Below are 70,607 nucleotides of genomic sequence, written 5' to 3' on the forward strand. Positions count from 1 at the left end.
GGATTGATAGTTTTTTTTGCTCAATGAGAGCATATAAGGTGAGGATGAAAATATTGTTTTTTTTTGTCCGAGTTGAAATCGGAGGGATTTTTGGTGTTCATTTGCTTTTATTTGATAGATAAAATTCATCTCTTTTCAAACCGGGTTGTTTGAACAAATTTATAATGCGATAAGCATCCATACCAATGTAAAAAAAATCTAACGAAAAATCAGTGAAACTTGTCGAAGCTCTCTTCCTCACCTGTGCATATCTCATTGGCTCTCAGAACTTGGTTAAAACTAACCATGCTCCCGAGCTGGGTTATTTTCGGAAAACCATCGAAATGTCAAATTTTAACCAAAAAGTTAAAAATTTCGCGAAATGATTCACAGCCTTCATTTATGGATCAAAAGGTCTGTGCCATAAAGGAGAAAAGAAAGGTTCACAGCCTTAGTTTTACCATGAACGCGCGGAAAGAAAACGTGCGATGTATTCGCGTTGACGAACGTAAGCTGCTGCTACCTCCAAAAGTTTACTGTAGGGGTGAAGCGGAATAGCGATTTCTTAAAGAGCGCAAGAGATCGAAACATTTTGGCAGATTTTCACCCACACGTACATACGGGCATTTCTATGAGTGTTAAAAAGATCGTTTAATGCCGTCAACGCGAATTAGGGAAATGTCAAAAATGCTGTTTAAATATTACGAACACGTCCGCCTTTATGGCTCGTAAAAAGCTGGATACGCCTTACTGGAAACCCCTCGTCCGCATGTAATCATAGGTAATCATTTCTGTTGGTAAACCCTTGGATTCGAGTTTCGAATTCGAGTATAACTGCTGACTCTTTTAAAAAATCTGGCATTTCTGTTTCAATCGTCAATCGAGTCGTCACAGAAAAGTGTGCTGGTGCATAAAGTTCACGTTTAATAAAAAAAAACTGCAGATTTTTCTGACAAACCAATATTGAAAATTAGCTAGCCAAATAGATCAAAAGGTCATACAGGTAACTACCCTTAAAGTGTCTGTATAAAGACGCAATCGACGTATTTTATTTGTTGAAAAGATTTCAATAAAAATCCGCCATCTTGAATTTACCCTTTTGTATTTGCAGTGAAAATTAGGTCGTGAGCAGCAGCATATAAGCTGAAATTAATAATTTGATTCATGGTATTATGAGTAGTGCTAGTGAAACTATAGTAAGTACTGTGTTACCTAGTATTCGTATGAACACGCCAGATAACTCCGGTCCGTCAAAGAACGGTTTTTCCGATAACAACGGTTTTGGAATGGCCTACCAATATGCGCAGTATTGCAATGCGTACTATCAGCAGTTACAGTTCAACACTGGTGGAGGAGTCCCCACTAATGTTCCGCCACCTCCACTCCCGGCCGTTGGACCAACAAACTTATCCGTTGATGATAACCTCGGAACTTCATCATCTACGTCGCCATCTTCAGGTAGTTTATTGAACAAGACAACATTTTTTAGCTCTCCCCAGCAGCAAACGGACGGAAGTATGCCAGCTTTTAAACAAGCTCCCAGTCAGTTTGGTCCAATTCGATTTAACATCAGTAAACAGCCGCAACGGGTTAGCCCTTTGGTTCAATCGAATCCGTTAAATATTGGACCTCAACAACAACAACAATCTCAACAGCAGCCACAGCAACAGCAGTTTAATCAAAATGGCAAGCGCAAGAAGAAAAAGAACAAAAACATGAACGGAAATATAACAAATCAACAGGCTACGAACAAACCAATATTTAACTCAGTAAATATACCACCTTTGATGCCACCATCAGGAGATGGAAACAGTCATTACCCGTTAACTATGCAAGTTCCAGATCTTAGTCGCCCTCCGCCTCCAATCCCGAATCGCTCATCTATTGGGGGTACAATCAGCACTGCAGTACCTCCGCCGCCTGTGGCAAAAAAACCGGACCCGTTTAATAATCCCACAGATGCTTGGCCAGAAAGTTTGAATAATTTTGTTGCGCGGTGTTACGCCAAATGCAAAACAGATTTTGATAAAGACCAGATCGATATTTGTTTGAAAGGTCGTATCACAGCAGCCGCGAACAAAGGTGAATTGTGGACAAAAGATTGGGATAATGAACCAGTACCGAGTGTACATAGCGAAAGGGAAACGATTGTTCCTAATAGCAAACCATCAAATTCTGGAATTGTAGGGAGTATCAGTCAGTATCAAAATTCCCGAAGGAGTAACAGTCCCAATAGCGGGAGCAACAACTACAATCAAAGACATTCTCAGAACTACACGAGGAAAAGTGTAGCGAATGTTGCAAATCAACATTCGCTTGGTTCTCGTTTGGGCACAAAATCTGGATCGAAAAAATCGCGCAATTCTCGCTCAGGGTCGCGGTCTCCAAGCAGATATCGCAGTCGGCATAGTCGTTCTTCTAGCACCGAATCTCGGTCACCTCGTAGAAAACGTCATTCTTCGGATAGTAGCGAGGACAGTCGCACGTTCTCTAAAAACTACAAATCCAAGAATCAAAAGTCGAACCTGAAGTCAAAATCTGGTCTTTCAAAAAATCAGAAACGTTCTGGTTTCTATTCGGAACATGGTCAGATCGGCGGTGATATTGATGGAGACCAGGAAGCACTCAAGAAACGAGCAGCTCGGTTTAATAACTCTAACGCCAAAAAAGTCTCGCCTCCCACTCTAGCATCTCCGTTGAAAAAACGATTACAGATGCCATCGCAGTCCCGCTTGTTCGTCGAAGACACGACAGGTGACAACGACACTGGTTTAGATTTATTTGATCTACACATCGTGGGTACCTGTCGCGATCTGGAGAAAAACTTCCTGCGGCTTACGAAAGCGCCGGCTGCGTCCGAGGTACGGCCAGTCGAGGTGCTTCGATACTCGCTGCAGAACGTTAAGAACAAGTGGATTGAAAAACAGGACTACTACTATGCATGCGATCAACTTAAGTCTATCCGACAGGATTTGACGGTGAGTACAAATGATATGTGGCATTTTAAGACGATCACAAAATTAAATTTGAAAATATGTATTGCTATATTTTTATTTAGTGATCAGTTTGTCTTATAATCGTATAGTTACTTATTGGACAGTGGTTTAAACATTCTGTAGTAGGTACCGTTATTAGTCATGGTTGGCCAAATGATGTTCCAGTTTAACTCAAGCTCAGTTCGGCTCAAAATAAATTATTTGAATTTGGATTTCAGTGGAATGTTTGTAGTCGTATGTTAGGGGAACTTATTATTTCGTGCGGTTTTAAGTGATCCTAGATTGGCAGGAGATTTTATGTACAGTAAAGTGACTATTTTGATTAGTTTGATGTACCAAATATTGTAATTCGCATAGTCATAATTGTCATCTAAAGCGTTTTTGTGCTCTCAATCTTGTACTAATATTACTTATTTTGCAGGTTCAAGGCATTCGAGATGAGTTCACGGTTCAGGTATATGAAACGCATGCCCGCATAGCAATGGAAAAGGGTGACCACGAAGAATTTAATCAGTGCCAGACTCAGCTGAAAATGCTATATTCAGAGGTGGGAGGCGAGAACATATTGGAGTTTACTGCATACCGAGTCCTCTACTATGTTTTCACCAAAAACACGCTTGGTAACATTTTGTTGGGTGGTATATATGTGTTCGGTAGTATATGTTTGTTTTCATTTTGCAGATCTGACCACTATTCTAAAAGCGCTTACTCCCGCCGAACGTGAAAATGAAGTGATACAATTTGTTCTTAAACTACGTTCGTCGTGGGCTCTTGGTAATTACAGTAAATTCTTCCGACTGTATCGCAAGGCCCCGCTGATGGCTGGTTATCTGATCGACTGGTTCGTTGAGCGAGAGCGCAAAAACGCACTGAAAAACATTTTAAAAGCGTACGTATTTCTCCGAGTTAGGTATTTGGCAACACAATGTGTGGTCGTTGCTCATTGCGTGGCACGAACGGCTACATTACATTTCTTAGGTCTTAGGTTTTCAATTAGGTTCACCGAAATATTTCGTTCGTGCCGCAGTTATTTGTTATTCAGTTTTGATGCATTCCGGTTTTTTACAAGAGGAATGCTTTCTACTTTATTCCAAATAATTCTCCTTCTAGGTGGACGGAAATATGATGGCGATATCTCCTTTTATCTAACCCTTATAAAACATAATTATTTATTTTGGTCAACAATAATTTATATACTATTTATCATACATTTAGTTACCGTCCCAGTTGCCCGGTGGATTATATCAGTGAAACGTTGGCGTTTGAAAGCGAGGAGAGGTGTTTCGATTGGCTCTCGACGTTCAATTTCACCTTCATTTCAAAGCAAGAAACCCCTGGTACTACTGCTGGTGATGCTGATTCGTGTGGCGTGACTACGACTAGTGTGAAGAAACTAATTGACTGCAAGATCAGCGCGAACGTGAATTTTTAAGTTCCAATTGCTATTCCGCTCTGCTTCCATCGTTTCGTGTTTTCTACGCGATTAGGGTACATGTCATCCGCCAATCGCTTTTGTCGACCGACCTTCGCACAGCTGATCGCTCATCGTTGGCGTCTTTATAGCGATCTATTCTGTTGGATAAGATTTGAACTAAACGGTTTCTCCGAGGTCACATTGAGGAAGCATATGATTCGCTGGTTAGAGCTCATCTTACCTTGATCAGTAGTACAGCAGGAAAGGTGGAACAGTGATGTATTGAAGATAAAGAAATTGTGTGTTATGTTGTACGTGACGTGAAAACTTATAATGAACATTACCGGTGTATAGTGCCAAGGTCGCTAGTCTCTGTGGTGATTGTCGCCGAAGCAAGCTTCTGGACGAAAGGCACCACATGCTCGAGGATCTCAAATGGATCAGCAGCTGCTCGGAATTTCAGCCAGGCCGGTCTGTATTGACCATTATGTGATAATAATTATGGGTATGAATGTTTTGATGGTATACCACAGCTTGTAAATAATGTTATCTGCTGTTAATGGCGCATATCGATCAGGAAATCGTATCCAAATTCAAGCTATCTCCAAACATTCTCGTCGAACGCATTTCTACCCAACGTGCTCAGACTATAAAGCGGTCGAATTATTAAAATCTGGACTAAAATCAAACATGATCATACTGGTAGATGGTTGGTTCATACGCCGTGTCATTTAGCAGAAAGTCATCCAATCAATACCTCCTATACTTCTATATAGCCGACAATTGATTCGTAATAATTTGATTTGATATGGTCAAATTGTCAGCATCAGAATTGCTTGCCAAGCTGTTAGCAGTCGAGAATAAATGATGCGGGAATGCACGATCTCGCAATGGAAGTTCAGATGTCCACATACAAATACACACAAGGAGCATTTTATTGTCGCTAGTGACAGTTCAAATAAAATAAATCAACAACGGAGGGGTGGCAGACACTGCGATGACGTGTAGGAATAACCGGACAACAACAAGGAAGGACCTCCACAGGACTAGCGATCTCTTCATCCAACGGTTGTCACGAAAAACAACGCGCGAGTGTATTCATGACCAATAATGAAGCGGAACTCTAAAATTGTCTCTCTCGGAAGACAATGGTTTCCCGTGAGGATAATCTGTAAATATAATTTAATAGTGAAGAAAGGATAGGCGGACCAAGTGTAAATATCCTAGCAATATGAACAATGTTTGAACGTTTTATAGTATCGCATTTAGTTTCGGAACAAATGGATCACTTTTCCGAGCAGTGGTGCGTTGTGGTATTCTTTATGGGAATTTATAGGTAATTCAAAGTCACAAGCAAATGGAAAACATTCGGACGCGGAGAGCTAACGCTTTCCCACCATCGATGGTTTTCAGAGAAAAAATCAGCATTTTCAACCCTCCAAAAATCCTTCCGTGAGCAGAAAGATCCTAATCCCGAAATTCCGTCTAAGTTACTCAAAAGATCCTGTCTTGCTGCAGACTGCAGATATCCTATCCTACGTCACATCCTATCCATTTGTCAGTTCTAAGCTGACATCAACATGTCGACAACCCGAGCAAATGTTGAAGGCACAAGCGCATAGGCTGTGAAAGTGAACGAAGCAAAAAATATTTCCTGGTCTTTCTTTGTTTTGGTTTTTATTGTCATTTTTCATTAACTAGTTTTATTCAAACTAATTTTATGATATTAAATGTTAAAATAAATTTTATTATAATTTGATCCACTTTTACCAATAAGCAAATGGCTTCAAATCAATTATCATCCTTGCTTCGTAGATTATCGACCATAGGGCGGACAAATAAATGAGATCTAGAAAATTCAATTTGTGTTACCTATATCTTGATGTTGAAGAAATACATGATGACACCTTGACAGTCTTATTCGCAGTGATAATTAAAACAACTGCTTTTTTTTTGTAACTTTTCGAATCACAGTTATATTTAAAACGAGTGCTGAATAATTGAATCGGTTGTTTGAGAAACCCCACATGTGCTTTTGACACAATTGTAAGGAAAACAACAAAAAACTGATTTTCTCGAAATATTTTCAATCCCAACTAAAAGAGGTTTGTGGAATCAACCCCTTTCCAGAATTAGAAAGAAGATGTATAAGGAATCCCCGAAGATTAAAAATTGTCAAAACTCGTGAAAATTGTCTCATCTCAGGTAACCAATAAGCATTAAAATAAGCAGTAAATCAGTCGTTTATTAGCATACCTGGCGTTTTATACTGCAGGTTGTTGTTTATCAGCTTTTCGACTGCATAACTGTTGTAAATTGGCATCCACAATTCTATTTAAATTCTTCTTGTTGGTAACTAGCTGCAAATAAGCATTGTCAGCACCATGGTGTATAGAGCATGGTGAAACGGTATGCCGAAAAGCAGAAGCAGTCATATTGAAAAAAGCTATAAAAGTCTGTGACGTAGGCATCTTTTTTACAAAAGCTTACAGTCTAAAACACGTGCTCGTGTTATATATACAACAACATCAAGGCAGGCGGAGTGCGCTTTTCTGATGATGACGTTCTTGTCATAGCGTAACTATCAGAGTTAAAGCAAAGTATTTATTTCTAAATCAAAAATCATATTTCTATTTATGTATCATTTAATAATAATGTATAACAGTTTTTCATAAACAGGTTTTTTCTTGAAAGTAATGAACCGAAGCATCTGCTTCTTGTTCATTGTCAATTTTTATACGCTTTTCTCGCCTCCAAGGTATCAGCGTATTCGGGCCCGGCTTTAGAGTTGATTGTTTCAATAGGCACCTCTACATAGTACGGTTCCGACGATACTTTCTATGTTTGGGGGATGATTTGCGTGACAATTTGAATGGTTTGAATTTGTGGTGCTGACTCAACGGCAGCCTGTAGAGGATCTGACAATTTATCATGTTTTTGGATCTAAGCCGTTTGCGCCTTTGCGGTGTGATAGAGGAGGTTCCTTGGTGAAGCGTTCATTTCTTTGACGGGTGCGTTTGTAAAATTTGCATGCACTTGCTATGGCGCTGCACTTGTGTGGCAACGATCACTTCACTACAGGGGACAGGGATAAAGGTAGCGGTGATTTTTACTACTTTTTCGTACCATCATGCAAATCGAGCTTGTACAAATGAATTCAACTCCGCTGCAGTGGTTTTAACCTTGGAGTTTACGCATTCGAGCTAATAGTCGTGATCCCACTATAAGACAGGTAAAAAGTTTCATTGGCAGGCGACGGATTCGCAGATGCGCTTTCTCCCGTTTCTGCCATTCTTTTATAATTAGCAGCTTGCTTTCGTTCACCTCATCACCATGAACTGGATAAAATTCTCCTGTGCCGAATGATTAACGTCCGTTTGGAAAAAGAATGCGTGTTGGTTCGCCGGTATTTGGGTGAATTTGCAGCTGAAAAGAATACATTAGAACCGCTTATAAATATTATTACAGTATTACTTACCTTAATTTTAGTTTTCGTAAAACCAAACAAATATTTTGTCATCGATCACAAGCAAGTGATTCCTTTTAGCAGATAGCAAACAATTTGTAACAAACATTTGTTGCTATGGGTGTTGTTAATAAAACCAAAGCAACGAGAAAAAGCTGCAAACTTCCTACGTCACAGAGCATCGTGCCGTCCCTTGCCCTGCACAACAAAAGCTTTTACTCCACTTCGCCTACTGTTGATCATTAGCGTTTCACCATGCTCTATACATCATGGTCAGCACTATAAGAGGGCTAGCAGTCAAGTATCCGCATATTTTGCCAAAATAGCATTTGAGTAGCATTTAAGGCAACTTAAATGCTTATTGGCTTGCTTTAAAATTGCATTGGAAATGCTTATTGGTTACCTGAGATGTCGAATGAGGCTGGTGGGGTTTCTCAAACAAACCGGTCTTGGGCTATGGGTATATGTTCCAAAATGATGGGAAACATGGAGCCTCAAACCGAAAATAATTCTCTAACAAGGTATTTCGGCTATAGATTACGTTAAATCAAAGCCAAGCTTAGGTACTATGTTTGTACGTTCTGATTCCGAAACTTTACTTTCTGTTTTTATGCGACACACTTCGCAACGGCTAGGTACAGGACAAGAGGACTAGAGCTATGATCCTATTCAATATAACAACCAGCCTCACCTACAGCTGAGATTCGAAGATACGACGACTGGTTTTATAGTCCAGCGTTATACTTTGATGTCTACTGGAAATCTAATCTCTGTTCGAAATAGACAGTTTAAGATGGATCAGTCTCTAAGCAAAATACATCAGTCACAAAAATGTGAGATATTCATAATAAACTTGAAAAATTTCATCGTGTGCTAACAAAAAAGAATACAATTAATAACAGTAATATATCCATCCGCTGAGGTATACTCTGAAAAGCGTATGTAGTGCAGCTCCAATTTTTGGTTAATCTTTTATTTGAACACACAGAAAATCAACATGACTATCTGCAGCATTAGCATTCGTGGCTCGAGCAGCATGTTGCTTACAATCGTGCGAAAGTTTTTTGCCTTATTCATCTGTCCTGTCCTGTGTCATCATATACCTCATGAGAACAGGAAGGAAAACGGAGTTCCCTCCTGATAAGGAGATTTTACAACAGGAACACATGTCTCACGGCACGAGTGGTTATACTGATACCAATACTATGGGCGTAGCAAAACTGTGGGTGGGCAGGAGAGGGGTTGGATATTGTCGTTCGATGATCCCATGTAGTAAGTATGCAGAACAGTAATCGTAGTGCGTGTAAACATAATTCACGGCGAGGTCTTCTGTGACTGCACAAATATCTCGAGTAGTTAACTTAGAGATTAGGCAGTTTTGCTGAGAACAGCACAGTTCAAGTTTTCAATATCCGCCGAAAAAAATTCCCATTGCGAAAATATGGCTTCTGAACCAATGGAATGGCAAAAGATGGCGAATTTGTATAGATATAAATTTGTTACCCGTTGTTTATGTTTAATCATTGATTTGTGCAATCGGCCACGTTACTGTTGTCGACTGTTCGGCGCCGCTACAGAGTTAATAGCCCCGTAATTTTCTTGTACATATACTCTAATGCTGCGAAGTCTGTCGATAAAGAAGGGTCAATTTCTAAAGGACATTTTCACCCATAGCTTTGCTTTACTTTTTAGACGTGCGGTCCTTCTGGGGACCAAACGTAGGCTCAGACCACTGTTTCGTAAGCAAGATTTGCCTTCGGTTGTCCACGTAAATGCGTGAAAGCGTAAATTGGAGACCAACAAGCAGGACACGATTGAACATTCACCAGTTATCAGCGAACTGATGAATGATGTCGAGGTTGTCTGCGAAGACTAGGAGTTAGCTACTTTGGCAGGATAGTACTAGAGGTCAGTAGACCTTGATGAAGCTGAGTTCCACAGGGGCTGTGTAAAGCAAAACCACAGACGAGATTTCGAGTATGTTTTAGGTAAAATAAGATACTTCTTTCATATAAAAATTTATTGACGAATAAAAATGCGATTATACTCAATATAAAAATACTTTAAACCTCAATAACCAACTCTGTAACGAATTTAGGAAAAAAAGCTTTATAACAAATTTATCATAACTATGATTAGCTTGCGATACATTGCGTTTACATTTGGTCTTATTCTTAGATCGAATTGCATTCGATAAATAGTACGACATAAAGCATTCTATAGTACCGGAGCTTAATTTGCTAACGGATTTGATTTCTTCAGTACATCAGCTATGTCTTCGAAGGCACTTTGCAGGCAATTAATGAATTCATTCCCATTTCGATGCTGCTTGTAGCTTGTAACTACACTTCCTAGAAATTTTTCCTGTATGTTATAACCGATGCCATACCCGTCTTTGACTACGGGTCCAAAACCACCAGCCAGCAAAGCCGGTGATGATAACGTACTAGTGGATAGTATATTATGGTTTAACGCAGCATATGATGGATCTTCAAAAATACACGGCATCGGAATGTCGTTTAGTTCTGCTGTATGCCGAAGGCCAAACAAGTGCCTATCGAAACCTTGTCCCATTGCGGCGTCTTTGGTGAGTTGTCCGTGCAACATGGAGCATTTATCCATGATAGCACGCAATTCAGCTGGCGATGCTGGATTTTGTTTTCTTTCGATGGTTTCGCAAAATTCCTTGGTAGCTACCGTGCAAGGACGCATGGTCTCCGTTCGACCATGGCGAAATGCTGCAGTGCTGCAGGATTCATAAGTAGCCACGAATTTACTATGTTGTTTGAAAAAGGCTAATTGAAATCCTAGCTGCATTATCGAATCAGGACTAATTTTTTGCTTTTTGCAAATGTTCTTATTAATACCGTCATATTTAAGGTAGTTCATATCTAATGAGTCGGTTATTGTGCTATGATGCTTTTGAGCCGTTAATACACCTTCCCGAATACGGTCATCCAGCTTGAACTCGATCGTCTTGACTACATCTGCAGACTTATTATTGTCTCTTGGTTGCATACCAGGGTGAACAAATGGAGTACTTAAAGTTTCTTTGTAGATCTCTTGAAAGTAACGTAATACAGCAACACCGTCTCCCCAAGAGTGTTCAAAATTTATACCCGTCGTTCCATCCTTAGCAACGATAAGCGAAAATGACTTATCAAACCAACGATTCGTTCCATCTCCGAAAAGAAAATTTCGGATCGTTGGAATGGGTTGATCAGGATTACTTGTTTGATTGTCTAAGCATAGACAGAACAATGCAGAATCAACTTTACGCAATGCTTTCTCATTACCGATCTCACTAAGATGGTAACGAATTTTGGCCCACGTGTCACGGTTTTCCGTGGTTAGTAAGCCGAGAGGGCTCTCTGCAGGAGGTCGTGTGTCTTCCAAAACATGCTTGAAACGAGCAAGTAACGTTTCCGGTTGCTCAATCTCTCCTAAAATTAGAATAAAAGGAATAAATAGGCATTAGTTAGTTTTGTTTTTAGTACGCATGCAACGATTTTAGGTAGGTATGCATATTTATTGTGGACTGCATGAACTTATATTCGTAAGGAAGGGATCAACCACTTTTCCCGAATACAAAGTGCTTTGTAGTGCTAGACATTCTACATCAGATATTCGCTCAAATTAAATTGAATAAATGAAAAATTGGCTTAAGCTTATACGTTATTCATTTAGAATTTAGAGTCCGTTTCCATATTTACCTGCACTATTCAGGACTTCTACAGAATAGAGATGACCATTACGGACGACTAGCAAGTGCCTTGACTTTTCATTCCGGTAGATTCTATCCTTTCCCGTTTCAGGAATTCTTGTAGCTCCGAACAATCCTCCATATTGACTCATATCCAGTGGAAATGCCTTGAATGCATACGCAACGTATGTTGATATTATTGAGGGCGATAGCGAAGCCACTGTTCGGAACGTTTCTGTATCACTTTTGCTAGGGTTAAGGTGAAAAATTTCTGGCTCGAGTAACTGCGCGCGGAGCGATTTCATGAAGCGCAAAGAACTTATCACTAAATTGGTCGTGCGAATTAGTTGATCATTATAAGCTCCTTTTGGGTCAGGGTTCATTAATAGTAGTGGATTGTAATTTATAGGAAGCGGTACGCGATCTCGAAGATACATATCAAACCAAGGATCAGAAATATAGCTGGTATGTTTGTTTTTGGAATCCTTCTCTTTGAGAAGTTGCTGAAGTTTGGGACCCGCAGTTGTGGCAAAACGGTTTACGTTATCCTTTGTTTTGCGAAAGGCTTCTTCAATTAACAATGGCTTTTGACCCGCCAGGTAGCGTTCACAAGTCTTTTCAAGTTTCGGAATCGGAAGCCTAGGCAGTGATGCTTGAAAATGCAACATTGGGATTCTGGTCCGTTGCAGATACTGGTAGTCATTATTGTTCAATGATTGGGTACTTTTTCTTCGGTGCCGTACATCAACGTAATTGCGTGGAATACGTAGAACTTTGCTTTGCATCGTGACTTTTTATTCAATGAAAAAAAATAAATAGTAAATTTCCTTTCGGTCAAGTACAAAGTCCACTTTACTTGTTCAAAGTTCAGCAGTAGATATACGTAACTACGATAACTTTTAACACTTATCTGCTGATTTAGAGATAAAGAAACTAGATAATATTCAGTTGCACTTGCGGTTTCAATTCAATAGTACGTTTCTCTTTTATGTTTTCTCTATGACAAACAATAATGAAAATAATGTCCCTTTGTGTTTTAAAAGTAAATAAAAGAGCCAGCAACGCAAAGGAATAACAAACTGACAGCTGTTTAAAAACTTAAAAATACTTGATTAAATTTTAATCAAGAATTTCATTAGAAAGGTGCTATCGACTCGACCCTGCATTATAGCACAGACAAACAGACATAACTCTTGGAAGAAAAATTATTGTACCTCACATTTAGCCTGAACACTAGCACCATCTATGATCGACATTCCCAAACATCAAATAGCAACATGGGTATCCCTCGAAGTAGCAAGTATTTTTTATGGGAAATTCCCCTTCTTTCGTTAAAAAGCGCCACTTTGACCAAAACGGAGACATTCCCAACTAAACCTAAATTTGAAATGACCGTTTAATCGGTACGAAAAATGGAAAACGAGTCCCCTTATTAATATCTTGGAGCCGGCAACTGCCAAAATCCCGGCGTTGCTAAGTCTATGCACCGAGAGTCGTTGGAACTGGAAATCAGAATCATCGCAGAGGATGAATCAGATGAACGGATGTGTAAAACAACAATTTGCTGCGATCTTTTGGAAGACGTTTTTCATTTTGCGTTAGGATTTGTTTGAGTTTCGAGCCATTGTAGATAGTTATCTACAAATACGCAGTTTCCGTCTCGTCGATCCATTCGCCGAAAATCACTTTACTTACTTATTTACTTATTCCGAAAATCACTCGAACCATTTTATGCAGATTCTTTTTAATATAATTTAAGGAAACAAAATTAACCGGCACAGTTCAAAACGAGTCATTCAATTGTAACTAATTTCGAAAAATGTTGTTTACTTTTGTCCGGTTTACATTTGTGTAAACAATTTGATAGTTACTATAGTAACTGTGAAAAGCTTTAATGAGCATTTGACGAGGGTTTTGCAAGCATCGACAGACATTGGCAATCAAAGCTTGTTCTGTTGGTGATGTGAACGCCATCTAACAAGAGCACACCCTGCTCAATTAAGATGAATGTCTGTTCTCTGTGATATTAGGTACGATAATTTTTGTTGATTTTTCGTCCATGAGTTATGTCTGTTTGTCTGTGATTAAATTTTATGTACCTCCCGGTAAACCACTCGTGAAATGCCTTTGTAGTTCTTTTACAAAAATAAAGCTTTGTGACGATAAATCTTTACGTTTAATTTTCAATAATATCGATACGAATATTTGAACTTCTTCATAGATCGATACTCGCATTTAAAACATTTTCTTTGTCAGTAATTTGATAAAAATCTTTAAAGATATTACACTAAATTTTGTTCAGTATGAAAGTATCGCAAAAACTTCAATTTTCTTCGCAGATATTTATCTAAAACTACTTCTGTTTTGATATCATTGTATCTTTTAACATTGATAAAGGATAATGAAGAATGGCATCGATGCGTATACATGTGCATAAATGATGTATGTTCAACTCGAAATTAACAATATGTTGGCCAAATCATTTGAACTGAGCACTGAACCCAAACATCTTCTTCTGCGTTTCGCCAAATTAGTTCGCGACTCTCGTAAATAGACGAATTCGCCAATATGTTAATATACATGCATGGGGTCCTTTAGAATATGATTGCCATTTTAATCTAAGCTCCTCAAGAGTAGTCGTAGATCTGAGGATTAGTGGTACAGTTTAGAAATGGCATGGGTTCGAAACTTGCCCGAGCCAAAAATAAAAACAAAAAAAATTTACGTAAAGATTAATAACGAATTGGCGACAGAAATTGATATTTATTTTCGAAGATGACGGTTGATATCGATATTTTGGTGAAGATCTTTATAAAATAAACTTTAATTTTCTATTAAGTATGTAGAAATTTCTTTTAGAAATGGTAACGATCGCCATCGATTTTCTCTATTGGTGTCTTTAAAGACTGATATATCGAAAAATGAAGAAACATGAAGAAATGGTTGCCCGGGCTGATGCTTTATCATCCCGGTAAACCACTCGTGAAATGCCTTTGTAGTTCTTTTACAAAAATAAAGCTTTGTGACGATAAATATTTACGTTTAATTTTCAATAATATCGATACGAATATTTGAACTTCTTCATAGATCGATACTCGCATTTAAAACATTTTCTTTGTCAGTAATTTGATAAAAATCTTTAAAGATATTACACTAAATTTTGTTCAGTATGAAAGTATCGCAAAAACTTCAATTTTCTTCGCAGATATTTATCTAAAACTACTTCTGTTTTGATATCATTGTATCTTTTAACATTGATAAAGGATAATGAAGAATGGCATCGATGCGTATACATGTGCATAAATGATGTATGTTCAACTCGAAATTAACAATATGTTGGCCAAATCATTTGAACTGAGCACTGAACCCAAACATCTTCTTCTGCGTTTCGCCAAATTAGTTCGCGACTCTCGTAAATAGACGAATTCGCCAATATGTTAATATACATGCATGGGGTCCTTTAGAATATGATTGCCATTTTAATCTAAGCTCCTCAAGAGTAGTCGTAGATCTGAGGATTAGTGGTACAGTTTAGAAATGGCATGGGTTCGAAACTTGCCCGAGCCAAAAATAAAAACAAAAAAAATTTACGTAAAGATTAATAACGAATTGGCGACAGAAATTGATATTTATTTTCGAAGATGACGGTTGATATCGATATTTTGGTGAAGATCTTTATAAAATAAACTTTAATTTTCTATTAAGTATGTAGAAATTTCTTTTAGAAATGGTAACGATCGCCATCGATTTTCTCTATTGGTGTCTTTAAAGACTGATATATCGAAAAATGAAGAAACATGAAGAAATGGTTGCCCGGGATGTTCCATATAGATCATTTTGCGATGACGTCATTTTGCCGTCAAATGACACCACTTGGTGGTTTGTTTACATGTTTTTTGTCACATCCAGCAGTTTCGATTTGAAATTTCGTGAAGGATTACTGCATCAATTTCTGTAAAACGCATGTAAGGCACTTTCTCTTCAATAAAAACTATAAATTTCTATCATTATCTGCCGGACAAAGATAGAAAACTCAATTCAAAATTTAACACCACGTAAACAAACCACCAAGTGCTGTCAAAAAAGTGTGGTTAGGAGCTCCCGTGTGTAGGGATCGAGCGGGGCGATGCGATAAGAGAAAAATATTGTTTGTTTGTCTGTGGTTGAGGACTTAGAAGCAGTAGAGATAGGGTCACGTACTCTCCGCACTGAGAGGGTAATACTGGTGTGAATAGGGAGAAAGGAGAAATAAACTCAGTCTTGTGATTGATCGTGTCGCGTAAAGACGTGTATTTATTGCGCATTTACAGTTCGCATTTAACAAAATGTCCGTCAATTCGCGAAATCACCACAATGGCGCAAGTTGGTAGGCTTATTAGTGAATTATGTTCAATTATTATAAGTAAATGAGATGTTTTGCTAGGCGCTGAAATATTGGCTCAGATGTTAATTGAATTTTAGATAATGTGCGCGTGATAAAGACATTGAAAAGTCGCGGTTTTGTTGTATGAGCCTAAATTAAAGGATGATGAAATATGTTTATTTTAAAAATACACGGGTTGGATTATTTCCTCAAGTGTTAATTTTGATTAGTCAACGATGTTCATAGGATGTTGGCAGTGAAAACATAGGTAGATGGGTGTAGAAAAACGGGGTGCATAGGAATGAAATGTGTGCATGGCGGCCATGTTGAATAGGCGCCTATACGTGTGAAATAGTGGCAGGAAATGAACTTGCGATAGCGATGTGTGAGTGTGTTGGAAGTACAGTTTCGTTCGGGGACAAATGAGTAATGACAAGTGAGTGGAAAGTTTTAATCCGTTGCTTTTTGCCTTCAGCTGCTATTTGCAGCACGATGGATAATGGAAGCTAGCTATGTGACACATACATAAACGAAAAGCAGTAGCCGAACAGTTTGGGGTAAGGATGTATGCGTGGGAAGTATGGCATCGCACGGCAGCCATCGAGTGGAAAGTTTTTATTCGGTTGCGCTATGGGCGCTGGTTGCAGCGCGATGGTTTGTGGAAGCTTGCGTTTACAGCGGAGGGGGAATAAGCTTGGGGGTAACGATGTGTGTGTGCGACGTATAGCGTCGCTTGGCAACAGGTGAGTGGAAAGTTTTTTATTCGGTTGCTTTCTAGCTGCTGTTTGCAACGCGATGAGTCATGAAAGCTTGCGGCAGCAACATGTACGCACTTACACAGGCGAAATAGTAGTGAATGCTTGGGGTAACGTTGTTTGTGTGGGAAATATGATATCGCGCGGCAACGAGTGAGTGGGAAGTTTTATTCGGTTGCCCTATGACCGCTGTTTGCTGCGCGATGATGTGTGGAAGCTTGCGCTTACAACATCTACGCGGTTACATACACTATCGAAACAGCAGTGGGAGAATAAGCTTGTGGTAACGATGTGTGTATTTGCGGGAAGTATGGGTATGGCATCGCGCGGCAGCCGTTAAGTGGAGTTTTTAGTCGGTTGCGCTATAGCCACTGTTCGCAACGCGTTGAGTTATGAAATCGGGTACCGATTTGATATTTGGTTAAATATGAAATGCCTTCAAAATTACTAATTTACAATTCTTATAAAGGATTAAGGATTTTAACTACATTAAGGAGCCAAAGTTGCATGATCATTATTTGTTTATGTAGTTGCGTTTTTTTTTTTAACAAAACATCTCGGTTTTATTAGTTTCATATGTTCGTTTAGGCGTTCTAGAAAACGATTTATATTTCAAATTTTGTTTTAAGCAGCATTCGGTATTTATCGTAATATAAATGTGGCTGCGTTTTTACAGATGGAAATGCAATTTTTAAGTCATTGCTGCTAGTTAAGGTAGCTATGATAAAATAATGTAAGGGTTAATTGCATTATGCTATCTCTAGGGATAATTAGTAAGTACTTTTGCATGCAAAAATCCATTTCCCCGAGAGGAAAATAAAAGGTATTGCATTTCCCTGAGAGGAAAATAAAAGGTATTACATGCCCTTGAGAGGGTCACAGATTGATATATTTCCCCGAGAGGAAAATAAAAGGAATTAGATTCCCCTGAGAGGGTCACAGTTTAATACATTTCCCCGAGAGGAAAATAAAAGGTATTACATTCCCCTGAGAGGGTCATACAATAATACATTTCCCCGAGAGGGAAATAAAAGGTATTACATTTCCCTGAGAGGAAATAAAAGGTATTACATGCCCTGAGAGGGCCACATATTAATACATTTCCCCGAGAGGAAAATAAAAGGTATTACATGCCCCTGAGAGGGCCACAGATTGATACATTTCCCTGAGAGGAAAATAAAAGGTATTGCATGCCCCTGAGAGGGCCACAGATTAATACATTTCCCCGAGAGGAAAATAAAAGGTATTACATTCCCCTGAGAGGGTCACAGATTGATACATTTCCCCGAGAGGAAAATAAAAGGTATTACATGCCCCTGAGAGGGCCACAGATTGATACATTTCCTCGAGAGGAAAATAAAAGGTATTACATTCCCCTGAGAGGGTCATATAATAATACATTTCCCCGAGAGGAAAATAAAAGGTATTACATTTCCCTGAGAGGAAATAAAAGGTATTACATGCCCTGAGAGGGCCACAGATTAATACATTTCCCCGAGAGGAAAATAAAAGGTATTACATTCCCCTGAGAGGGTCACAGATTAATACATTTCCCCGAGAGGAAAATAAAAGGTATTACATGCCCCTGAGAGGGCCATAGATTGATACATTTCCCTGAGAGGAAAATAAAAGGTATTACATGCCCCTGAGAGGGCCACAGATTAATACATTTCCCCGAGAGGAAAATAAAAGGTATTACATTCCCCTGAGAGGGCCACAGATTGATACATTTCCCTGAGAGGATAATAAAAGGTATTTCATGCCCCTGAGAGGGTCACAGATTAATACATTTCCCCGAGAGGAAAATAAAAGGTATTACATGCCCCTGAGAGGGCCACAGATTGATACATTTCCCTGAGAGGAAAATAAAAGGTATTACATGCCCCGGAGAGGGCCACAGATTAATACATTTCCCTGAGAGGAAAATAAAAGGTATTACATTTCCCTGAGTTGGTCACAGTTTAATACATTTCCCGGGGAGGAAAATAAAAGTTATTGCATTCCCCTGAGAGGGTAATACAATAATATATTTTTCCGAGAGTAAATAATCGGTTTTATTTTTCCCTTAGGGTCATAACATAAATACGTTTCCCCCGAACCAAACATATTTTTTATGGTTTTAGAGAGGGTGTAGAATTGAATAGTGTTCTATATTTCTGTATTAGCAGGAACAGCGAAATATGCGAAATATTTTGCTATTAACCATTTGAAATCCTATAATTTAAATAAATCTTTCCGAATAGGTGACGCTAATTGACGAAAAGAATAAAACAACAAGTAGTAAGTAGATTTTTACATGTATTTTTTAATTATTTTCTTTTAGTAATAAAAAAGCTTTTAAACCCAGCGTTCGTTTGCTGGCTAAGGCTCTTGAAGCAGAAAGACGTCGAAGTGCATTGTTAGCAGCCAAACTTAAAAATGCTCTAAAGTTTAAAAGATCTTGCAACAAATGGATTGAAAAACCAGCCGAAGACGCGGAAGACAATTTTGAATTGATGCCCCGTAACTCTACGATGCGTGAAATTTCGCGATCCGCTGATGAATCTTCATTCTTACCTTCAATGTCGTTCGCTTCTCTGCAGATTGCAGAGTGCAAGCCTTTAGAAGGGGAAGATGAGATCAGCAGGAAGTCTTATGAACAATGGAAAGATTAGTTTGAGGCGGCAATGCAATTTGCCGGAATATTCGACGAAAACATGAAAATGAGCGCTTTTCGTATGAAAGCAGGAAGCAAACTAATCGACGTGTTGGAAAGTACGCCTTCCTCCAGTTCTTCGCAATCACTTCCGTTCTCCAATGTTATGCAGCGATTGAAAAATTATTTCAGTTCTCGTGACTATATACTTCTGCAGCGACAGAAACTCCGAGCTACGATTCAAACTGCAGGAGAGAATGACTCAAAATACGTAAAACGGGTAGTAGCAGTTGCCATGCTACATGTTATGCTACATGAAAATAGCAGACATTTGACAATTTTTTTTTTGGAGGAGATGGAACGTTCAGATTTAAGACATATTTCAGGAGTTGCTGCAAACCGTAGTGCTGGCTGATTGCCCTGGTGTAGTAAATTATATGGACGACATTCTAGTTCACGGAAAATCAAAGGACGAACACGATAAAAACTTAGAAATAGTTCTTCGTCGTCTCCGCGAGCATAATGTTAAGTTGAATACTGCCAAGTGTATATTCGGTAAAAAATCGGTCAAATTTATTGGTTACTGTTTATCCCATGATGGATGGAGAGTTGAATACGACAAACGTAAAGCTATCGAGAATTTCCGTAGACCTGAATCTCTATCGGAAGTGAAAAGTTTTCTCGGGCTAATGAATTTCACAGAGCGCTTTATTCGCAACAGAGCTGAGAAAACTGAAAAGCTTAGAACACTTATTAAGTCGGATAATTTTTATTGGGCGGAGGAGGAAGAACAGGAATTCATTTTTCTCAAGCATTGAAATCGATAGCTAGACTTGGTTATTTTGACCACAAGGACAAAACTGAATTGTATGTCGATGCATCACCAATCGGACTGGGAGCAGTTCTTACTCAATTTGATTCGGCAGGAAATCCACGTATAATTGCTTGCGCATCTAAGGCCCTCACTGTTGCAGAGCAACGTTATCCTCAGACTCAAAAGGAGGCGCTTGTGATTGTTTGGAGCGTTGAAAGGTTCGCTATATATTTGATCAACATTCACTTTACTATCAGGACCGATTCAGAGGCAAACGAGTTTATTTTCGGAGGATTTCATCGAACTAGCAGAAGGGCTATTTCGCGTGCTGAAGCTTGGGCATTACGGCTTCTTCCTTATGATTTCCGTATAGAACGGGTTCCTGGGCATCTTAACGTTGCCGATGCGCTGTCCCGGTTAATAAGTAAGTCACAAGTGGATGAGCCATTCGACGATGAGAATAATAAACATATGCTGTATGCCTTAGATGCAGCGACCATGAATATTTCGTGGATGGAAATTCAAAACGCATCTGAAACTGACGAGGAGTTAAAGGAAGTTAGTTTGGGTATTCGTACAGGCAAGTGGCCTGATCGACTTCGGCGCTACGAGATTCAGGCGAAATGCTTGAAAACGCTTCATCCGTTAATTTTCAAGGATGATTTAATTGTTCAACCCAAGAAACTTCGAAAAAAGGCGTTAGAGACTGCGCATCAGGGACACATCGGTTGCGGAGCAACAAAACGGATCCTACGAGAATTTTTCTGGTGGCCCAATATGGCTAAAGAAGCAACGGGTTTCGTGAACAAATGTGAGACTTGTCTAACGATTTCCAGAAAAAATCCTCCAATCCCACTTTCTAGCCGTGAACTTCCCAATGGTACCTGGGAAATTTTACAAATAGATTTTTTGTCTATACACGGTTGTGGCAGTGGCCAGTTTCTGTTGGGTGTCGACATCTATTCTCGTTATTAGCACGTAGTCGAAATGAGGCACACGGATGCCCGAAGTACAAACGCAGCTTTATGTAAGATGTTTATGGTGTGGGGATTACCATTAATTATACAGAGCGATAATGGCCCTCCGTTTCAAAGCGCTGAATTTATCGATTATTGGGAGGCAAAAGGGGTAAGAGTTCGGAAGTCAATTCCTTTAAGTGCACAGTCCAATGGGGCTATCGAGCGACAGAACCAAGGTGTAATCAAAGCTTTGGCGGCAGCAAAAAAGGAGCATAGAAGTTGGAAAGAAGCTCTAGAGGAGTATGTACACGTCCACAATACACGGAAGCATCATTCCCGTTTAGGGATCACCCCATTTGAGCTGCTAGTTGGTTGGAAGTATCGCGGGACTTTTCCAAGCCTTTGGAGTCGCAATGAAACATTAGACAGCAATGCAGTCCGTGAGGACGATGCAGTTGCCAAGTTAACCAGTAAAAAGTTCGCTGTTAGTCGCCGAGGAGCAAAAGAATGTCATATTGCGGCAGGTGATAGAGTAGTTGTTGCTATTCCCCAGAGAACTAAGACTGATCCAACATTTTCTATGGAAAAGTTTTCTGTTTTAACAAGAGAAGGGGCTAAAGTAGTCATCATTGGGGAGACTGGTGCCAGATTGGTTCGGAATATGCAGGATGTCAAGCGTCTTCCAGATGAGTCACCTTTAGATACTGATATAACTCCGACAATTAGCGCTGACCAAAGGGATACTACTAGTTGCGCTACGACCACTATACCACTGGGACTAGGTAGTAACGGAAATCTCATCTCGAAGAGACCACAGAGAGTAACCCGGAAACCTGAAAAATTTAAGGATATGATCTTATATCGAGTCCGTTCTGAAGAGTAGAGTTAGAGGAAGATGTAGGGATCGAGCGGGGCGATGCGATAAGAGAAAAATATTGTTTGTTTGTCTGTGGTTGAGGACTTAGAAGCAGTAGAGATAGGGTCACGTACTCTCCGCACTGAGAGGGTAATACTGGTGTGAATAGGGAGAAAGGAGAAATAAACTGAGTCTTGTGATTGATCGTGTCGCGTAAAGACGTGTATTTATTGCGCATTTACAGTTCGCATTTAACAAAATGTCCGTCAATTCGCGAAATCACCACACCGTGTAATGATCTATTGTTCTCTTACCTTTTGCCCGAAACTGCAGAACTGATGAACCACTTTTCTCCTGCCTCAAAGTGTCACATTTGACATGAAAAGAATCGAGCGAAAAATGAAGACTGGTTCTATTCGATTTCTGCCAGGCATCCGACTTTTTCGTAAATGCGGGTATATCCAGCTTTCCACGAGCGATAATGGCGGATATTGAGCACAATCTTTTGACATGCATTGGAGAAGCGTCGAGTTCGCCCTGACGGAGTTACTATGGATACATTCATGATTGTTTGTTGTTCGAATGTAAAAATGTAAACATTGTTCAATTTTGCAAATCAGCTAAAGAGGAACATAATTGAACGTAAAACAAGTTTTATGCATTGTGGCTTCGCAGTTTTCGCAAATTTCAGGGAGAATGTCCAAATACGCAACGGAAAGTTTCTTATCAAGTCGAGACGCTGTTCGAGAGCAAACTTGACAACGGCTCGACCAACATGAAGTTAATGTTTGCGTTAATGTGTAATGTTTCTAATGTTTAATTCGCACGATTGTGAAAAAAGTATTCTGAGCCAGTGCCTTCAGCAAATTATGGCCGCAAACCACTATAAAAGTTTGAATCCGTTTAGTTATGTTCCACTTTAGCTGCTCTGCAAAATTAAACAATGTTTACATTTTTACACTCGAACAACAAACAATCATGAATGTATCCATAGTAACTCCGTCAGGGCGAACTCGACGCTCCTCCAATGCATGTCAAAAGGTTGTGCCCACTTGTGCTCAATATCCGCCCTTATCGCTCGTGGAAAGCTGGATTTTGATTTCGAGTTGTTTTTTCGAATTTCGAAAAATATATTTCGAACGCAATTCTTTTCTACTTTTTCTATATAGCAAATCTGGCATCTCTGATATTGCATGAAATGGAAAATGTCAAATTGTAATTTTTTACATCGCTGCTCGGGTTTGATTTTTTACTTGCAGTTTTGCCTGTTTTGTCAGAAAAGTTGAAAATTGTTGCATTTTGGAAAATTCGTGTAGACGGCCCAGAGTCCGCGAATTTCTGAGGTTATTTTTTAACTTGTGAAAGTATTTTATAATTGTCTATCAGGCGTTACATACAAATTTCAAAACGCTTTAAGGAAAATTTGTGTACTTAGTGCCTGGGTGTGACCACGATAAGGTAAATCATTTGGATAGATTAGTCATCTTTTCAAAAAAAAAAACAAAAGTCGGTAAAATGACTGAACGTCACACTTTTGGAGGAACTGTTAACCCAATCACATGTCACGCTTGGAACAAGGATCGTACCCGTAAGTAAATCTGCAACATATAATAAATTTTGATAGTAATAAATCCTTTTCAGAGATTGCCATATCTCCCAACAACAATGAAGTGCATATCTATAAACGCGAAGGTTCGGATTGGAAGCTGCTCGATGTGTTGAACCAACACGATTTGCGTGTGATGGGAATAGATTGGGCCCCTAATACAAACCGGATTGTAACTTGTGCGGTAGACCGAAACGCATACGTTTGGAGTCAAGGAGATGATGGCAAGTGGAAACCTACTTTGGTGCTGCTCAGAATAAATCGTGCTGCCACATGTGTACGTTGGTCTCCTTTGGAGAATAAGTTTGCCGTTGGTTCGGGAGCTCGATTAATTTCGGTTTGCTATTTTGAGTCGGAGAACGACTGGTGGGTTTCAAAACACATCAAGAAACCGATTCGTTCTACGGTCACTTCTTTAGATTGGCATCCTAACAATGTGCTACTGGTCGCTGGTTCGACCGATTATAAGGTGCGCGTATTCTCCGCTTTTATTAAAGACATTGAACAACACCCTGAGCCAACGGCTTGGGGCCCGAAAAAACCTCTCGGGCAAATGTTGGCAGAATTTAAGAATTCAACCAATGGTGGAGGATGGGTTCATAGTGTTAGTTTTTCTGCTGACGGAAATCGTATATGTTGGGTTGGCCATGACAGTGCTATAAATATTGCCGAAGCTAACGGAGGAAACATTGCTGTCAAACTTAAAACTGAATATCTTCCTTTCCTATGCTGTGAGTGGATATCCGCTCAGTCTATATTGATGGCCGGTCACAGCTGTGTCCCATTGATATATACGTTCGATGGAAGCAAGATTGTTTTATCAGCTAAGCTGGACCAATCTACAAAGAAGGAGCAGGGAGGAATTTCAGCTATGAGAATTTTCCAATCACTGGACCGTAATTTACGTACTGAAAACTCCGATACCAACCTTGAATCGATCCATCAAAATGCTATTACTTGTGTTTGCATTTATTCTGGTAACAAGGGCAGTGCCCAACGGGTCAGTACTTCCGGCTTAGATGGGCAGTTGGTTATTTGGGACCTTAATACACTCACTCGTTCTATGCAAGGGCTTCGTATGTAGATGACCTGAGAAAACTTCAGGAATCTACGAGATAACATTCTTATATCTGGTGTTATCAAAAATAGTTCGATTAAATGGTATATAGTTAAGATAATTCCATTTTAAACGCATGCATTTGTAGCTAACAATTGAAATAACATCTTCAATAAATTTATTTACTCAATTTCCTGTTTTTTTATTGTAATTGGTTAGTCACGTCATACGACATCTCAGTTTAGTTGTTTGCTTAGGGAACTTCCTTAGGGAATGTTCCTCAGAAAACTAACGACAAATCACCGACGACCCGACAGGGTGTCCTATAATATTCTTGAAAAATTTGAACTGTAACCCCTGCAGGGATGGTTTTATCACTCCGTCCTCCGCCTTCGTCCCAATCTCAGTGAGCGTTCACTTAACTACTAATAAGCTAGCAGCATTGTGTAGCACCGTAAATACAACTGATACAGCAAAATTTCATTCCACAAGATTGTAGACAATAATTACTACCTAGGACAGGACGTGACTGTCACGTCCTGTCCTAGGTAGTAATTATTGTCTACAATGTTGTGAATGAAACCACAGCAAACACTGAAACCATTAAATTTTTAACACACAAATAGACATAACACTCGTTTTCCATTCTTCGTACCGATTCGTAACGGTCATTTCAAATTTGAGCTTAGTTGGGAATGTCTCCGTTTTGGTCAAAGTGGCGCTTTTTAACGAAAGAAGGGGAATTCCCCATAAAAAATACTTGCTACTTCGAGGGATACCCATGTTGCTATTTGATATTTGGGAATGTCGATCATAGATGGTGCTAGTGTTCAGGCTAAATGTGAGGTACGATAATTTTTGTTGATTTTTCTTCCAAGAGTTATGTCTGTTTGTCTGTGTTTTTAACGTTACTAGGACTTCAACAGTTTGTTTATCGTGACGTGTTAGCATAAAACAAACAACTCAAGTGAAAGTGTAATTCGGCCAAATTGAATCTGTTTTTGTGTAATTAGTGATCAACTAGGACAAGCGGCTTCTATCATAAACTGCAGTTGCATTCTTGGAAACACTTTTCGTTGCCGTATAGTAAATTTTGAAAGGGAATTGCCAAAACAATAATGAAAAAGAACAAGAAGTCGCATGGAAGGGTAAGTCGCTTAGAACATTGTAGCAGGCTCAATTTAGGGAACAGCTTACCTCATTGATTACAATTGCGGTACATTCATGTCATAGTTTAAGGCACACTGTGGCCCACCTTTTTGACATTTAAATTTTGATATGTTAGAAATTGGCAGTCTGGCCAATGTTTGTTATTGTCAAAACGATCAAAACAATCTGGCTGGGCGCACGCGAGTTTGACAGGTTTCACAAGAACAGCACCTCAGCGGCACAGTAAGGCACAGACTGAACAAAATTTCTATGAATGAGGTGAACAGAATGTTCTCAGCGACTTACTCTTGGTCACATGTCATGTCCTGTCTGTCCTAGGCAGGGTTTATATCGTTTATATAAATAGTACGTTTTTTAATACAATCTGGCATTTCTGATAAAATTATTCTGTTTTAATCGTGGTTTTAATAAACTGGCAACTACTTTACTTTCAATGCACAAACACCACAAACACACAGCTTTGTTTTTCAAACTTTCATGTGATAGGCGATAAAAAAGCGTCAAAAGCTCTTTGTCTGGTATATGTATTAAATTATAACGTCGCAGTAAAATTCGTGACTTCCATGATGTCAATTAGCCGGCTGCAATCGTGCTCTGTGCTTACTCGTAGCGTTTTATCGACTTCTGTGCGTTTGTTTTGCTCTAAATTAGGAAAAAGTATGGAGAAACATCAAGTCGTACCGGATGTAGTTCCCGTTGCTCCAGCTGAGGTAGCCAAGGTCAGTTACGCAACCGGCGTTGTGGTCAATGAAGGTAACGTGTTAACTCCGACGCAAGTGAAGGACATCCCGAAAGTAGAATGGAATGCAGATGGATCTGCGTTCTATACACTTTGCATGACTGATCCAGATGCACCAAGCCGTAAGGAACCAACTTATCGCGAATGGCATCACTGGCTGGTAGGTAACATTCCCGGAGCTGATGTAGCGAAAGGGGAAACACTGTCGGAGTATGTTGGATCTGGACCTCCTAGCGGAACCGGCTTACATCGTTACGTATTTCTGGTCTATAAGCAGGGTGGAAAATTAAGCTTCGACGAACCGAGACTAACCAACAGAAGTGGTGATAATCGCGGTGGATTTTCCATTAAAAAGTTTGCCGACAAGTACAATCTGGGTAATCCGGTTGCCGGTAATTTCTATCAAGCCGAATGGGATGATTACGTCCCACTACTGTACAAGCAACTTGGCGCTTGAGTTTCTTTAAATAAAATGCAAAATTGAGGTTATTTCTTATTTTCTCAAAAGACGGAATGTTTGAAGAATTGGTGTATTGTATTGCATATTTCGAAGTCACATAAAAATACTGTAATATTTTTCTGAAGTAATAATTTTGAACAAATGTGTTGATAGAATTGCCGATTTGTATTAGTACGTGAGTTCATGATTATTTAGGGTGTTTTGAAATAGGTACGCATTTGCCGTATTTAGGTAAATGACCCAGTCGTGTGAAAAGATCGTTTGCCGGCGTAAGTATGCATAAAGTACATTTCCAAAACCTGTCGTACATAACGTATTTAAAGTTGTGGTCAAGTCTATTGTTCACGTAATAAATATAAATAGATAATCAAAATTCGATAACAATTCTGTATTTACATGTCTACCTATACATACACATATAAATAGAAAAACCCAAAAAAAACTACTTTAGATTATGGCAGAAATTGTGCCCGTATCCGCCGTATCCCCGGATTAGGGCAATGAGGTTTAAAAAGGTGTGGCAGGTGAAGACATTTGTTGGTATTAGTAGCAAAAAATCAGAAAACGACGTCAAACTACAAAAACAAACCGTGTCGGAGAATGGGGTTTGTTTTTGGATTTTGACGTCACGCTTCATCATGATTGGTCGATTTACGATTCCACCCACACCATGATGAAATTTCTTCATTGCACTAACACCACTTAACCAACATTGCCACGCCTGTATATATCACATTGGGATTAGGGTTTAGTGAAAAGCTCGAAAAGCTCTTTCAATTTTGACAGTGTCGGGACTCTATATATGTTATAGGCACTCTATATGCAAATTGCGAACTGCGGCAACGCAAGCGTAAACATTGGTAGCAAAAAAGGTAGAAAAGGCGGTTTTATTTGCGTGAAGAAAAACAGGAAAAGGCGTGTTTGATTTTTTTGGATATTATGCTGTTTCCAGAAGATAAATATTTTACAGAATCTCAACCTAACGGTGATTTTAAACGTCTAGAAATTCCATATGTCTACCGAGCGGAAAAATTTCACTTCAAGTACAATGATTTTAGTAAGCAGTTTGCTTATATTTATGCATCTCGATTGCAAGAGATAGCTCGATTGATGAAGGATCGGATAAAGGCGAAATGGGGTAAGTGTATTAACTTACTATGAATACCTAGTATGTTATGTGTGACTAATAATTGAAGAAATTTGTCTAAATGCATATACATACCTTCCTTAACCTGAGTAATAGTATTACTAGCATTGTATAATTTTAGGAGATAAGTACCCGGTAAAACAATTGGCTGATTTAAAGGAGGAAAGTCAAGAACAATGTATCATTATCGGAACTTTGTTTAAACATCAGGAGCTGAAGCCTAGCATTCTCAGAGAAATATCGGAGGAGAACCAGTTGGTTCCGCAACCACCGAGATCCCATTACACCGACGATTCAGACATCTTAATTCTGGAGGATGCACTTCAGCGTATTCGATTGGTCGGCAAGATGAATGTTCACACCATCGTAACCGGAGTCGTTTGTGCTGTGCTAGGTAAGGGATGTTGTTATTAAAACACTAATATGGCTTTTTCACTCGAGCAGCAACGTTTGAGAAAATAGATCGTATTAAACATTATTTTCTTTCCTTGCATGCTTGAATATTATGAATCTTGAAAACATGAAATATGTTCCAAGGCAAAGACAGTAAGTGAATTTAAGAATGATGGCTTATGACTGTTTATGTGTATATATTTCATTAACATTCATTTGGGTCGCACTAGTCCATTTTTTTTATTGAAGCACATTCAAATAATTTTGGTTTGTAATACCCACAATTTTTAACTATTTTAATAAAATTATCCAATCTCAAAAATACGTACGCTTGATTGTAAATAATCTATTTATGCAAGTAGCTTAATTAAAGCAACCCTATTGGTGAAATAGGAAATAATTTTCAGCAAAATTGTAAAAAATACGCGTTGGTATCTGATTTAAACTTTTTGTATTGCGTTTACTAATCTAATAACTGTTTGATAGGTTACGAGGACAGTGATGGACGATTCCAGGTAGACGATTATTTATTTTACGAGTGCGGGCCACAGAAATCATTGCAACCGTTAGAATGTTCACCGTTGGTCGTGTTGATTTCCGGCTTAAATCAGGTTTATATTGAATGATAATTTAATTTCCTTTTAAAAATAGTTTCTATTATTAATGTAGAACTCTCCAAACGATTATTCCCTGCCTATGGAACTTTTACAACAATGGATATTTGGCAATCTGGAAGGTTTTGGTCAAACTTGCGATTGGGAAGCGGCAAGCATCGTTCGAGTGATCATTGCTGGAAACTCGATAAAGGCAACAGTGAAACCGAAAAGTAATTTACATAATCGCCCTTCCACTGATTCTGATGATCTGGTCAATGCAGTCAAAGCAGTAGACTCTTTTGTGTATAACCTGTCCCAATCGGTCAACGTGGATTTGATGCCAGGGGAATTCGATCCGGCCAACCATATGCTGCCGCAGCAACCAATGCATCACTGTATGTTCCCGAAGTCGGCTCCATTCAGAACTTTTCGGGGTGTTCCGAATCCGTATGCTTGCGAAATCGCTGATCGTCTAATCCTCGGTACTTCCGGACAAAATGTACTGGATATTTCGCGTTATTCTAAGATTGAGGATCCTTTGGAAGCGTTGAAGATGACTTTGGTTTGGAGTCACTTGGCACCAACTGCCCCTGATACCTTGCCTTGTTACCCCTACTATCAGCAGGATCCGTTTATAATTGACGAATGTCCACATGTATACTTTGCTGGAAATACGAATGTATTTCGTACGGAAGTATGGCACGGTTCTGGTGGGCAAAGTACGCGAATAATTTGTGTTCCTTCTTTTGCTGAATCTTGTACGGTTGCCGTGGTGAATTTGAGGACTCTTGAATGCGAACCAATTTGCTTTAAGGTTGATGAATTTGATCATGCTGAAGAATAATGTTTAGTATTTCAATTCTGGTTAAGTGAAGTTTATTATTTCTCCGAAAAAACACCATTTTCATGCTCCCAATGCTCGAATGTCGCCAGGGCCGGCGCTAGCCAATTTGTCGCTCCACGCAAATTCTCAAAATGGCGCCTCCAGAACAAACGAAGAACAGCCGGCTTTGCTATGTGTAGACATTTTACTACCTACGCACTCGCAAACGCACAGTCTCGTTGCGTCTTTCTGCATAACCACTCACGAGGCAAACAACTCGTGAACAGTCAGCTGCCCGTGAGGGCTAGCGGCACACTGGGATACAGATGTTGCATTACTTTTTATTTTCTTTTTCATGCTAAGCCCTCGATTTTACACGCGGGCGGGAGTGCGAGTCCTCGCGAGTGATCGGTATCAGTTGCTTAGGCTGTAATGATTTCGAGAACGACGACTGTGGCTGTTAGCTAAATACACACTGGCAAAAGTCGTTGCAGTGCATACACAGAATAAACAAGAGCGGGAGTCCGAAATGAATGCTTATGTCGGCCTATTCAATACAATGAGTACGCGTGTGTGAGAAAATTAGCCCACACAACGCTGCGCAACGCTGGTGACAGTCAACCGCCATTTCTTTTGAATAATTGTCGGTTTCTTGAAACCCATTATTAGAATGATAAACCTTCAAAAACAAAAAAATTCGGTTCATATTTTCTGTTACTTCAGAAACTTCGTCCTCATGCCTTGCTACTTCATCGAAGATGAATCTGCTGATTGCGGATTCTGAAGAGATTCGAAAATCTCTCCAGAAAAATTTCTAAATAATTAAATATCATCAATGCCACTTTCCCACCATGTTTATCTGAGTGTTTTGTTGCGAAAAGATTTTCATCATGAGCGTAAACGGAAAGCGAAGAATGGCGACGGCGTACGAACCATGCACTGCAGGCACTTTTTGGAATGATTCTCAAAGTACACTCGTCGAAAGTAGGGAGAGTACGATGGATCGGTCACGTTACAAGAATACCGGATGACCGTGCTGTGTATCTGTTCTCTTCTGAACCTTCATCGGCCTTAAGGGCTCCATACACGTACGTATTATGTTGGGTTGGAAACGAATAAAATGATGGCGGGTCATTCAGGCCGAGCGACAAGCCCAACATCTTCTTTTGCCTGCTTGGTTCATGGCGCTCATACACAGGCGAGAATGTTGAACGAACATGAATTCACCAACATTTTCGGCCAACATGTTCGTACGCGTATGAGGGCCTTTAGGAATACAGAGACCCAACTTACTAGATGACTCGACCAGGTTGAAGTTACCCAGGACCCAGGAGTGGTTAACCACTTATTTAATTCTACAGTTTTTGCCTTTCTACTAAATAAATATATAGTAGGTATAAAGGTATAGCAATCACTTGGAAAACCGAAAATCGAAAGAAAGGCCCAGCGGGACGAATGTCAGGTGTGTGTGTGTGTGTGTGTGTGTGTGTGTGTGTGTGTGTGTGTGTGTGTGTGTGTGTGTGTGTGTGTGTGTGTGTGTGTGTGTGTGTGTGTGTGTGTGTGTGTGTGTGTGTGTGTGTGTGTGTGTGTGTGTGTGTGTGTGTGTGTGTGTGTGTGTGTGTGTGTGTGTGTGTGTGTGTGTGTGTGTGTGTGTGTGTGTGTGTGTGTGTGTGTGTGTGTGTGTGTGTGTGTGTGTGTGTGTGTGTGTGAACGCTTTTAATCTCACTCATATATCTCGGAGATGGCTGGACCGATTTCAATGATCTTAGTGTCAAATGAAAGGTCTAGGTGTCCCATAAGTCTGTAAGTCTCATAAGCTATTGAATTTTATACTGATCGGACTTTTAGTTCAATAGTTATGTATAAAAAACACGAAAAAACGGGACTTTTCTATCTCGTTGGTCCCTTAACCGATTTGAACAAAATTGATTGCATATGAAAGGGGAGCCTTTGAAAACCTTAACTTCCAAATTTTATGACGAATGGGCTGGTGGTTTGAAAGTTACATAAAGAAATATTGAAAAAAAGTATTTAAAACAAATTTTTGTTACCTATAAGTATTAATTCAATAAGAAACATCCTAAAATTTATTATTATTTAAAAATTACTGTTAAGATGTATCAAACAAACCCGAGTATCACTGCCCGCGTTTCGCGGCAACTCGGCGGGGGATGCTTGCGGTCGTTGGAGAAGACACCAACGCCGACAACATCGTGTAGCTGCAGAGAATATGCGCGGAGCAGCGCGCATGGGTGCCGTCGATAGGGCGGTAACGGACGTGATAACGGAGTTGAAACGGCTAGAACGTTTGCAACGACAGGGCCTGATATAGCTTAGCTAGGGTCAGTAACGGGCTGAGTGGGCAGCCCAGGCCCTAGGTCAGTGGTGCCCAGGCATAGGCAGGGTGCGGGCCAAACGAGATCGCCTCGTAAGTGTCGCGGGCCGCAAATTCCTCTCGCCATTCCTGCGCATAACAAAATGCAAAATATGCGGCAATAAGAACCATTTTCTGGAAATTACCACAAGATTTAATCCGGAAAGCATTCGAAACTACAAAATGCACGAGACATTATGGCTGATTTGAGTGACCCCTGTGTCATCAAAAAAGTTACCCATAGGTCCTCCATCTGAACGGATGGAAGGAGTGGTTTGTCCCATCTACAAAAAGGGTGATCGGCTAGACTGCTGCAACTATCGCGGTATTACGCTGATAAATGCCGCCTACAAGGTACTCTCCCAGATCCTGTTACGCCGGCTGTCACCGATAGCACAAGGTTTCGTAGGGAATTATCAGGCGGGTTTCATGGGGGCTCGCGCAACTACGGACCAAATTTTTACTATCCGACAGATCTTGCAGAAATGTCGGGAGCACAACGTGCCCACGCATCACATCTTTATTGATTTCAAAGCAGCATACGATACAGTCGATCGAGACAAGCTATGGCAGATAATGCACGAATACGGTTTTCCGGACAAACTGACGCGACTGATCAGAGCTACATTGGATCGAGTGATGTGTTTTGTACGCATCTCTGGGACACTCTCGAGTCCCTTCGAGACGCGACGAGGGTTGAGACAAGGTGACGGTCTATCCTGCATGCTGTTCAACATCGCTCTTGAGGGGGTGATCCGACGAGCGGGCATCGAAACGAGAGGCACGATTTTTACCAAAAGTAGCCAACTTCTAGGCTTTGCAGATGACTTCGATATCATTGCCAGGAACTTTGCGACGGCGGAGGCAATCTACGCCAGACTGAAAGCGGAGTCTAGGAGAATTGGGCTAAAAATAAATGCGTCGAAGACCAAATACATGAAAGGAAGAGGCTCAAAGGAAACAAATGTGCGCCTCCCACGGACGGTAACCGTTGACGGCGACGAACTAGAAGTGGTAGAAGAGTTCGTGTATCTGGGATCGCTGGTAACCGCGGACAACAACACTAGTAAGGAGATCCAGCGGCGCATCCAAGCGGGAAATCGGGCCTACTTTGCCCTTCGTAAAACGCTACGATCAGGAAGCATACGCCGCCGCACGAAGCTAACAATGTACAAAACCATTATAAGACCGGTAGTTCTTTATGGACTTGAAGCCGTGACGCTGCTTACGGAGGACATACGCGCCCTTGCCGTGTTTGAGCGGAAAGTGCTGCGGACGATATTTGGCGGAGTACAAACTGAAAGCGGAGAGTGGCGGAGGCGTATGAATCACGAGCTACAGGCACTGCTTGGGGAGACTCCCATCGTACATCTAGCGAAAGTTAGCAGGCTACGGTGGGCCGGACACGTCGTAAGGATGCCGGACGACTGTGCGACGAAAATAGTCCTCTTCAACAACCCCACCGGCACCAGGAACAGGGGGGCCCAACGTGCACGATGGCTCGACCAGGTCGAGAGCGATTTGCGACTTCTGAGACGACTAGGAAATTGGCGACGAGTGGCCCAAGACCGAGTTGAATGGAGACGAGTGCTTGAAACAGCACGAGCCACCCCGGCTCTATGCTGCTGAAGAAGAAGAAGGTCCTCCATCTCTCAAATCAGTCCGCGGGCCGCATAAAATATCTTGAAGGGCCGCACGCGGCCCGCGGACCGCGGTTTGGCCATCACTGATATACAGAGTGGCGACATGTCGAAAGTATGCAATGCGTATTTTCTTTCTCTTTCCTGCATACGCGTTGGATTGGTCGTCTGCTCGATTGGAATGACACTGACAGATAATTGAAGATAGAATTAACAAAAGGGCGAATGCAAGGGTAAGTCGCTGAGAACATTCCGTTCACCTCATTCATAAAAATTTTGTTCAGTCTGTACCTTACTGTGCCGCTGAGGTGCTAATCGTGTGAAACCTGCCAAACTCGCCTGCGCCCAGCCAAACTGTTTTGATCGTTTTGACAGTAAAAAACATTGGCAGAGCTGCCAATTTCTAACATTTCAAAATTTAAATGTCAAAAAGGTGGGCCACAGTGTGCCATGAACTGTGAAATGAATGTACCGCAATTGTAATCAATGAGGTAAGCAGTTCCTTAAATTGAGCCTGCAACAATGTTCTAAGCGACTTACCCTTGGGCGAATGTCGCAAGCGTAAACAAACCGAGTGAGGGTTGATTTTCCTATGCTGGTCCAGCAAAAAATAACTCTCACTCGTTTTGTTTACATTTGCGACATTCGCCCTTTTGTTAATTCTATCTAGAATTATCATTCCAATTTTGACATTGTCGCCGCTCTATATGTAGTCACTCTAGCTCCCCCTAGAAATGAGCGCTAGTTCTGCCAACGTGTATCCTGGTAATACCACAGACAAACAGACATAACACTCGTTTTCCATTCTTCGTACCGATTAAACCGTCATTTCAAATTTGGGCTTAGTTGGGAATGTCTTCGTTTTGGTTAAAGTGGCGCTTTTTGACGAATGAAAGGGAATTCCCCATAAAAATACTTGCTACTTCGAGGGATACTCCTGTTGTTATTTGATATTAGGGAATGTCGATCATAGATGGTGCTAGTGTTCAGGCTAAATGTGAGATAGGATAATTTTTGTAGATTTTTCTTCCAAGAGTTATGTTTGTTTATCTGTGGTAATACCACGTAGGAGGCAATTAGCAAAATGGATACAAATATTCGATAATAATGTTGGGAATTTGATAAATTGTTTGGACGTCATCATATGGAAATAAAAATTGCCACCGTTGGTTTTGTTTTCAAATTTTTGTCAACACTGTTTTTTTAGTTTTGATAGTTAGCAGTTTCATCATTGCGCTTAACATATATTCGATAAGCGGAGTTTAAGTCTAGTTATTTATAGTTCTGAAAATTCCTATCAATAGAGAAATAAAAACAAGGATTTGTGTTTAACCGAAGTATACATCTTAACGGAAAATACAATGATTGATGTTAATAGTAAATTATATATTTATTTTTGTGGTTGTTCAACAGCTTAAGATTAGATTGATTAGGCTAAAATATACATGCTTAATGTCTAATAAATAACGGTATCGACGCTAGAGTCCCTATAAATGACATAAATACAGGTGCTTGTCGCTTTGTCGGCACTTACTTAATGAGCACTCTATTGTCGACACGCGCTGCTACGCGTTATAGGGCAATTTTATTTTGATCCTTAGCCGTTTAGAAGTCATATACATGTTGGCACATTAAATTTAGTCTATCAAGGGGAAGCGGGGCTCCTCAGACCAACTTATCAAAAATAGATTTTCAATATAAAATGGAGCCTTTGGCATAAACGTCTTTTTCACTTGACGCCTCTTTATTCGACAGACTTCGCCACCGGTTATTGGAGTAAGGGACAGTTACGGAGCCAGCGCAACGATTTTATTGACTTTAGCAGCACCGCTCAGCCGAGATTCGAATATACGACGACTGGCTTGTTAGACCAGCATCATATCTCGAAGCTATCTGAGTGGGGATTTTTAACATAATGAATCACAAATAATGTAGGTACTTGCTAGATAAAATATTTCAAAGGTTGACAAAATCTATATTTTGGAGACTCTGCTTTTAACTAGACTTAACATAAATGATTTAAGTGCAAAACTGTCTTCAGTTCGAATTACTATATAGCAGTAAAGCTTAAAGCTTAAAGGTGATTGAGTTCTATATTAGCCATATAGATTCCAAATATGTTGTTTTACACTTGGGAATTTGAACCAATTAACATAAACATGTTTTGCAATTACCTAAAACAGAAATGTTCGGCGCTTTTAACTTTTAAGAGATTAGTTTGGAATAACACAGCAGGTAATCTCAATCACGGTTTGGCATTTATGGCCAGATGGTCTGAATTGCCTTTCCGAGTCACTAACTCTTCCCCAAATTATATACGAAGTTAACTATGCTCATGCTTAAAATTAAATAACTTTTCAATCATTATTCCTCAACTAATTTATGCTCAATTCACTAGTGTAAATTTCGTTTGACAAGCAATTGATGTAGTTTTTCGATAATTTGATCAATTACAATAATTTATTAGCTATTTTTTAAGCATTTCGGTGGTAGAATACCCACCAGCGATGTGTTTTGCTTGGTTTGATTTGTAATTTGTACTTACCAATGGTAAAGTCTACGCAGCTTCGTTCATTATACAGCTATTTACATAAAATGCATCTAGAGAATTGTTTATGAATGTATTTATTAACAATATTTTATACGGTTATGAATTTGATTTAAACAATTCATAAAAAAAAGTTCATGTGTTGCAAAAATACTACACAATCGGGATTTATCTGATAAGCACTTGTGTACTTATTAGTGTATTATTGGTATTACAGACAGGCGAATGATTATTTTTGCTATGAAAGCTATCCTTCTAACTATATAACAAAGGAGCAAACCTGTCGTTGTTATCTGTACAGCCATTCACATTTTTGCATAACCAACATGAGATCTATAGAAGTTTAGTAAGTATTAAGTAGTAAAGTAAATGCCAAAGTTTCGCACTATTACTATCGTGGAAGGTTATTGAATGTAGGTATATTCACAATTTAAGCAGCCTTCCTTTTAATGTTTATAATATATATTATTATAACATACTTATTGTACACAGCTTCGCTATCAGCGGATTGTAAATTATGTTACACTTTTGAAAGATTATTCTGAAAGTTATTCTTGCTTCTAAACATAAAATATTGATTTCGTTTTGGTTGGCGCTCATTTCGTGAAAGCATGATTGTGCATCAGTTATGCGTAACACAAAAATGTATCGAGAGGAGAAATTAGGAGGTCGTAGTTTGCGTTGCGTAATAATAATTCTAAAAAGATATTGCCTGGCCCTTCTAATGGTTTATTTTTTATGCTACTCAAATTTGTTAATTTTTCAAACGCCGAAAACAGAACGAGGTACGTTTATCTATTTTTGGGAATATTTTTTTTTGTATTATATACGTTCAGTTATTTTTGGCACTTTTAAAAGCAGGAAAAAACGAAATTACTGAAAAATTAAAGTAGATATGGAGAAGTAGTATAAGAAATTCATTCTAAATGTTTTACAGATAAACTCTTTTACTATAAAATGAACCTATTCGTTTGAGCTTTATTGTATGTATCAACTCTTGATTTCCATCGGGATGCGATGCTGTTCTAATGGGCATCAGAAGTTGTGGGTGTGGCTTGAGCAACACGTTTCTTACAATTTTTGGAAGATCTGTGCTTTGCTTTTCTTGTTTCGCCTATGCTGTGAATCATTTGGCGAATATTTTTCAATTAATAATCAAAATAAGATAGATCAGTAATTATTTTCCCTTCGGATGAACATAACCGTGCCCTGAGACATGATTATTTTTGACAATTCGGTAGCTATTGCAGAGTGTGCTGCGTGTGTGGAATGATAGAATTGAGAAAATAAAACTAAATTGGATATTAGACTACCTAGTACAAGTAGGCAGTAGTTTAGTCCGTAAAACATTCGGACGGCAATCGAAAGAGAATGGGTGCGAGTGCCACCTGCTATTGCACAACCAAATAACGGATGACAACTAAAATTTTCGATTTTTTTCTCAAGCTGTCAAAAAAAAATTCAAAGATACATGAAGAAGATCTGATTTTCCGAAATTGAAGATAGATTATCTGTTGTAGAAAAAAATATAGTACATTTGAAACCGGTCTGTAATCGGCCGTTGTACCAATCAACTGTTTGCAATTCGTGGCACTCCAGTTATTTTTGTACACCAAGGAATCCAGAAGAAATCTTCGATTGGGCGCATTGGGACAGATTTGTCGGGTCGTGGTTTTTGGGTACAAATGGGATCGAAACAAGAAAACACGTATTGTCCATCTGATGATGTTTTTGTAGTAACGGGATCAAAATTTTCTTTAAACATTCATCTGGTGCACATCTTAACACATCGCTAGTGGGTATTCTACCTCCGTATACCGAGAGAGAGAGCTAACACATACATACTCTCATTTTTCTCGTTGTTGAATATAGGGGCCTCGTAAAAAATCCAAAATTATAGTTGTCACCCGTTATATTTTTGGTCTATACTTCGAAATTTTCCATTTTACTAATTGGGCAACGGTTCCGGAACACCCACTACCAGGTCCCGTTGGACATTTTTATATTTTGAGATAATTCATTTTGCGGTACATCAAATCACATTGGCTTGATCAAATAAGATTAATGGAAGTACAATGGGGACATTTTGGATCCAAACGGCGGAAAACTAGATGTTCCGGGACCAATGCTAATGTGACCATTGCCTTCAAAATGTCTTAATTATACTTCCAATAGTCTTATGTCATCAATGTGATGAAATTTGACGTGCCGCAATATAAATCATCGTAAAATTCAAAATTGTCTTCAATAACCTGGTACCGGATGTTCCAGAACCGATGGTGAAGTGGCCATTCGGGTCCAGAACCGACGCAGAAGTGGCCATTAGTCAACAAATATTCCTTAATATACCTTGGGTGCCAGGTTTTGGCCATACCTTTCACTGAGAGCAATTTCAAAACTTGGGTCGTTTTAGACCCCAATGCATAATATGTAACTTTTTTTGCTGTGACTCTTCTAGATGTCGCTGAAAGCTGAAACTCCCCCATAATGCTAGTTTTCCAAAGTTAGGAAAAGTCAGAAAATTTCAAGTCTCTAGCTCGTTCCTTTACTGAGCATCAAGCTTTTAAGTATGCTGATGGGTCGAAAACGACCCCAATGCACTAGGAAGGTTAAATTACAAATTTACAATTTTTCCTCACAGTAAAGCAGAAAACAACTCCCCCCATTGCTTAGCCAGAAAGCGGATAATAAAGCGGTTAGCAATATTCGCCGTGATTGTATAACATATCGGTGAATACCATTTCATGAAAAACCTTAAGCGGAATGTACCATTTCACGGAAAAACCTTTCGTGAAAAGTACCATTTCGCAGAGGAGATTCTCTCCTTACTGGCTGTTGCTCGTTCGGACCCAACTGAAGGAAAGTAATAGAGGTCAGTAGACCTAAGGAAACAAATAAACCTAAACAGAGGTAATTTCTGCAGGCTGGCTGCCCTCCGCAATGGCCAGTGCTTCCGACGGCGGGTCGCTGGGTATACTCGCGGCCTACGGCCATCTCGCCCTGAATCATTCGGTGGTCTTATTAGGCCATTGCAAATTATTTTTAAAGTTTTTGAAATTGACTTGAAAAATCGGAGGGCAAAAAATAATTTGTGGGATGTTAGTCGATTTTTTTTAATAAAATCAATCGTATGCGGGCACTACAGCTTAAAGAACTCGAAAAACAAGTGTACGGAGTGTTTACGCGTTTAACACCATGAAGCGTTATTCGTGAACAAACCCTTCAAAACAGTTTTTAAACCCTCACTTATTCTGGTCAACATTTACGTGTTCATAGTGTTCTAGAAAGTGGTTTATCTTGCTAAAATCAACGTTTTTGTAGAACATTATTATATGCGATTTTCTGCAGTTTCGGAGATTTTGAGCATTTTTGATGAAAAATAGTACTACCTTGAGCTTAAATATTTCCTAAGGTGGCAAATGGTGGCAAATCAAACAACTCCTACTTAAAAGTACAACAAAAACCTTTAAAAGCGAGTGTCCATTGTCTGTATCTGTTTGTATCCTCAAAAGTTATAGTTGTTTTAAAAATCCATCTCAGTCATGTTTATAGAACAATTTAAATGTACTTCAGATGCAATAAACGCCATTTTGTTTACGTTGACAATCTTTTTCTAACAAATTGAGTTACCAGCAAATTTTTCGCCTATTTTCGAGTCGAAAATGAATGTAGACTTAAAATTATTTGACGCAATTAATTAGAGAAAAGCTTCCAAATAACTAACTTAAGTCTATTTTGTTCAATACCTTCGATTAGTGTCTTTTCAAAAGATCACACTCATAATTGGCTGGTACCGAATGGCCAAAACACAAATGGTCGAATCACGAATGGCCGAAATCCAAATGGCCGAATTTTAACAATAGTCACAGAAGGCCGAATTTTCTCGGAATAGCTAAATAACTATTTAATTGGAAAACACGAATTGACAAGCAGTTAACAATTAACATTACTCAAACAAAAAATAAAATAAGCAACGTTGTACTTTTAAGTAGGAGTTATCTGATCTGCCACCATTTGCCACCTTGGGAAATATTTAAGCTCAAAGAAGTACTATTTTTCATCAAAAAAGCTCAAAATCTCCGAAACTTCAGAAAATTACGTATAATAGTGTTCTACAAAAACGTTGATTTTAGCAAGATAAACAACTTTCTAAAACACTGTGAACACGTAAAAGTTGACCAGAATAAGTCAGGGTTTAAAAACTGTTTTGAAGGGTTTGTTCACGAATAACGCTTCATAGATCATTCCCATGAAGACATACAAGTATGGTGTCTTTGATAAAGTTATTTGCATTGATATTTACTATAACTTCGCCGAAAGTACCAAACCTGTATCTCGAATGTACGAGAAAATAAATTTCGTATCTCACTTTTAAGGGAATTAATCACCCAAAGATTTCGCTCACAAGAAGGGGCTTATTATACCAAGAAATGTTCCTAAAGACACTACATGCGAAAAACTTCACGTTTTGGCGCAATATCACACGATCACGTATTGCGCTGATTGGACCACTGTGCGATCGGTTAAGTAGTTTCCGAGTCTGTAAGGAACATACGGACAGACAGACAGAAAGAAATCCATTTTTATAGGTATAGATTGAGGAAAGTCTTGTGCATTGCGTTTTCAGCAGTGCGCCATTTCTCTAGCATCAATAGGTGCCTATTGTTTATCACAATTCAAGATGACTTCGAATCGCTTTAAAGCTGGTTTAAATAAGCATCAGTGAAGCATCGATGAACCGACATGACATTCCGTACATTTTCCTTCGTAAACCTGTATCCGCAATTTTGGATTAAAATATGTTGAACAGTAACCACAATAAATCGTTATTTCTTTTAAAAAATGATGGACAGGTGACACAAAAATATAAAATCGCACCAGAAGAACATAGAGTATTGAATTGAATTAAATTAATGATTAATCATTGAAATATTTAAAGAATTACCGGACTATTTTTTGTCGGAAGATTAGTACCACCATCGTTTTGATCTATTGTGGTAAATCTACAGAGACTATTGACCACAGAGGCGACAAGGCACTCAAAATGCGCTAAATTTTGAATCATTGCGGAGAGTACCATTATAAATAAAGGTAACTCTCCACTTTGATTCAAACTTTAGCGGATTCTGAATGCCTTGTAGCCTCTGTAATCGCTGTAACAGGTAAATCCTCCCCACCTTCCATCAAGTTGGAAGGTTCTGTTCAACAAATGTCGCGTCCGAGGGGCAAGACACTTCATAATATTATCATATATTAATATATTAGGCCCTGTTAAAGCTCTATAAATGTATAAATAGATGTAACTTTATAGGGCTTTAGGTTATATTATGGGTGGGAAAGGTCAATATATTAAGGTTGCAAAAATATTTCCATAGGGAAAATTAATATATTTTCAACAGTGTCTTGCCCCTCGGTCGCGTCATTCTTGAAGAGAATGTAAGAGAAACTCAGCTCCAAATCTTTGTTACGACAATGTCGCATCCTGATTAACGGCTTTTAACGTATGCCAACAATGTTTTAAAAATATAATCTCCCATTGCTCCAAATTTGGTTCATTTCTTCTTCGGTAGGTGGCTATTTTTTCCGCCGTTGTTAATCAGTATAATCCGGGCTGAGCTGAGGGACACCCAATAGAAATTAATGTCCAGCAGTAACAATAAAGTACAACAACAAGATCAAATAACACCATCAGCTGTCAGCTTTACACTTTGTCGTAGCGCCAATTGCAGCAAACAAGAAAACTAACTATATTAAAAACATCCATTAAAACATATCATTAAATTTTGCCGCTTTCTATCCGCACAGCATCTCTTAGTACCTTTCGGAATCATTCTTTTTGCTATTTCCCCTCTCAAGTGCCGACTGACGCGTAGAGAAAACTGTTGCCAATGGTAAGCGAAAGCAAGTCAGTCAGTGCCCTCGTTTGCTCCCTTTAGTTATTGTTATGATTATATGTTGCTAATGTGACCATATTGCTGCCCACCGCGCGCCAATAGTGCTATGCTGGTCCTACTTTGCCCTGGACCACCGAATGGGAAACCACCTAAACCGATACGTATGAGGACTGTATTGAAAATCTTCTTGAGCTGCATACTCACAAAGGAAACACTGTACCGGCATCAATTGAGGGTATTCCGTAAACAGCAAGAACATGTTATCCATATTGTTTATAAGCTTGCTCCACTCACTTATTCTGCTGACCGATAGAGCCGTGGTACGACCACCTACTGCGTAGAGTTTCCGGCTGGAATGGGATGAGGCGATGATTATTTCCCATCGTGCCCGACTTTGCGACATATTTTGCTATACATAGTGGAAAGTGCCGCTTTTTGTGTACAGGGCAATATTGGGCAATATTTGTTACCATACCTACAGTCACAATGCGTTACTTACTTTGCAGTCGACATTCGAGCTTTATGAAACTTAAGAACAAAATTAATTTCTAGATTAAGTATTGTTGGGCTCATTAAACCACAGTTCGTGGTTAAGCATTATCTGTTATAGTTTATGAAAAGACACCAACACCAATGATAACAAGAACAATTGTAGGCAAGTTTTGTGATCTTACTTACACCAACAATTATATTAAGTTAGGGCGTAGAAGGGCTGTAGCTTGGTTTTACAAACAACCGTGCGTCTTCACAAGGTAAGGTAAGGTAAGTGCCAAATCGACGAATACGTATCAGATCTTTTACACGAAACTTATTCAGCTGTAGATTTTCATACCCACTTTGAGTCAGTGAATGGTCACCTATCAATTGCCTAGCCTAATTAGATCTTAACAATTCAAAGCTCCAACATAATGACAGTACTAAAAGTAGAAGACTAACATATTATTATCTGTAGGCCAGCATGCTTCCCTTTTCTAGGCACACCCGGTAATCGAGAGGTCATGCATCACATAAGTATATCAATTTACTCCCACGCCCACGATGTACTCCAGCTAAGCCAAAACCACATATCGAGAAGTGCCACCGAGGCCGATATGTTTGCACCGAAACGCCAGCAGAACCAACAAGTCACCGCCGGCAACCGAAAAAAACGAGTCTCCAATCCAAAGTATGTAATGCCATCACGAAGACGACAATGAGGACGGTTTCCTTTTGTGCGCGTGCCAAGATAAACAGATAATTCTATCAACAACAAACCAGACACGGTCCCCCATACGTTGGAGTGGGTGAAGTGAGAACACGCACGATTTCACCGTCAGGATTTTTTTCTTTCTATGCATGGTTGGGTGGCTCGTCAATAGAACATCTTCTTGGTGCTGCTCGGTCGGGTTATTTAACCGTTAGAAGGCATTTTTTCTGGTGTGATAATAACATTACACGCAGATTTGGCTCCCGTCATAACGGGATTCCAAGGGTGACGTCTATCAGAATCAGCCAGTTGCCACGTTGAGCGAATACCGGAGGAAAAATTTGCGGCACAAGAAGCGTGACTAGATTGTTCACTATCTATTTTCATCACGGCGACGCATGAAACTGGAGGATAGTATGAAGAACTCGTTGAGTATGGGTAAAGTATTCTCAGGCCAAGATAGATAGCGATGTCGAGAAATGGCTAGACTAATAATATGTTTCTTCCCGATGCTATTCATTCTTTCCGTTTTATTGACAAGATAAAGTTGATTCAATGATGTTGGCCGGTTTGACACTTGCCGTATGTTGGAAAATTCGCAAGGAAAAAGAACGCCCGATTTAACTGTGAGAGAATGCAGCTTACTTCCATTGCAATAGAGGGTTTCCTAGCTAAAATAGTTACTGTCTAGGTACCAAAGTAAGCCATCCAGATAGTCTATAGAGATGTATGTTGTATTGAAAACCTGCCTTATTTTAAAAAATATTTCTATTGATGGAATAATGGCATCAATTGATAAAATATTTAATAGTAGATCAATCACTGGAGTACCTATGATGGGCCGAACTGGCCGAAGCAAAATTTGTATCCAAGCTGAAACAAATTCAAGAGCCTCTGCAACCGGACACAGTCATTTAGAGAACGAATCACCGAATATAATTCCAGGGCATTAACATACATCAGTTTACATCTTACTCCAAGCAGTGAAGCAATATCGTTGAAAAACAACACAAACAGGAGAGGTCCCATTCTTCTGCTTTGAGGAACACCTGAGAAGTTGGTAAACTGGTAAGAGAAAATGGAGTCGAGCTGCATGCGTAAACGGTGGTTTGGCGTTCTTTGGTTACAAAATAGTAGATTACTTACAGTCTTGAGAAAATGGTTATAACATATTAAAATTGTATGTTGGCAAAGTATTTTTATTAGCGAAAGAAAAGGCAACTAGGCTGAATTTAGAAAGCTGCTGAAAATACCCTCCCGTACTCTACTAAAGGTATGGACTGATGAGGAACTATCTACGGACTGGTTGGTAGGTCTCATATACCCCATTTACAAAAAGGGCCGTCAACTCGAAGGCATCAATTATCGAGGTATTACTTTCTTCAATTCTGCATACAAAATTCTCTCTCACATCATCTGAGAAACGACTTGCAGGAAACCTTTGTTGCCGAATACCGGTGCGGTTTTCGAGAGAGATGCTCTACGATGGACCAGATGTTCACCTTGCGACCAATCCTCGATAAATTCCGGGAATGCAACATGCAGACTCGCCATTTATTTATAAATTTCAAGGTGGCGTACGATTCAGTTAAACGAAATGAGCTGTGGCGCATTATGCTTGAACATAGTTTTCCAATAAAACTGATTAGGCTCCTGATACGGGCTTCTCTTGATGGTTCAAAAACATGCGTCAGAATTGCGGGAGTCATCGGACTCGTTTGTGACGTTGGATAGTTTAAAGCAAGATGACAGGCTATCGGATTTGCTGTTTAATATTGCACTGGAAAGTGCTGTTCGAAGGGCAGACATGCGAAGAAACGGTACCATCATCATTCAATCTTACATGTTCCTAGGGTATACGGACGACATCGATATCATCGGCTGCCAACATCGCCTTCTACGGATTACGTAACCAGCTCTCGCAGCTTGCAACTCCGTACGAAACTCGTGCTCTATAAGACACTAATTCTTCCGGTGGCACTTTACGCCACGTAGCGGCGACGTTGAAAAAGGAAGACCGACGAGCTCAGGAGATTTTTGAGCGTAAGCTCCTGCGATCAATTCTTGGTGGTATATTAGAAGACGGAATGTAACATAGACGCACGAATCAGGACATATATTAAGTAAAGAAAGATGCGGATATTATGAGGCGAATAAAAGTATAATTGTAGAGTTAATTATTATCTACAATATTATTGAAGAAAGTACAGTTTTATCTTTTGTATTTAACGGAAGACAACTAAAATTTTGTAATTTTTTCGAGCTCAGAAAGAAATGAGAATGTGTATGTGTTAGCTCTTTTATGTATTTAAGTTTTGTCTATGTTTGCCAAGTTTTGTTTAAAATGCCGTCAAAACAAGAAGCATTTTGCGAGCGCGCTGTACACTTCTACGAATTGCATATAGATCTCGGCAAAAAGTATACGGTATAACATTTTAAAAGCGAAAATGTTGCGGTTTTGACTATTTACCATATCCTAGGATCCCGAACAACTACTCGCAAGCAAGGTAGTGGAAGACCAGCGGAAATTATGGACAAAGAAGTATGTACTTCGTTCTCTTTCTTGTGCCTTCAACATCAAGAACTCTGTGAGCCAACTGTTTCCACCAGTAGGGGAATGTCCCCGGTTATGAAACAGGTTTTGTTTTTAGGTCATAGCTTTTGAACGGATTATTTAATTCCAAATCTTTTTAAAGCATTTGAAAGATTGAAGATTTACGTATGTTTTTGCTAAAGACAGCATACATTTTTTGCTTGAAACAAAAAAGTTATAGTGAAATAGGGAGACAAAGAATTTTTTGATCAAAAAAAAAGTGCCCCCGGTTGTGAAACACTTCGAAAAATCCATAAAAGAAAATACAAATAAAGAAGAAAATAAAGAAATATGGAATGAAAATAAAATATTACATTCATTTATTAACGGAAAACACCTTAAATGCAAAGTAATTTATCAGTTTCTTAATTTAATCATCTAAATCTGAATTGTAATCAATGTATGTAAAAACAGGGAGTTCGTGTTCTCAAATATGCGGATTTGGCTCTCATGTGCCTGAAAAGTGTGTTGAAAATGTTTGTGATCGTTAAAGTATTGAATAATCGTTTTTCTTAGTTTTCATAACCGGAGAACTTCACTGTTTCACAACCGGGGCGAACGACGAGTTTGTAAAAATTTGTGTAATATTTTTTGAGTAAATTATTTCACTTAAAATTTATCTGTGTAATGAAATAGAGGTCCAAAACTAAGGTTATATTCATATTACTACCTTTTTCTATTTTATTTGATAGACAAAAAAATTAATCCCAGAATATTCTAAAAAACTTTTTCGGGTATGTTTTTCGAACACATTTCCTACAACACATTCTAAAAGCTGTATTTTGATTGTTGTTTGCTCAAAAGGTAGAGTACAATTAGACGAGCCGTTGGTAGTAATTTGGTAGTGCAGGGGAGAATCCCCTACATCTGCAAAACATTGAAAAGAGTCGGAATAAAATGCCGGAAGAAAGCAAGAACACCGGAATACACTGAGGAACAGATTCTGCCGCTGGTCGAAAAAAAATATTCGAGAAAATGCTTTGTTTTGGATGACGAAAGTTACTTTTCTCTTTGGAAGACGCACTTTTCCGGAAAAAAATAATCGATACTATTCCATGGATAGTTCTACTGCATCTCCGAATTTAAAATACAAATTTAAACATAATTTTGAACAGAAAGTGATGCTGTACATTGCCATTTCCGAGAGAGGTATTTCTAAGCCATGCTTCAAGCCCTTTGGTTTGGCTATCAATCAAGATATGTACCAAAACGAATGTTTGAAGAAAATTTTAATCCCGTTTGTACAAAAACATCATACAGATGGACAATACGTATTTTGGCAGGATAAAGCGTCATCGCACAATCGTTCCTGAATACCCATTTGTACTCAAAAACCACATCCCACCAAATCTGCCCAAGTGTCACCCAATCGAAGATTTCTTCGGGATTTTGAGCTCTTTGGTGTACAAAAAAAACTGGAGAAGCACGAATTGCAAAAAGTTGATTGGTAGAATCAAGAGATGTATTCGCAAAGTTGCCATGACGGCCGTACACGCTCCTGTTCCGACATCAAACGTAAGTTTCGCCGAACATTACGGACCGTTTTCAAATGTTCAATAATTTTTTTTTAACAATGGACAATATATCTTTTGTTTCAGTAAATTAGATCTTGTTCAAGTATAAGCCTTTTTTTTGACAGCTTGAAAAATAAATTCCAAAATTTTAGTTGTCACCCGTTAATCACTTATGGTTCTCACCAGGTGAATAACGCGAACGGACGTGATAATAGGTGTGTAAATTGTATGGAAGAAGTAAAGCAAACTTATTTATTCATACCAATTGGGTATGAAAGGTAACTGTGGGTAACAAAAATGTACAATCCTAGAGTAATAGTTGTTCATTTGTATAATATTGGCGACTTATCCTGCAGCCAGCGGTTGTATTCATTCATTAATTTCATTCATGACGACGTCCCACTCGTTTCGGGGATTATTATCATTCCCTTCTAAGAAATTAGCAACTTTTTCGGTGAATGAAACTAGACGGACAGGTTCAGCAAACGAGGCGCACATATAATTCACCTCAGCATTCCATCGGAAAAGTGCACAACGTCAAGGCAATTACGCCCACCGTCTTGCTGACACGCCAAGGGGACCGACAGCGTAAGCTAGAATTTAGAAGAGTTATTTATTATTTAGATGATTAGCATGATTAATAAGCCGAACTGTCCGATTTTTTCAGCGAATGAATGTTCGATAAAGACAGTATGCGTTGTCGAGGGTGACAATGGGTACAAAAAGAAAAACAAAAAAATCTTATGTAGATTTGTTCTTAAATAATGTGTTTGAGACTGTTCGGAAAATAATATTAATGTAAGAACAGTGTATCACATTTCCGTCTTTAAAAAGGTAAAGTCGTTCAGTAGCGGGAATAATATCAAAAAATCGATGTAGAATTAAGACAAAATATTATACAATTTGATATCTTTACGTGAGGGGTTGACAACAGAATGTATCACCTAAACGTAGCAGAATTTTCACTTTGCTGAGACTGTCGCTAGTCCAGACTTTCGATACATTTGCCAACAGGGAGAGCAATTCAGGAAACTTAACAAGACAATCCAATCTAATGCGGCACATACCTTACAAATCCCGCACATTACTACATTATGGGGTACGTTTGGTCACTTCACACTAAACAAAAGATGGTATCGGCAACGGTTATGCTCACTAGAAGTTCAGAATATCAATATCAATATCATATCAAAAAGCAATCTCAGCAATGATTCAGATAATGCTGTGTTGGCTTGAGACTAGAAGCATAAAATTCAGACAATCTTCTCGGAAAAAAAAATCCAGAATGATTTTCAATTTTCCTCCTTCCGTTAATAAATTTATCAAGCTGGGAATTCTTTTCTAAAGAACCTAACCTTCTGGTGAGTTGGAAGCTCTCCTTCACATGCATGTAATACCGATTTATCCGCTTTCCTTGCGGTCGTCTGTTCCTACGTGGGCAAAAGAGAATTGTACTCGATGAAAAATTAAAATCTAAAGTGAGGTGAGCTCACGTGGTTTTTTTCTATGATTGTTTGTACATTTATTTTCTCGTTTTTGTTCCACAAGGGGAGGGAAAAAGTATAGGAAAGGTTCGACTCATAAGTCTACATGATCGGCGGCATCATTCGTGGCTTCCTGGCAATAGCAAAGAATAGGATTCTGTCATTCCGCTATGATGGGAGTTTCATCTGGCATACGTGCATGGTCACTGTTTGTAGGTTTACAAAAAAAAAATGTACGCAGGCTGCATAATCGAATAAAGTTTAAATTTCACTCAAATAATAAGTTAGAATGTCCCTGTATACCATGAAATAGCGACGATCTGTTGTGAGAAAATCCGTCTCTGCGATGTTCTACAAGTGTTCAACAGGTACTTAAATAGTTTGGAACATGTGAGACACATTATGTGTCAAAATAACATGAGTGTTGGAAATAATCTATTTAGTCAAACTTACGGCAATGTTATAAGAGCCAGATTTCAAAATAATTTTACGGAAAACAAACCTGTCAGTCCACTTACTAATAGTAAACATAAATCACAGTTTAAATATATAGATTTTCATTGCTGCTAATTCGCTTTGGTTAGCGATTTTTCCGATTTAGTTTTGCTGGTGTTATGATTGGTGTAATGCGTCAGTAAATTAGTTAAGGCACTACAGTGCTTGTAAATAGTCGGTCAAAAAAAGAAAAATAAATTCAAACTTGGCTAAAAAAGGAGACTACAAAATTGTTAACTTGTTTTTGTTCTCAGTTACCATTTCTATGCACCTCATATTTGAGTGACGATATAGATGCCGTGAAATCAATGATTGTTTTACAAATTCAAAGCATACTTCTACTGGTCACGAATGTCAGGTATGGAATATTTACAATCATAAAGTTTGTGTTTGATTATTAATTGCTGAAATTATTGAATGCTCACACTGAGCATAACGAAATAATGTAAAAAACGCAAAATATTGAAAACATGGGAAGGTGCGACGGAAAATAAAAGAATGTGGTAGAATATTAACAGCGCAGAATTGCAATCCAATCAAAAACGAGTTAGCAAATATGTCCACCGGTAATTGCTGTGGGCATCAATGCTGCCCAACTGCGAAAGCAAAGCACACCGGAAAATACCATCCACGCCGCTACCAGCCAGGAGAAAAAAAAATCCGATCGCATCGATGCATCCCACTATGTACAGGGGTAGTAAGTGGAGGATTTACATCATTTGAAACGGATCTTCGTAGAAGCTGTTTTCAATGTCTATACTACTTGCACTGTTGTTGCTGCTGTTATTGTTGTTGTGGCTGATGTTGTTGTTGTTGTTGTTGTTGCTGTTGTGGTTGTTGTTGTTATGGTTGCTAAAATTGGCGATACTGAGGCCATCGTTGTTGCCGTTGCTGCCATTATGATGATGCTGATGATGATGGCGGTTATCAGTGTTATCGATAAGACTCGGTGGGTGGTGGTGGTGGTGGCTGTGCTGATTGATACCACTGTTGTTCAATACGTCAAGCGTGATGATATTGGACGAAATCTGATCAGGAATGTGATGGTGAAGGAGTAGATGATGATGCTGTCCGGGATCAGCTTCCGTCTTCACGATGCAATTGTTCTGCAATGCGCTGGGTGCTAATGCTCCTGTTTGTGATATCTCTGCTGCAGTGCCACTTGTTGGAATACCAGCAGCCTCCCCCTCGCCGCGCATTACAATGATAACGTCGGTAAGGGCCGTGATGTAGTTCTTGGCCAATGTGAGTGTTTCTATCTTGGACAGGCGTCGTTCCTTTTTGACGTGTGGTATAACTTCTCTCAACGACTGGACAAATAGAATATAGAGTGTAGGGAAAGAAAGAGAAATACCGCTTACTTAATTATTTGTGTTGGTATCAATTACTGTCATCAAGAAAATAAAATAGCACTGTCGTAATGAAAAGATTTTTGTCATTCAATATTGCTATTCAGTTAATTAAAGACAGTCATTGCAAAATATATTTAGCCATGTTTATGAAACGACTTTTTCCAGAAGGTATTGTCAATATATTAAAAATTCAACACTATATTAATTTGAAAATTTTTGAAAATCCATATTTTGCTTTGAAAAGAAAATATTGGAAAAGAGTTTTTTAGAATTTCTTTTAAAACCTAAGTTTTCTACAAAAGTACATTTGGAATCGTCCGTCAAACATGGTTGTAATTTACAGACACAGACTTACCTGAAATGCATCGTTGAGGCTATGCATCCGCATACGTTCTCGCTCGTTGGATTCGAGCCGCCGCAAATTGCGTTCTTTCGCATTAAGAACCCCTTTCCGTCGTCGAGCGGCTGCTGTGGTTTGCTGGTGATGCTGCGAGGATGCATTTCGGCTACTGCTACCACCACGACTGCCATTACGACTCCCGCTGCCACAGCTGGTATCATCACTCTGGGAGCTCGAATCCGTCATGTCCGGGTCGAGGGCAGATTCCTAATGAGATATGAGATTTACTGGGTAGAGTGGTAGATACGTACGGTATTTTCAAAAACACAGGTAGTTTTAGGGACCCCATTTGGAGCAATGTTGGATTATATTTTTGAATAATTTTTGGAGTTCAATCAAAGTCTATAATAGAATGGTTCTCCCAGTTTTGATAATTAGAAAACGATCAAGCGTCTCCATTTTCTCGTTAATCTAAGGAGAAGCTTTATTCACTACACTTTTTCTCGTTTCTACTACAGACAAACAGACATAACTTTTTGAAGAACAACCTATCAAAAACATCATCACGGATATTTGACAAGCACACTACTGTGTTACCTGACTCATAATGAACCCCTATTTCCGAAATTCTAAAATCTCTCAAGCTTTTATTTTTGGAGTAAACATGTAATTTCTTATGTTATATAGTTGATATTTGTATGCTCTGTTCGAATTTATGATTAATTAAATGCAAAACCACAAAGTTTGTGAGTTACGAGACCGTCATCCGTATATAACGTATATTCGTTATGAGTCTGGTAACACAGTAGTACCATCTTTGGTCGACATTAAGCTTGTACAGAGACATTCTTAATCATAACCAAATACAGTAATGTTCCGATTTTGTCAGCTCCCGATTTTGTCTACCCCCGATTTTATCAGATTTTTATACCGATTTTGTCAGCTTATAAATTTGGTTTAACATTTGTGCTTTTAAACATGATTTATAAAACTTTTCAGTCTGCATGAAACTATTCTGATTCACTGGGAAGAGTTTCTGAATAAAATGATACCTTTTTGCGAGTGATTTGAGGTCAAAATTAGGGTATTTTTATTCTAAAACTTATACCATTCCGAAACAAGTAAAGATAAAGGCATGCTATATTCAGCAATGTTTTGTATTTTTACTATTTGTACAACTTTGTAAAACAGGAAAAAGTCATACAACAACTACAAAAACAGCCAAAATAGAAAAACTGATTTTAACAATTTTACATAGGATTTTTCTATACTTTTGGGGGATTAATCAAAATTTGAATTCGCTGGACGATAGAACTTTTAATTTTAAGAAGCTCTTCTAAAGGTTCCATAAACCTAAAACCAAGATTTCCCGTTCAAAACTCTAATCGCACCAAAAAAGGTTTTGGTTGATTATTTGAGTGTTACAATTACACTCAAAATAATTTTGACGTCGAAATTACGTGAAAAGTTAAGTGAATATTTCAAATCGAATCTTAGTAGAATCAAGCTATTCGATGTCAAGTGACTTTAGCATAGGTATATTTTCAGGTCTCTCATTTATCCTTCCTTCATGCTGAATTCTAAATTTACCCACTGAAGCCTCTTGACAGTGCAAAAGTCCCTCATATAGTAAAGTGTACTGGTCAGAGAAACGAATGAGTCCTCACCAGGGTTGGCTATAATATGCGACACTCAAAATAATTTTCGCGTCGAAATTACGGGAAAGTTATGTGAATATTTTCCATCTAACTTTTCTCGTACTATTTACGTGAATTCAACGTATGTATGCGTAGTATGTATGCATTAGTATGCGTGCATTTATGTAGAAATCAGATAGATGTTATTGTATTTTCCAATAATGTTCAACTGAAAGTCACGTAACTCCCTGTAGAGAAATTTACGTGATTTTTCACGTGGAAAGGACGTGTGTATTATTTTGCGTGGATAGTACTGGCAGTGAGGAATAAGTGGATAAAGTAGATCAAGCTTTGAAGGAAGGGAAAACCTCAATACACATAATCACGCATAAAATTTAATAAGCATATCGCTCGTTCAATAGCGATTATAGCAAAAAGAAATGCAGTGCAAGTCGAAAAAAAATTTTCCGTTTTTGTCGGTTTCCCCATTCCAAAATTCAACATGGGCCTGACAAAATCGGAACATTACTGTAATGAAATAGTGAATGTTACATCTGTTAGTCAGTGGTTCAATTTTGCTTTTACATTTGCGGCTCATACAGTCAAACGTCGCGAGTTAAAAGTCAAAGGTCAAAATCAAAATTCAAAAGTCAAAGGTCAAATATCAAAAGTCAAAAGTGAAAAGTCAAAAGTCAAGTCAAAAGTCAAAAGTCAAAAGCAAAAAGTCAAAAGTCAAAAGTCAAAAGTCAAAAGTCAAAAGTCAAAAGTCAAAAGTCAAAAGTCAAAAGTCAAAAGTCAAAAGTCAAAAGTCAAAAGTCAAAAGTCAAAAGTCAAAAGTCAAAAGTCAAAAGTCAAAAGTCAAAAGTCAAAAGTCAAAAGTCAAAAGTCAAAAGTCAAAAGTCAAAAGTCAAAAGTCAAAAGTCAAAAGTCAAAAGTCAAAAGTCAAAAGTCAAAAGTCAAAAGTCAAAAGTCAAAAGTCAAAAGTCAAAAGTCAAAAGTCAAAAGTCAAAAGTCAAAAGTCAAAAGCCAAAAGTCAAAAGTCAAAAGTCAAAAGTCAAAAGTCAAAAGTCAAAAGTCAAAAGTCAAAAGTCAAAAGTCAAAAGTCAAAAGTCAAAAGTAAAGTCAAAAGTCAAAAGTCAAAAGTCAAAAGTCAAAAGTCAAAAGTCAAAAGTCAAAAGTCAAAAGTCGAAAGTCGAAAGTCAAAAGTCAAAAGTCAAAAGTCAAAAGTCAAAAGTCAAAAGTCAAAGGTCAAAAGTCAAAAGTCAAAAGTCAAAAGTCAAAAGTCAAAAGCCAAAAGTCAAAAGTCGAAAGTCAAAAGTCAAAAATCAAAAGACAAAAGTGAAAAGTGAAAAGTCAAAAGTGAAAAGTGAAAAATCAAAAATCAAAAGTCAAAAGTTTAAAGTCATAAGTCAAAAGTTAAGAATTAAAAGTCAATAGTCAATAATCCAAAGTCAAAAGTTAAAAGTCAAACGTCAAAAATCAAAAATCGAAAGTCAAAAATCAAAAGTCGGAAGTTAAAAGCCAAAAGACAAAAGTCACAAGTTTAGAGTCAAAAGTCAAAAATCAGAAAACAAAAATAAAATACCAAAAATCAATAGTAAAAGGCAAAAAATCGAAAGTTAAAATTAAAACTAAAAGTCAAAAATCAAATATTGCAAATTCAAATCTAATAGGTGCTCCAAAATTTTCATATTGTTTTTGTTATATTTATGCTTAAATCAGGAAAGTAATCGAATATTTGAAGAAATATAACAATCTTACCGTTTGTAATCGTCGAGCGGATCGTTTCGGCCGTGAGGTTGCTCGTGGGTAGTTTAGGTAATCTTCGTGCGGCACATGCAGCAAGTCGTCCGATCTGTGACCATTGTGTCCATTGGAGCCATTGCTGGTGATTTCGAAGAATCCACTGGTGTCGGATGATTCGGCAATTTCAGCTGCAGCGATTTGCAGAACGTTTTTCTCGTCCGTCAAGTCAGATCTCATTTTCTTTACGCTTCTAGGAAAGTTCGTTAAGCACTTGCTCCTGCAACTTTTGGAGGTCTCTTGGAACGCACTTTAATTCACAGCACTCACACGTGACCGGCCATTACTTTGTCGTCAATGTCGATGGCCATGCCTTGGATTGACCTTTTCCCAGGTTCTAGCGGCGGAATTATCCACGGCTGCAAATCTGCAAAAAGAGATAAAGCGGAAATGAACCTTACGCTCGCCATGGGAGATTATAAAACACTTCCGCACCAATTTTCCCCACAATCTATTTTTATTTCAAGATTAATTTGCAGTCCACCGAGACAGGGTCGAGAATCATAGAAAGGGATAAGACGTGATTATGCCGTTGCCACCACCCGTGCCATCATTCATGGTGGTCGCAGGTTGAATATCGTGGTTGATGTTTTACCTGTTCCCATTCGTTCTCGGCCAGAAGGACACATTGCCTGCTGGCATTTGCTGCTGCGGTTTGAATTATTTTTTTATTCGTCGGGTATGTTGTTCTAAGAACGAACAGGTGGGCGTTTCCTATGATCAACTGTTGGAAAAAACTGTCCCTGTCATTGGATAGAGTGCATGTTTTCGCAGTTAGGAGAAACGATTATGACATCGGGAGTAAATTCAGTTTAACATTTAAAATTGATATACGTTCCGAGAGTTAGTATTAGCGTCGGACATACGTGCATACATGCAATATAATGGACTGTTGCAGTAAAGTACCCTGTGAGCCGTCGAACTGAAGGTGCATGATATTATTGCATACACTTCTTGTCTAATTGTCATTTAATCGATATCAAAATAAGCGGAAAAGTCGTTTGGTTTCGGTTTTACTTATTGTTGAATATGAATACCATCTACAGCTTCCGAGTTTTTTGCGATGTCAAAATGGTTGGATCTCTTGAAGAATCCATTTTTGATACAGGACTACATCTTACCGCAGGGTGTCATTCCAAAATTTAGTTTCTGGTTACCGTCACGAAAATATGAAAGATTTTGAACGCTAATAGCTCTGCCAATTATGAATGAATTTTCATGGTATAACTATAGATCGACTTATAATAGATGAAGCAATTATGCGATTTATGATAATTTTCTTTTTCAATCACTAATTAGTGAAAATTAACGAAAAGTTTCAAGATCATGTAGGGTAGATGATCCATTAGTTGCGCCACTAAGTACAATATACCTTCATTTTGCTTGTTTATTGAGGTATATGCTTCAATTAATGCTTGTGGGATATAAATTTATCAAATACAAGGTATTTGTCACAAGGCAAGACAATTGCTTTCGTTGTACGAGAAGCTTTATAAAGAAAAAATGAATTTTCCGATTCAATTATATTGTACCAACAGTTGCGCTAATGTTTCCTTAATTAAGTTTGATGTTCCTTTAATTGTGTTATTCCATATACATTGCTAGGTTGCTAAGTGAAAAAACATCGTAGCAAAACTATAGATGAGCGCCTATAGTTGTGCGCTCCAACTGCGCGTTAGATTTTGGAAAATTGGCATTTTAGCAAATAATGCTTTAATTTTAAATGGTGTAGTACCAACTACAAATACTTCTAAAAACCTGTTTTATATAATGAATATAATTGTTTTATCTAAAATGCTACAGTGACGAAAATATGCATTAATAATGAATAGTAGCGCAACTATTGGTACTACCACAACTACTGGATCAACTACCCTATCCCCATACATTTTTTTCGTGATCGCCTTGCTTCACATGTAGGGACGACAGTTAAACACACCATCTGTTTAGTGTGAATTTAACCAAAACTGATGTCTTACATGAAAAGGGGTTGACGGCATATTCAAGCAGGTGACGTGATGCAGCAATTTTAAAAGTGAGGAAGAATTAGCGACTGTCTGATCCGAAAATAGGGTTAGAGCTTTAAATTTGTTGCTTTATAATTAGTTGCATGTAATTGTTTACATACTTTAGATTATATTGCTGTCAAGTGTGAAATAACTGATATACAAAGTGACAAAAAGAACTATTAATGTGCAGGGGACGTTAGCTAATTAATAATATTTTAACTGTGATAATTTTAACTCGTTGTTTGTATGTTAGTTAAAAGGCAAATATATTTCAAATCAACCTGTCACAATAAATGGTGCTATATATCATCTATTTATTGGGTTATTGTGAGACCGAGGATTACCTATTCTTCGGTGGTCTGTGGCCAAAAACGAAAGAGAAAGCTAAAAAAGTTAGAAAGACTTCAAAGGCTAGCCACTCTCTTAATAACAGGTGCAATGAGAAGTACACCATCTAAAGTATTGGGTGCTTTTAGAGTTCTGAATTGAGAGACTGGCCATGTCACTCAAAAACTTGCATCATTAAACCAACGACACTCACTGATTACGTGAAACGTGTGTCGCTGGTTTAATGATGACAAGTTCTCGCGAGCTACTGAGCCGCCATGGCCAGTCTCTCAATTCAGAACACTAGGTGCTTTACTCTATATTCTTCCACTGCATCAATTTATACAATTAGAAGCTGAAAATGCCTGGGACTCTATGCAGATATCTACAGGTGAGCAACCGCTAATGAATGAGGACGTTGCTTCAATAATATCGCTGCTCTTCAGTTTGACCAAGTTGAGGATGTAGATGCTCTATCTCTCCAAGATAATCAGTTGGACATCACCCTGTTGATGGGAAACATATTTCCCGAAACCGGTCGGTGATGGCGCAAGAGATCAGCAAGAGAGACAAGAAAAAAATGCTACGTCGTAACGAGCCGAGGTGGATTGTACTATAGGTATCAAGAAGTCGCAAGTCAGTTTTAACCTGGTACCGATGGTGTATTCGTGTGACATGGCCAGCCGGCAGCTCTACGATGGGAATCTTTCAAAGTAGTGCTTGCACCTTGTGGTTTATGCGCCTGGGCCACTCTCTGTTTTCAGTTCGCAACACACATCGCATGAAGACATGTTCACATGAAGACTTTTCCAAATTTGACGAGTGAAAGTAATAAAAAAAGCATTTTTTTCATTAAAAAAATTTTTTTTGGAATTAGACGATAGCTTATAAGTAAACCATTTTTCTTCTCAACTCGCCTTAGACAACACAGTGGATAGATAAACTATGGACATCAGACGATCATGGAGTTTCATATGGGAGCCGTCAAAAGCTCGGTCAAAATGAAAAGCTCTATCAGAAAAATAGAAGAGAGGATGAGAACTTCTGACATCATTTCAATCAATCGGCTTGGTTGATATCTGTCAAACAGCAAATCATTCTATTTTTGATTTTTATTAATTTTTTCATCAAATATTGACTCAATTGAAATCAAAAAAAGAACTGTTAGATTCAAAAAACGACGGGCTATCAAATGAGGTAAAAAAGCAATTTTTTGGGAAAATTAAAATACCCAATTGTTACACAGATGTTTTATGGAACATTAATGCGCGTTATCTATCCATTCGCGACTACGATACTAAAAGAGATTTTAAGCCTGTTCATACTCACACGAAATCCGATATGTCGCGTTGTTAAAACTTGCGTGAAAACGAAAACAAAAATACTTCTTGTCTTTTTTTCTCGCACAAAGACCAAACAATTATGAGCAACTTCGTAATCGCGAATTATGTTTAGCGGGATTTCCTCTCTGGTCTCCAAGACGAAAATTATTTACATTAATATCCTTAATGCGATACAAAACTTTGTTTTTTTGGGCCTATTATGAGCTAATCTTCAAGCCATTCAAAATTTATCGTGCAAAATATAATTTTGCTTTGTATTATTTCATGCGCCTCGTAAAAGTTATTAATTTTCAAATTTAAAGAATTAAACCAGCCAAATTAATAATTCGTTTACGATGGAAAAATGAGGTGTAAAATCGAAATAGAAACTATAATCACATAATATTTTGGTAAATGTCATGTGACCCTGATAAATGTTCGTGGAATTATTGTTAAAATAAAAACGTTTCTTCGTTGAAAAATATTTTTTTATAAAAATATGGCGGAATATGATGTTACATTGATTGTATTTGTTTGGTTACGTTTTATTTAAAAATATGCCGTAATCAACTTGATGCAACATCATGTGACATTATTGTTTAGCAATGACATAATAACACGATGTTGCGATGCAGTTTCATGTTACTAGATAGGGTTTATTTATCTTAACTTCGTCGTACCGTTCGAAAATCCGTCCATCAAAAGTTTTCATCGTCGATCTAAAAATCACAATAATATTTACGAAGCTAGCGCGCATGTATTTGTGTAGGACAGCATGACAAATGTTATTCTGCAAAATTTCTGTAGGTTATGCAAGCTTTCCCGACTGCAGAATAACAACAATGCGTTGCGTGAGTTATTTTCGTTTTATGAATGACGGAAATTGAAACGATTAATCGACATCTCCTTCTTCGTCGCATGAAAAAACGTTGGAAAATTGGCTGCTAGGAATTCTTTAATGAAAAAAGCATTTAAATCTCAGCTCACTTTGATTGATCGCGTATCAGAGGCAACGAACTAAAATATCAGGGAATAACTAGTTTTGCATTGTGTGTCATAAAAATTGCTGATATTGTTAATAATTTGTGTTGGATAGGACGGGAATAGGCAATTACGACGAAGCAGCAAACATACCCTATAGACTAATCTATTGGTATAAGTATTGGATAACCTAAATCCAACGTATTAATAACATAAAGTTACTTATTTGTTGTGTGTTTCAATACTGTAACCGGTGAAGTTTTTTTGCAATTTAATAAAGATTTAATAGCAACATGGAAGATGTTGCAAGTGCTGCGTGGGTTAAGTTTGGACCAATTCAGACAAGAAGCACTACAAGTTGGACTTGAAATTACACATGAAATAGGACTTATAATGAGACATGAAATTGAACTTGAAACAGGGCATAATAAAGAACTTAAAATTTAACTTCAAACTAGCTTAGGCTGACCAGACGTCCCGGATTGTGCGGGACTGTCCCGGATTTGGATGGCTTGTCCCGGATTACCAAGCGTCCCGGAAAGTGTCCCGCATTGATTAATTTTTAATCGTGCCAGTTGAATGTTGAAACGCTCAGAGGAACGATACAGATGAGTTTTAAGGGGTTTTCAAGAAGTATCCTATTTATGAATTATTGTTGAAAGAAGTGCATTCAACTGAAAAATGTATGTATATTTTGTATTATTTTGTAGAATCTTTTCTTTTCAAGTATTTGGCCTTCGATGCCTTTATTTTTAACCTAAAATCCTCGCTTTCAGTCTGGGGTAGATTGCCTCTGCCGTCCCGCAATCGTCCAAAAAAAATCTGGCCACTTTAAACTAGCCTTGAATTGAATGTAAAATTTGACTGGAAATTATACTTACAACTTTGCCAGAAATTGAAGTTAAGTCGGACTTAAAATTGAACTTCAAATTGGACTTGAAATAGGATTTGAAATTGAATTTGATTTTTTTCATATCGCCTATGAAATACAACCCCTGTTTTGTGCTCAAAAACTGCTTCCGAAATTGGACTTTTCGACGAAATGTTTATGACTGCTCATTTCCCGTTAATAACAACATATCTATTTGTACTACTTTTGTCGTTCAAATAATTTCTCCACGTTATCAACAAGGAATGAATGGCGGACTACGACGGTATTGCAAATTGCTGTTTAATCCCAACACACACAAATTTCAATACAAAAGTTTGTTCACAGCTTGATCGAACAATTCTTCGGTTCCCGCCGTGGCCATCGATAAATATATTCAATTAATACGCTACCCAGCGCCGTGGACTGCCGTGTGCTGCTCCGCGGAGAATCTAATTACATCAAAAATTTATTCCGTGGTTTGCCCGGCCAACAGAACGCATGTCGATGACGTGCGGAGTAGCGAAGTTGTAAGGAAACATGTCACGGTCTTATTCCTCCGATATTGGCTATACCCGGAGAAGTTGGTGCCACACGATGTCAATCTAGCAACAAGGCGAAACAACAGACCGATGGATAAACAATTTGATGAAAATAAATTGAATCATATCCCGCTGAGATTATATTCTTCTAATTTAGTCCACCCGTCCGATGCTCCCGCTCTCCGCTGATGCTGTGTAGCAAAGCTGCTGGTCTATCGATTGTTTACTTCTCGTCTATTACCTATCCTTAGGATAGGAGTCGCTTTGCTCTGACCCTTCTCGCCAACATCTAGTAGAACAGCTTCTAATGTCATCGGGGGTTGAAAAAGTCGAAGCCCGGTTACAGGGATCAGGATTCTTTTTCATTGTTGGAGGTATGTGTTAGGCCGTTTTAAATTTAAAAAACTAAAATTATTAACTCATAAAATTTATTCAAGAAAACTTATTTTTAAGGATATTTTCGGAAACTTGTGAGCAAGCAGTAATACTGAATGATTGATGCTTTCTTACTTAGAATATCAAGGACTGCAAAATATAAAGGGTTTTTTTCTCAGGTACATGAGATATTTTAGGTCAATTCTATGTTTTTCAAGGTACTGAATCCAAAACTGTCTCTTCATCTCGTACAGATTTTTTGCAAATATACTTTTTTTTATGAAAAATTACAAATTTTATGAAAAAATCAATACCACCATGTGTCATGTGTCTCCAAGACATGTGTATTGTGATCGTGAGAAGGCTACACAAACACTGTGATAGTTTAGTATCATCCACCTGGCAGTAGACAGAGCTTATGGCATACTTTTTACTCATATGAGGAAAGACTGGCATATTAGTTCTTTTAATAATCTAACATTGGGTTCTTAGTAGTACGGTAGTATTCAAAATATGTCAATCCTTAATTCCTTAAAGTGATAATTCTAAGTATGAATTAATTTTGGATTGGTTTTACAGAAAAGTACTTATAATTACAGAACATTTTATCATTGCAATATGAAAAGCCAATAAATATAAAATCAATCAAAATCAATTTTTTTTAGCAAATATTATATATCACTGTCGTAATTAAACACAATGCCCACGTGCTGCTTTTATTATTTAAATTATCTTTATTGAGTTGACAACCCAATGTCGTACATTTTATTCTTATTATTACACAATCCTACACTCAAAAAAATCGACACGTAGCATCCACGTGAAAAATCATGTTAAATTCTGTACAGCAACTTACATGAACTTCATGTACTAGTCAATGGGAAAGTTGATAAAATTTACCGGGATCGCACGTAAACTGGTTAGTATGAGTGGGAGTTACCAATAATTCACGCGAATGTTACATGAAAAGTGTGATGGATGAGAATTACCTATGTTTTCATGTAAACTTGACGTGCCAATTTTTTTGAGTGTAGCAGCAATCGTAATTTTTATGACCGAGTGCTAACTGCTAAGGAGTCCAATTTCCTGCAGAGAGAATGTTTTTATGAAAGACGGCTCACAACGCTTAACTGATGCGCCTTCACTAATGTTTCACACTTTGATATCCCAGTGCAATTTACGGGATCGTATCTAATATCATCGGCAATTGTGAACTGAGAAAAGGGCAAACTGCAGGAACGATGTTATGCTTAGGCGAACTCCCGATAAGAGTGCAGAGTGAAAATCACATCATCTCGTGTTACATCCCCAGAGTAAATTAATATTTGCCTCATAATGTAATGCATGGCGGACAGTGTGAGCGCATAAAGCATCATTTTGTCACCATCAGCAGCTATATTTTTTTTCATTTCGCACTCATTTTTCCAGCTTTTCTATGTTGTTTTCTCTACTTCACTAGCAGACTGGCCCAAGGTTATACTTTCCACGCTTTGACTTCGTGGTGTAATTTTATCACATTTCAATTATTTTCCCCTCTTGACGTGGGAATCAAGAGTTCACGATTCGTGGTTGAAGTTCTCCGACGATTGGGTGCGCCAACCATGTCAGAAAAGATTTATCTACACAAAGCGCTTAGAACTACTTAATTTAATAATAGGTATGTATATCACGGTAAGCGCAATTTTTAAATTTTTATCGGAGAATATTAATTTGTTTTGTAATGAACGAAAAATTCATTGAACTGGAAAATATGATATACAGATTAAGAAAAATATTGACCGGGCAAGTAGGACTTGAACCCTTTCACGATGTGTTGAGTTGAGATTAGATTAGTTTAGAAATAATGATATTCGTCATTTAAATAACGAAATGTTCAATTACATTCATCGTATAAATATTGGGTGTGCAATATTTACAAAGCAAATGCAAATATTTTGCTTTACAAATTGAGCGGACTCTGTCATCCAACAAAATAATGGTATGGCGCATTCCTTTTCTAACTCTAATAGGTTCTTTTTCTAATATCGCTGCAGCTTAACTTACTACATACTACAGTATGTTTCAATAGTAGCTAGTAAACTGCGTTCGAACGTAACGTGCGCCGTAGTAGTGCTCGATGGGAACAGAAGATGGAATGTTACAAATGGACAGCCCAAACGAGTCGTTTGCGTTAAAGTGGGAGTTGAAAAATGTCCATCGCTTGTCTACAAATGAGCCATTTGTAAATTATGATGAGAAGCCCGTGGTGGTGCGTGGCGAACAAGATTGTCCGCAAATTAACCGTCATGATGAATGAATCCGTATCACACTACGCTGGCCGGTTGCGCTCGGTGAAGGTAATTATGTTTAATCAACTGTCCTCTGGAAGTGTCGGCTTTGCTGGGAGGGATTTTATACTGCGTCTCTTCATGTGGCTGTGGATGCGATGGATGTTTGCCGGTCAGATTGGTTTCTCCTGCCACTGATTGCCGCAAAAGGTAAGTTATAATTACGCAATTATTTTTGGATTCTGAATTTAAATTACTATAAATTATCTTGGAGTGTGATTGATAGCGCATTTAGGTGGTAACCAATGGTAGTTTGCGATTTCTTAGATTTGATTTCGAAAAGTTCTCACACAGGCGTTTTTAGATTCTCTTGATTTTAAAAATGTATTTCATACTGGTAATAATTACAATAATAATGATAATAAAGGTAATACAAGTATGTGGATGCAAAAATCAAAATATAATCAATAATTCATTCCGATTGTGATAGAGAAAGTTATATAAAATCGAAGCGAAGACTATCGCTGCGCGCTGGGGGGCTCCGTAGCCGCAAGGTTACCGAGTCTGCTTTGACAAGCGAGTGGTCGTGGGTTCGAATCTTAGTAGAATCAAGCCATTCGATGTCAAGTGACTTTAGCATGGGTTTATTCTCAGGCCCCTCCATTTACCCTTCCTTCGTGCTGAATTCTATATTTACCCTCTGAAGCCTCTTGACAGTGCAAATGTCCCTCCTATAGTTAAGTGTACTGGTCAGAGGTACGAATGAGTCCTCGCCAGGGACGGCTATAATATGGGATAGTGCTGGCAGCGAGGAATAAGTGGGTAAAGTAGATTAAGCTTTGAAGGAAGGGTAAACCCCAATACACGCAAGCACGCATAAAATTTAATAAGCATATCGCTCACTCAATAGCGATTATAGCAAAAAGAAATGCAGTGCAGGTCATACAGCAAACACCCGGGCGATATTACAATAAATCAACTATACGGGTCGCAGTAATGAGTCCACACATGGAAAAAAAAATCGCTGCAAAAGTCACTAAAAATGAAATTTGATGAATTAAAAAACAGAGGTTATGATCGAAGGCGGAATATAGCACAAAGGCTTTGCTTTGCTTTTTGCCGCAATTGTTAATTTGTTCTACCTCTAAACCAACAAATCGGCACAAGTGGGTATAACTTTAAAAAGTTTAGAGAGCTTAGAACGCGGAGGCGGTGATTTTCGCTCGACTGCTAATCGTCAAAGAATTGCTAGTCAAAACAACAAATCAAAATCTATCTCTGGTAAGTGTTTACGTTGTTTGGATGACACGAAGAAGAAGGAGGAGGATGACACGAATAACAATTGTTTATTTCTACGTTGTTTACGAACGCCAACGTTTCGGTTACCGAAGATATCCGTTTCCAAAATTCTGCTGTACAACGGCTGTTTTTCTTGGTGCGGAAGTACAAAAGATCTTTGGTCAAACTTTCCGACAGAAGTTTAATTAATTTGAAGAAACACTATACACTCAGACGTTCATCCTTTTCGAACGACGCCTCCTACGAATGGCTCATTTTGCTTACACTTTGTTTGTTTATAATTCTAGTCGGCTGTCGACTAATGCAACAGTCGTAGACTCCGTTTATAACCTTTTCTCGCAAAATTAGCCTGCAAAATGTGTAAAGTGAGTAAACCGGAAAGTAAATAAAACTTGGTCTGTATTTAAAATTTCTTACGCTCTGCTATGGAATCGCATCGCTCCCCCTGTATGAAATGGCTTTTCCGGACACTGCTAAACGAGATATAGCTACAACAGTGAAAACTACACCCATTTCACCCGGTACACTGTAGCCGTCACTCCAGTGAAGTGACTCCTTCCTACTTTGGAAAAGGAGATTGTAAGCGTCTCACAAATTACGGCGGTAGTCGGTGAGTATTTAGCTTCCTTACCGACCAAGGAGCGGCAGACTGTATGTGTAAGTGGAAAAAGTTTTAGGAGAAAATTAAAATATTTGACAAATGCTTGCAGAAATTAAGTCTTACCCATCTGTTGAGAGAAGGAGAGCGGTGACGGAACTGAATTACTACGTTGCGTTCACTCGAAGGAAAGCTTTGTCATAAAGTGGCTCGAACAATTGCAGCGATGATCATGATGGGGGGACGATGATGAATTTTTAGTGGTCTTCGGGATGTTCAAGCCGGTGAGGTCAATATTTGCACCGAAAGACAATGTACATACGCTCTTATTGTCTCGGGCTGGATTTTATCGATATTCGTAACAATGCAAGTACAGTGTGGTTTCAACCAACTGGTCAATAAAATTTTAAATTACTGTCTCCGATTAGCCTGTCGGGTGTTACCGAGTTTTGTGGTTTTATATTGGCAATAAAACACGCTTAGGCAAACGGTTGTGAGTGATATGCTTCGGGGTTTGGTCTTCTCATCACTTTTACTATTCTGATGAACACAAATTCAGTGTTGAAAATTAATTTTAAATATTTACAGACAACTTAAAATGCCCAAAGGATAAGATGAAAACTAAACGTAGTATTTTTGGAAACGCCACATGTTTTGATTGCGTACTGTTTTGATACTATTGATAGAATCTATTTTTTATCAGGAGTAATGGCGTGATTCTCCCAGGTGATCTCGATGTACGATGCTCGCAAATCAAGCCACTTATCGTATGCTCGAATCTCACCTGGAAAGGGATGGTAAAGTCAATAGGATAGTAGCAGTAGCCCCGCATATATCCTGTTTTGTCATTGAATAAAAACAGAAGGTCCAATTTTGGAAACGAAACATAGCACTTGGGCTTTGCTTTACTTTAATGGCATATTTCTGCTATACCTGGTGGTTTCAAGAAATCATTTACTTAATTTCTTTGTAGTCAGTCAAGTGCTACCGTTTGGATATAATTGCACGTTGTGTTGTGTGCATTCTATTGTATGCAGTGTATAGTAGTTATTTATTATAGGTGCGCTCTACGCTCATTCTCGTGTTTACCATGTTTCGTTTTTCTTGTGACTTTTCTCTGATTTTTTTTCTAAATTTATATCACGTAAAGCCTCCGGGCCTGTTTTAAAATAGGAAGCGTGTATTCCGTGAAAACGTTTTCATCTCCTAATGTTTTCCCACAGACAGAAACGGTCGTTGATGTCGCACGCCTAATCCTGCCCCTTATTCCGTCACGTAAACAGCTAAAACCGTAGCTGTGTTCGTGGATGGGTATATTCTTGAAATTGACTATTTGCTGGGTTGATTTCGAGAAATTAATTAAGCGTAACCTGAAGCAACAGTAGTAACAGCAGTTTCGACCACCCTTCAGATGTCAATTGAAAGTGACATTATTGAGTCCACCGTTTGATAGCGGAATCCAACGCCTGTTAAAAATTGATTATTGCCAAATTACTTTCTGCGTCACTTAACTAGAAAGCAGCTAGATGGGATAGCTATAGCCGACAACAGTCGATAATATTGTCAGAGTTCAAGCTGTGAAATTGCTGTGCCATGGAGGTAAATTAGTTGTCAACCCTTGTTAGACATTAAATCGAGCAAGTCGAATGAGTACTGCTCTTCGCGCAGTACGGATGAACGGCAGCGTGATTCGAAGAGCCCAGCTTGTTTCGAAAATATCAAGAGGGATTTCAATGTCGCAACAAACTCGTACATTTCTTAATAAATTCTAATTCCCGGGTAATTAATTGGTTCGACTTAATGCAAAACATTTTCAAATAAAAATACCTTTCAATTCCCTTTTTTTTCATTTTTTGAGTCCACATTATCACTCTCATCAATCACCATCAATCGCGTGATACGATTTTACAAGACAGCATTGAGAAAATATTGACCATGTCTAAAAACCAACTGAAAATACGTCTAATAGGAATGACACCTATTTAAGCAAATATTGTATAACATTAAGTAATATTGTATGTAGTCTACATTTGCCCGATAAAATAAATAAATAATCGCACTCATTGTGTATGAAATGTTGGTGGAATAGCGAGACTAATAAAAATTGCACCCTGGTTTATACTATAGGTATAGTTAGTTAATCATAGCTTTTTCTAAATTTTTGAGGTTAAGTCATTTTTTCTTGGGAGGTTAAATTTTCAAGGGGCTTATAATTTGGATATAAAAAGTTGTATTCATGTTGCTCCTAGCCCTCTAGCAGCTTAGAGTCAGGGTGACACAGACCCATGCACCTTCCAGTATTGGACAAAAGGTAGGAGTCACAACGATTACTTGTTAAGCGTAGCTACTAATAACCCCCCCCCCCCCCTTCTTACCTTTCCGCTCTTTCTCCTTCATTCTAAATTTCATTACTTTCTTCTACCGTCCCTTCGTCAATTGCAAAAGAACTACGGTTTCAAAAAATATTAAGTTATTAATATATAAAAAAAATATTAAGTTACTAGCTGATAGCCCGGTTGATAAACGGCTGGATAATGCGGAATATAGACCCCATAGTGGTCGTTAGCCTCTTATCCAGCAACTCCGATCCCGACCTTCTAGTGGTACCAGCCGGAATACGAGCAACCTTAGCGGAGATCGGGTAACCAACCCCGGTGGAAACTAAGGTCGTATACTAACCGAGAAGGAGGTATAGTGAGTCTCGGCACTATAAGATGGCAGCCCCATCGCGAGACTCGGTAGTGTTTCCCCAGTACGGCTACACACCTAAATTAAATTTAAACTAACAACATTCAAGCATATACGGAGCGGAATATTCGGCATCGACCTAGGCGACGGAACAAGGACGATGAATGGAGACTCGGGACTTGGAACTGCAGATCGCTAAATTTCGCAGATTGCGAGCGGGTGCTGATTGAACAGCTGGAACCCCGCAAACTCGGCATCGTAGCTCTGCAGGAAATCTATCGCAAAGGAGAGAACGTATGGAAGATCCGTGGCGGAAAGGCTCAGTTTTACCAGAGCGGTGGCGCTACCAACGAACTGGGAACGGGTTTTGTAGTGCTGGGCGGAATGCAGGATCGCGTGATAGATTGGAAGGCGATCAACGAGAGAATGTGTGTATTGAGGATAAAGGGCCGTTTCTTCAATTATAGCATCATTAACGTGCACTGCCCGCGCGAAGGTAGACCCGACGATGAGAAAGAAGCGTTCTACGCGAGGCTGGAGGCAACGTACGACAGCTGCTCGTCACGGGACAACAAGATCGTCATCGGGGATATGAACGCCCAGGTCCGTAGGGAAGAAATGTATAGACCGGTGGTAGGACCCCATAGCCTGCACACCGACACAAACGATAACGGCCAACGATGTATAAACTTCGCAGCTTCCCGAGGCCTGGTGATCCGAAACACGTTTTTCCCGCGCAAGGATATTCACAAAGCCACCTGGAGATCACCTGACCAACGTACAATGAACCAAATTGACCACGTTCTCATAGAGGGCCGGTTTTTCTCTAACATCACGAACGTACGCTCCCGTCGGGGTGCGGATATTGATTCTGACCATTACCTAGTAGCAGTACATGTGTGCTCAAAGCTGTCCACCGTATACCGGACACTTCAAAGCCGCCCTCCTTGCTTGAACATCAGGCAGCTAGATAACCCACAAGCTGCCGAGAACTACGCGCGAGTACTGAATGAGGCACTGCCTTCTTCCGAGGAGGTGCTTCAAACTTCGAAGACGGTTGGGACAGAATACGCTCAGCCATGGGAGAGGCCGCTACCGTGGCACTAGGTATTGAGCCTCGGAGTATACAAAATGATTGGTTTGATGGGGAATGCCAACAAGCGGTGGAGGAGAAGAAAAATGCTTGGAAAAATTATCTAAGTATTGCCACTAGAGAGAGCCTGGCCAAATACCGACGAGCTAGGAACCAGTTGACCACTATCCTGAGGAGAAAAAAGCGCCAAAAGGAGGACAGAGATCGTGAAGAATTAGAGCAACTATTCCGAGCTAATGACACGCGCAAGTTCTATGAGAAGGTGAACCAAACTCGGAAGAGCTACACACCGAAACCTGACATGTGTAGGGACTAGGGAGGGAATCTAATTACAAACGAGCGCGAGGTGGTCGACAAGTGGAAGCAGTTCTTCAATGAACACCTCAATGGCGAAGTCGCAAAAGGAGGCGGAACGGAAATTAACCTAGGAGCGCCCATGGAAGATAGTAATGTCCCAGCACCTGATCTCCAAGAAGTCAAACGAAAAATCAGGCTGCTGAGGACCAATAAAGCCGCTGGGAAGGACCGCCTACCGGCAGAGCTTTATAAACATGGCGGAGAAACGCTAGCAAAGGCTCTACACTGGGTTATTTCGAGGATTTGGGAGGAGGAAAAGCTACCGGAGCAATGGATGGAAGGAGTGGTTGGTCCCATCTACAAAAATGGTAATCGGCCAGACTGCTGCAACTATCGTGGTATTACGCTGGTAAACGCCGCCTACAAGGTACTCTCCCAGATCCTGTTACGCCGGCTGTCACCGATAGCACAAGGTTTCGTAGGGAATTATCAGGCGGGTTTCATGGGGCCTCGCGCAACTACGGACCAACTTTTTACCATCCGACAGATCTTGCAGAAATGTCGGGAGTACAACGTGCCCACGCACCACATCTTTATTGATTTCAAAGCAGCATACGATACAGTCGATCGAGACAAGCTATGGCAGATAATGCACGAATACGGTCTTCCGGACAAACTGACGCGACTGATCAGAGCTACATTGGATCAAGTGATGTGTTTCGTATGCATCTCTGGGATACTCTCGAGTCCCTTCGAGACGCGACGAGGGTTGAGACAAGGTGACGGTCTATCCTGCATGCAGTTCAACATCGCTCTTGAGGGGGTGATCCGACGAGCGGGCATCGAAACGAGAGGCACGATTTTTACCAAGAGTAGCCAACTTCTAGGCTTTGCAGATGACTTCGATATCATTGCCAGGAACTTTGCGACGGCGGAGGCAATCCACGCCAGACTGAAAGCGGAGTCTAGGAGAATTGGGCTAAAAATAAATGCGTCGAAGACCAAATACATGAAAGGAAGAGGCTCAAAGCAAACAAACGCGCGCCTCCCACGGACGGTAACCGTTGACGGCGACGAACTAGAAGTGGTAGAGGAGTTCGTGTATTTGGGATCGCTGGTGACTGCTGACAACAACACCAGTAAGGAGATC

General features: G+C 39.0%; 8 protein-coding genes across 11 annotated transcripts; 6 read left to right on the forward strand and 2 right to left on the reverse strand.

Annotated features, from left to right (window-relative positions):
• Nucleotides 1-858: 858 nt before the first annotated feature.
• LOC128744576 (leukocyte receptor cluster member 8 homolog) lies at nt 859-6,238 on the forward strand. Of its 3 annotated transcripts, none has more exons than XM_053841692.1 (5): nt 859-982; nt 1,091-2,957; nt 3,397-3,595; nt 3,657-3,864; nt 4,191-6,238. In XM_053841692.1, exons 2-5 carry the CDS (start codon nt 1,152-1,154, stop codon nt 4,405-4,407), a joined length of 2,430 nt encoding a protein of 809 aa, XP_053697667.1. In that variant the 5' UTR covers nt 859-982; nt 1,091-1,151; the 3' UTR covers nt 4,408-6,238. The 3 variants fall into 3 exon arrangements, with proteins under 3 accessions (XP_053697667.1, XP_053697666.1, XP_053697665.1); XM_053841691.1 differs by having other exon boundaries at nt 1,091-1,175; nt 1,236-2,957; nt 3,657-6,238; XM_053841690.1 differs by having other exon boundaries at nt 3,657-6,238.
• A 3,660-nt stretch (nt 6,239-9,898) lies between these two features.
• Nucleotides 9,899-12,561, reverse strand: LOC128741904 (carnitine O-palmitoyltransferase 2, mitochondrial). 2 transcript variants are annotated; one of them, XM_053838016.1, is made up of 3 exons: nt 12,415-12,561; nt 11,569-12,348; nt 9,899-11,298 (listed from the first exon to the last, which is right to left on the reverse strand). In XM_053838016.1, the coding sequence occupies exons 2-3, from the start codon at nt 12,341-12,343 to the stop codon at nt 10,088-10,090; spliced, it is 1,986 nt and encodes a 661-aa protein (XP_053693991.1). In that variant the 5' UTR covers nt 12,344-12,348; nt 12,415-12,561; the 3' UTR covers nt 9,899-10,087. The 2 variants fall into 2 exon arrangements, with proteins under 2 accessions (XP_053693991.1, XP_053693990.1); XM_053838015.1 differs by having other exon boundaries at nt 11,569-12,561.
• A 3,782-nt stretch (nt 12,562-16,343) lies between these two features.
• On the forward strand, nt 16,344-21,100 carry LOC128740378 (uncharacterized protein K02A2.6-like). Its single transcript, XM_053835917.1, has 2 exons — nt 16,344-16,357; nt 20,383-21,100. The coding sequence occupies exons 1-2, from the start codon at nt 16,344-16,346 to the stop codon at nt 21,098-21,100; spliced, it is 732 nt and encodes a 243-aa protein (XP_053691892.1).
• A 12-nt stretch (nt 21,101-21,112) lies between these two features.
• Nucleotides 21,113-21,967, forward strand: LOC128740380 (uncharacterized protein K02A2.6-like). Its single transcript, XM_053835922.1, has one exon. The coding sequence runs from the start codon at nt 21,113-21,115 to the stop codon at nt 21,965-21,967; it is 855 nt and encodes a 284-aa protein (XP_053691897.1).
• Nucleotides 21,968-23,164: 1,197 nt separating this feature from the next.
• Nucleotides 23,165-24,786, forward strand: LOC128744458 (actin-related protein 2/3 complex subunit 1A-B). The gene is made up of 2 exons (XM_053841487.1): nt 23,165-23,528; nt 23,582-24,786. The coding sequence occupies exons 1-2, from the start codon at nt 23,456-23,458 to the stop codon at nt 24,628-24,630; spliced, it is 1,122 nt and encodes a 373-aa protein (XP_053697462.1). The 5' UTR covers nt 23,165-23,455; the 3' UTR covers nt 24,631-24,786.
• Nucleotides 24,787-26,308: 1,522 nt separating this feature from the next.
• LOC128744459 (protein D2-like) lies at nt 26,309-27,001 on the forward strand. The gene has a single exon (XM_053841489.1). It carries the CDS (start codon nt 26,337-26,339, stop codon nt 26,967-26,969), a length of 633 nt encoding a protein of 210 aa, XP_053697464.1. The 5' UTR covers nt 26,309-26,336; the 3' UTR covers nt 26,970-27,001.
• Nucleotides 27,002-27,842: 841 nt separating this feature from the next.
• On the forward strand, nt 27,843-29,967 carry LOC128743060 (DNA polymerase delta subunit 2). The gene is made up of 4 exons (XM_053839577.1): nt 27,843-28,110; nt 28,241-28,513; nt 28,999-29,123; nt 29,182-29,967. Exons 1-4 carry the CDS (start codon nt 27,912-27,914, stop codon nt 29,950-29,952), a joined length of 1,368 nt encoding a protein of 455 aa, XP_053695552.1. The 5' UTR covers nt 27,843-27,911; the 3' UTR covers nt 29,953-29,967.
• Nucleotides 29,968-50,369: 20,402 nt separating this feature from the next.
• LOC128740382 (protein dimmed) lies at nt 50,370-54,971 on the reverse strand. Its single transcript, XM_053835923.1, has 4 exons — nt 54,750-54,971; nt 51,367-51,618; nt 50,569-50,969; nt 50,370-50,439 (listed from the first exon to the last, which is right to left on the reverse strand). Exons 1-4 carry the CDS (start codon nt 54,969-54,971, stop codon nt 50,370-50,372), a joined length of 945 nt encoding a protein of 314 aa, XP_053691898.1.
• Nucleotides 54,972-70,607: the final 15,636 nt, after the last annotated feature.

Source organism: Sabethes cyaneus, chromosome 3, assembly GCF_943734655.1.
Source record: "Sabethes cyaneus chromosome 3, idSabCyanKW18_F2, whole genome shotgun sequence".
In the NCBI taxonomy this organism is placed as follows: domain Eukaryota; kingdom Metazoa; phylum Arthropoda; class Insecta; order Diptera; family Culicidae; genus Sabethes; species Sabethes cyaneus.

What these genes read in the sequence shown, in the direction of transcription:
- LOC128740382 (XM_053835923.1), bottom strand. Translation starts at nt 54,971, where the DNA reads ATGAGATCTGACTTGACGGACGAGAAAAACGTTCTGCAAATCGCTGCA. An exon ending in GCCTCAACGATGCATTTCAG is followed by an intron (nt 50,970 to 51,366) that starts GTAAGTCTGTGT and finishes CTATTTGTCCAG; the next exon opens with TCGTTGAGAGAAGTTATACC. An exon ending in GATAACCGCCATCATCATCA is followed by an intron (nt 50,440 to 50,568) that starts GCATCATCATAA and finishes CAACAATAACAG; the next exon opens with CAGCAACAACAGTGCAAGTA.
- LOC128744576 (XM_053841690.1), top strand. Translation starts at nt 1,152, where the DNA reads ATGAGTAGTGCTAGTGAAACTATAGTAAGTACTGTGTTACCTAGTATT. An exon ending in CTATCCGACAGGATTTGACG is followed by an intron (nt 2,958 to 3,396) that starts GTGAGTACAAAT and finishes CTTATTTTGCAG; the next exon opens with GTTCAAGGCATTCGAGATGA. An exon ending in TTTCACCAAAAACACGCTTG is followed by an intron (nt 3,596 to 3,656) that starts GTAACATTTTGT and finishes TTCATTTTGCAG; the next exon opens with ATCTGACCACTATTCTAAAA.
- LOC128741904 (XM_053838016.1), bottom strand. Translation starts at nt 12,343, where the DNA reads ATGCAAAGCAAAGTTCTACGTATTCCACGCAATTACGTTGATGTACGG. An exon ending in AGAAGTCCTGAATAGTGCAG is followed by an intron (nt 11,299 to 11,568) that starts GTAAATATGGAA and finishes TTCTAATTTTAG; the next exon opens with GAGAGATTGAGCAACCGGAA.
- LOC128744458 (XM_053841487.1), top strand. Translation starts at nt 23,456, where the DNA reads ATGACTGAACGTCACACTTTTGGAGGAACTGTTAACCCAATCACATGT. An exon ending in TTGGAACAAGGATCGTACCC is followed by an intron (nt 23,529 to 23,581) that starts GTAAGTAAATCT and finishes AATCCTTTTCAG; the next exon opens with AGATTGCCATATCTCCCAAC.
- LOC128744459 (XM_053841489.1), top strand. Translation starts at nt 26,337, where the DNA reads ATGATGTCAATTAGCCGGCTGCAATCGTGCTCTGTGCTTACTCGTAGC.
- LOC128743060 (XM_053839577.1), top strand. Translation starts at nt 27,912, where the DNA reads ATGCTGTTTCCAGAAGATAAATATTTTACAGAATCTCAACCTAACGGT. An exon ending in TCGGATAAAGGCGAAATGGG is followed by an intron (nt 28,111 to 28,240) that starts GTAAGTGTATTA and finishes GTATAATTTTAG; the next exon opens with GAGATAAGTACCCGGTAAAA. An exon ending in TGATTTCCGGCTTAAATCAG is followed by an intron (nt 29,124 to 29,181) that starts GTTTATATTGAA and finishes TTATTAATGTAG; the next exon opens with AACTCTCCAAACGATTATTC.
- LOC128740380 (XM_053835922.1), top strand. Translation starts at nt 21,113, where the DNA reads ATGAGGCACACGGATGCCCGAAGTACAAACGCAGCTTTATGTAAGATG.